General features: G+C 39.9%; 3 protein-coding genes across 4 annotated transcripts; 2 read left to right on the top strand and 1 right to left on the bottom strand.

Moving 5' to 3' along the window:
• Positions 1-2,210: 2,210 nt before the first annotated feature.
• Positions 2,211-15,175, bottom strand: LOC101163756 (transmembrane protein 47). Its single transcript, XM_004076348.5, has 3 exons — positions 14,813-15,175; positions 6,645-6,785; positions 2,211-3,009 (listed from the first exon to the last, which is right to left on the bottom strand). The coding sequence occupies exons 1-3, from the start codon at positions 15,027-15,029 to the stop codon at positions 2,828-2,830; spliced, it is 540 nt and encodes a 179-aa protein (XP_004076396.1). The 5' UTR covers positions 15,030-15,175; the 3' UTR covers positions 2,211-2,827.
• Positions 15,176-26,455: 11,280 nt separating this feature from the next.
• Positions 26,456-45,647, top strand: LOC101157476 (neuronal migration protein doublecortin). The gene is made up of 7 exons (XM_023962522.2): positions 26,456-26,830; positions 29,746-30,171; positions 31,236-31,576; positions 39,121-39,223; positions 40,639-40,728; positions 42,949-43,046; positions 43,132-45,647. Exons 2-7 carry the CDS (start codon positions 29,808-29,810, stop codon positions 43,186-43,188), a joined length of 1,053 nt encoding a protein of 350 aa, XP_023818290.1. The 5' UTR covers positions 26,456-26,830; positions 29,746-29,807; the 3' UTR covers positions 43,189-45,647.
• A 3,850-nt stretch (positions 45,648-49,497) lies between these two features.
• LOC101157719 (calpain-5) lies at positions 49,498-57,798 on the top strand. 2 transcript variants are annotated; one of them, XM_023962733.2, is made up of 13 exons: positions 49,498-49,591; positions 49,761-49,786; positions 49,928-50,160; positions 50,307-50,438; positions 51,159-51,367; positions 51,543-51,735; positions 51,816-52,006; positions 53,219-53,296; positions 53,397-53,526; positions 53,601-53,723; positions 53,965-54,161; positions 54,518-54,568; positions 57,548-57,798. In XM_023962733.2, exons 3-13 carry the CDS (start codon positions 49,996-49,998, stop codon positions 57,564-57,566), a joined length of 1,488 nt encoding a protein of 495 aa, XP_023818501.1. In that variant the 5' UTR covers positions 49,498-49,591; positions 49,761-49,786; positions 49,928-49,995; the 3' UTR covers positions 57,567-57,798. The 2 variants fall into 2 exon arrangements, with proteins under 2 accessions (XP_023818501.1, XP_023818500.1); XM_023962732.2 differs by having other exon boundaries at positions 49,527-49,591; positions 49,972-50,160.
• The last annotated feature ends 3,982 nt before the right edge of the window (positions 57,799-61,780 follow it).

Here is a 61,780-nt window from a genome sequence, read left to right as displayed (position 1 = left end):
TGGTTGGGTGGAGGGCCTGGCTTTCAAGCACGCTTACAATGTCTTTATTTAAATTTTAAAAAATGAACCAAATTAATGAGTTACAGGGTTTAAGACATTTAATAATAATGAAAAGTGATGAATGTGCATATGTTTTGCAAAAATAATTATAAAAAGAAAGTTCTGTATTAATTAGAGTTTAGCAAGATAAGGAACAAAACCCTGTCCTGCTCATGTGACGTGTGGGACATTCTGGTGGGACACTTGATAAGTCTGTCAGTACTATAAGAAGACAAACATGTTTGAAATGGCCTTGGGTGAGGGTTGATGGTATGGTGTAATAATACGAGTTTGCGGTTCTGGAAGTGGTTGGTTTTGCCGTAAATCTCCTCCACAGCTGCAGCGATCTCACACTGCTGCAGCCGTGGGAAATGTTTGTCCCCGTCTGTGGATTCCTTAACCAGCTGCAGCAGTTTCAGGTCTCACTGGGACAAACAGGCCAAAGAACAGGGAAACTCCTCCAGCCAGCTCAGGCGTAGCAACACCTACTTCTTTTTACACAAGTACTCACCAAAATAAGGAGCAATTGTTCAAACTTTCACGACAAAGTGCATCAATTTAAAGTTTTATTTAGTGCTGAATTTTATATTTTCTTTGTTGAACGACTTTAAAGTTACTAAACTGCATGACTTTATTAAAAAAAACATAAATAACTGGTTATTGAGTTACAGTCATTTTTTATAGTTTAAAACGTTTCTTTCCCTTCATGTCAAATAGTTAAAAACTTTGAATTTTTAGAATTAACCTGTATTGCAAATTTAGTTCAATAACTTTTTTGCAAGTAATTTTTCCTTTTTAAAATAATTAAACATTTTTTTTTTCTTTGTTTTTTTTCGTGTTAAATTTTCATACCAGAAATATTTAAGGTCTTCACTCGCTTGAATGATTCAGTGGGATATTTGGGTAAATAGATGATCTTATTGAATGATTCTTCTTTTAACATCACTAAAAACACACTTAGAGGTTCCTTTAAAGCATGAACTAAAAAAAGTCAAATTTTCCCACCTCAAAGGAAACAGGTTTTCTTCCTTAAAGGTGGAATAACTTTGGTGCAAAATGTTCAAATATGGAATTTTCAAAAATTGTGTTTGATGACCACAACAAACATCTGTGTTCTTAGAGAATTACAGCAAATCTCGAAGAGCCTGACATCCCAGTCCTAACAGGGAGATCTGGAGGTGGTCTCATCATAGTCTGGGCTGCTCTGATCCAGCAGCATCACTTGGAAAGAGCAAAATATTACAAAAAGACTGAAAGAATGATCAAAAAATAAAAAAATACACTCAAACTGTTTTTCAAGTAAACAACAAAGACGTGAAAAAGGAGTGAAGCACAACCCCAGTCTTGTAAAATATAAGTGCCACGAATGTTGAAAGAGAGAAGCGCTGACCAGGAGATGCATGTGGAGGGCTGATCTAGTGGAAGCAGTTAAGGGTTAGCATCAGAGGGAAGGGAAAGGTTAAATTCCTAAAAAAGATTTCCACAACTTCATTTTTAGGAGATACATCAAAAAACGAAAGAAAATAACTCACACTCAGATGCAGTAAGTGACCACTATACTGTTATTTTAACCCATGTAGAACAACCTGTGTGAGATTTATTTTAAAACGATGTGTACTGCATATAATATTTTGTTTTGGGTTCTACATTGTGATACGTTTCAAACCCCTGGTGATTTAGTGCTCTTTAGGGATGCCACAATCCTTGAATTTAATCTGAATCATGGGAAATGTGAATGGTTGCATTTCAGTGTTCAGGTTTTATTTTTAAAGGTTATTATTGACACAAAAATCTGGGATTTGATTACTTCATCCAAAATCCATTTTTAAGTTTGACAGCTTCATTTTGTCTATTTTATGTTAATTTGGTGTAAATAAATCTTTAAAAAAAAAACTATTTTACAGGTGTCTGTAATGACCCGGTTTCCAACCACTTTAACTTAGAGGAAAAATAAAAATGACAATGATCAAGCACAAAAAACAGACTTTTGTTAATGTTTTGTGCAAAGCACCAGCACGAGGCTTTATTGGCTCTTTCCACAGGCTAAAGTGTTTTTCTAGGAGGTTTTGGTTCTTTTGAATAAGGATTTGTCTTTTTCAGCGCTAAAAGAAATTTTAATTTTGCAACCGAAGGTTTTAAAAATACAACATGTAAGCAATGCAAATGACAACTTTTCATGCTCCCACAGGTGTCTTTATTCTGTAGAAATTCTTTGTACACATTTACATTTTCATGAGACAAACTAGTTGGATTTTTCCAACATATCTACACACTGGATAGCATTTATATCAAACTGTGCTAATTTCAACTCGCTAGATGTCTTTTTTAGCTAAAATAGAGAGTAGTTGATGTTTTCTATAGCCATAAAATGGAAAATAGTGCCATAAATACAGCAGCAACAAGCTAATAGTTGTGAACATCTATAAAAAGAATAAAAAAGGAAATGTGGAGAAGTCCTGTGAATTATTCAGCCTCTGCTCATTCAGGTCTGTGCTCTCCCTCTAACAATAACATCCACGTGAGAGGAAAGATCCAGCAGCAGCCCATCCAGAAAACTCTCTGTGCTTCGCTGTTGTTTCCACCTCCCTCCATTATCAGCGAGCCTGACGGGTGTGTGTGTATGTGTGTGTGTGGTGGAGTTAGTGGGGGGGTTGCTCACACTGTTTAGGTCTAAATAAGGCCTTGACCACTGGTCTAAAAATAAGGAGGAGGAAAGCTGTGTGCTCCGGCACACACGTGCAGAGTGAGCCTCTGAGTGTTTATGCACTTCCAGCAGCAGTGTCACGTTTCAATACATCGAATCCTCATACAGGTCCGTCCGCAGGCAGAACAGGATGCCCCCGCCCAGCATGAAGATGGTGGCTCCCCAGCCCAGCCCGTACCCCCAGTTGAACTCGTGATAGGTCTGCAGAACTGTTCCATCAATGAACTTGATGGGGTAGAGGACCAGGGCGCAGGCCTGCAGAACCACTGGAACAGAAAGAGGAAAAGTTTTTTTCAGTTTTTGAAAAGGACCATGCAACCATGTGACAAAAATGGTTATCAGGAGCACACGTCAACATCTTCACCTTATATGAAGTGAGTCAGGCTTTGGGTGAAAGTGTTGGTGCGCAGCTGCCATCTCCAGGCAGTGCGGACTTCCTGATGATCTAAGCAAATAATTTTCCATCTAAAGCTCACTCAGCGTCAACATTTTGCAGATTCAGGACATGGACTTTAAAACTCTTTTTGTAGGTGACGTCATTTTTGAAGGAATTTGCCTTTTTCTGCTGCTTAAATGAAGAAAAACTTCAAATATCTAAAAAAAACCTTTTGGATCTAGCCTTTTGTTTGAAGCTCATTTCTGCTATTAAAATCTATGAGTACATATATGTTCTTCTTTCAGGTCTTTTGTTTTTCTTTTCAATGTACTTTTACTTTTTATTTTTGTTTGGCTGAAATAAAAGTGAAAGTTCCAAACGCTTCAAAATAAATCTGCTCTATGAATGATTCTTAAACTCAGCAAACTCTAAGCTGGAAAGACAATTTCAACATCAAACCTTTGATTGTTTAAAAGTACACATTTTTTATTAGGCTGGTATAAAGTATATTTTGAAAATGTGAATTTAATGATAATACAACAGTTTCTAGTTAGTTGAATATTGAAATAGATGATAGCTTGTAGTTTTATTACACATTTTCAGCTTTTATTTAAACTTTATCAATATATTTTTTACAAGGATGCCTTTAATAAAGCTAATTAAATAGACAATTAAACTTGACAGATGTTGACATTAGCGTGGATTCTTCAGCATGAATTCACTTCTTTCTTTTGTTTTTGGCTCATTTGGCAGCTGCTTGTAAGTTTTTAGCCCTTCATCCTATAGGACTCAGTTAAAAAATCCTTTTAGCAAAACTTTTGACATTTTTAGTCAACAGTTTGAGCTGTCAGCATTTACACGCCTGTTGTCAAAGTAAAATGTTCTTTTGAAAGCTGTAATACTGATGATGGTGTGTTACTTATTCTGTGTTAGCCAAATATCGTCAGAAAGGTTCATTTAAGGACAGGAAGTGAGGCACGCTAAGTCTAAATAATTTTCTTTTTTTAAAAGTGAAAATCAATTCTTAAAGCAAGGAGTCCCCCCCCCCCCCCCCCCAAAATAAATAAATAAATTTGAATTTTTTTGAATTTCCCCTTGTGGGATTAATAAAGTATATTTGAATTGAATGGAATAAAATAGCGTTTGAATTTAGAAAATTGAAAAAAAAAAGACATTTCTGTTCCTCCTTTAACATCTTCTGTCAAAGAGCAAACACTGGACCAGCCTTTTTTTAAATGAACCAGGACAATCAAATCTCACTGTTATTTATTTGTGGTAACAGTAAAGCCATGATAGACAGTTTTAATTAAAGCTGAGAAGCATCAAAAACACCAAACTAATTCTGCATGGTGCAGCTGTAAGTGTATTAGAAGTCCTCCTCCACACATGGTTAGCCTAAATCTAGAGTGCTGTGCTATCTATTTGCTGTTCCATCATTTATGAAGCTGCAGCAAAAGGTGCAAATGCAAAACCCCCCCCCCCACTTTGCTGTTTCTCTTTGGTCTCTTTGACCCACAGCATTTCTCCAACAAGGTGGAGAAGAAGATGAAAGAGGTGAGATGCCTTTCCACATCAGACCGTGTGAGCTCAGACTGCTTCACTTACAGGAGAACCTGATCCCTCACTGCTTTCAGGTGGTCAGACTGGCTGCAACTGAGACACACAGATCCATGCAGTGTTTTCCAGAGGGAACCTTAGACCTACTTCCTGATCTAAATCTGGTTAAAGGAGTTTTTTATTTGTTGCACTCAGGATAATTAGTTATTTTAAAGAATCCATTATAGAAAAAAACAGTTAAAGATGTCTCAGTATTGTAATGAAAATGAAGAAAAACAATAAGAAACTGCCTCAGTTTTCATTAGATACAGGCTGAGGTAAACACAATATCCTGACAGCCTGGAGCAGCTCATCTTTGTTCAAAAGTGATATAAAATCAGACATATTTCAAATACCTAACCCTCATTCCCTCATTATGTGTCATTTTCCTTTCACAGCGGTCAGAACCTCTGGAGATATGATCAAAGGCGTGCTGCAGAACAGCCCGCATGGCCGCCGCGTCAGTTCCACTTCATGCCATCTAGGTGACTCTTGAGGAAAGGCTTTTGTGTCGATGCGGCTACACCCTTCCTGGCTGCAGGACGGAGCGGTGGGGGCGTAGCGGGGGCCGGTGGGAGGCTGAGACTTCGTTTGATGGGGGCCAGGCTGAGCTCGCTGCTCACTGAGGTCACATTTCTGGACGAAAAAATAAATACCATCCAATCACGTTCCCCCTTTGCCAAGAGGCATTTAGCAGAGCAGCGACAGCGCTGCTGCTCTGTGCAGGGCCGCTCGTCTGAGTGCAATGCCCGTTTTTCAAGGCTCTTAAAGCAATTACGCGCAGAAAAATAGCAGCATTCTCAGGCTTTGCAGGAAATGACTGCAGTTTTTATCTCTGCAATTAAACAAAACAAAAAAGAAAACCTAAAATTCCTCCAAAATGTCTTTAAATAAAAGGCTAATGTTTATAAACGGACACAAACTATTTATGTCTACAGTTCACTCTGCAGATAACATGCACATTTTCAGGTCCTGAACACTGTGTGAAGGAAAAGCAACACAACAGACACATTTAGAACAACATTCAATATTTTGGCTTTGACGGTTATGACTTGAAAGAATGTGCAATATTTTGATCCACAGGTCAGATGTTGACATTTTGAATTAAAGATTCCGTCTAAATTCCTTCTGTAAACCAACGCCTGAAGACTCTTGTGAAGCCTGTCTGCAGGAAACAAAGTGTTGAGTCAAACTGTGGCAGAAGTTGTGTTTTTCTTCACTACTATGCCACGGTCACGCCACGCATGTGTCGCACGTTTTAGAACACCTTAGCTGAGTCTCTGATTGGTCAAAGCTGGAGCTGGTTTAACTTTCACTGCGCGTATGATGGTGGCATGTTTTGAAACGTAGAAACCGAAAACGGACTTAAAAAGTGAGAGTTTTGAACGCGAGCGTTTCCATGGACTTTTGCTTGAACGTGAATTGAACGTAGCATTACAGAGACAGCAGCAAAGCCATGCATGAATAATGACTGCATCCCTATGGAACAAGGAAGAATGCTTCTCAGCTATTTGCCTTCATGATTCTGTATTATTGCAAAGTCGTTCCTCTTCTGCATCAAACTTTGGTTCCTCCCCTTGTGGTGTTTTGGAATGTTTTCTATGAGACATTCCAAAGCTGAAATCCAGTTATGGGACCAATCTGGGCGAGAATTCTGTGGTCTGTTTTTTCCCTCGCTCCTTCAATGACTTCACTTTGGGAAGCTTGCATTTTCTGCGGACAGCTTGTCTTGGCTCTAAAGGCAGCAGATTCCATGCCGCAGAAACAAACCATGAACTCATCTTGTTTTTCTTTCAGCAGTTTCTCATTTTAATGGCGAACAAAAACAGGTCACTGCATGGAAACCTTTGTGGTCAATGCAAATAGGTCGATCCATTTCCACATGTGCCAGCTGATAGACATTACACAGGGAAGAATGTGTGGACGTACCTGCAGTGAACAGGAACACAGCCACGATGCGATACTGCTGCCTCTGCCGTCCCCTGCAAAAGGAAATGACGGCCACCAAAAAGGCCACCAGAGTTGCAACGGCGCCGACCCCAAGCAGTACCAAGGTGGCGATCTGCCAGTCTGCGAAACAAAAGAGCGAGCGGGTCAGAAAAACGCGGTGGCACGTGACAAAACGACATCAAACAGGACAGGAGAGTGGATCGACTGGAGAAAAAGCTGATCGTCTAGAGAGAGGAAAGCAGGACACATAGGATCCACTAACTTCAGTCATATAATAATCATTTACTAGATTATTAGTATATTAAAGGAAGAAGTACAAATTTGAATAAAAAGTACATTTCTTAAAGACCCACTCCCATAGAAATTGTGTTTTGGGTGTTTTTTTTTTACATGTTCTTGAGGTCTTTTTTTGCTGACAGTGAAGATATGCAAAGAAAACAAAGATTTTGAGTGTTTTTTAAATCAAATTGCTGTGAATCAGGAGCAGTAGTACAAATATTTCCAAAAGAGCTTGCTTGTGACAGAAAATGATCCCAAGCACCCTGCTCTGCTCCATTCTGATGCATCCGCTTGCAGACAAATAGATCCATGTACGCCCGAGCTGGCATCTGGCTCAAAACTGTACGGCTGGATGGTGGCGGCATTGCTCGCCATTTTCGTTGCACCGGTAATGTCATGCAAATGAGTGGGAGAGCATGTAAACAGAGAGCTCTCAGCAACGGGAAGGGAAAGGGGTGTCGGGATTGCTAAACACCAGCAGCCCCACCCACAACTCAAGAGGTGATTTTCCACTGAACTACTGCCTCTCTACAGAAACTATCTCCTAGAAAACAACACAAGTTTTTTAATTTGGGCTAAAAATGTCAAAATCGTGGTTAAAAGACCACTGGAAACACTTTTATAATAACTCAAAAGAACATTTGTTAAGTGTAATTTGTCGTTTACACTCATCTGAATAGCTTTTTTCCTTTTTCAACAACAAATCCAAAGAAATAAGGATTTGGCTTTTTTATTCTTAAAATACAAGGCAGGAACATAGGTTTGAGAATAGGGACTCTTAACGTTGGCACAATGACAGGGAAAGGCAGAGAGCTGGCAGACATGATGGAGAGAAGGAAGGTAGATGTACTGTGTGTGCAGGAGACAAGGTGGAAGGGCAGCAAGGCACGTAGTATTGGAGGAGGATACAAACTGTTCTATCATGGTGTTGATAGGAAGAGAAACGGGGTAGGTGTGATTCTGAAGGGGGAGTTTGTAAACAGTGTTCTAGAGGTGAAAAGAGTCTCAGACAGGATGATGAGTCTAAAGTTAGAAATTGAAGGGGTGATGGTGAATGTAGTCAGTGGGTATGCGCCACAGGTTGGCTGTGAGTTAGAAGTGAAGGAGAGATTCTGGAGTGAGTTGGATGAGGTCATAGAGGGTATCCCCAGAGGAGAGAGAGTTGTTATTGGAGCAGACTTTAATGGGCATGTTGGTGAGGGCAACAGAGGTGATGAGGAGGTGATGGGCAGGTTTGGTGTGAAGGAAAGGAATCTGGAGGGACAGATGGTGGTGGACTTTGCGAAGAGGATGGAAATGGCTGTAGTCAACACTTACTTCCAGAAGAGAGAGGAACATAGAGTGACATACAGAAGTGGAGGTAGGAGTACTCAGGTGGACTACATCCTATGTAGACGAGGTCATTTGAGAGAGGTTAATGACTGCAAAGTGGTGGTAGGAGAGAGTGTAGCCAAACAGCACCGCATGGTGGTGTGTAAGATGACTCTGGAGGTCAGGAAGAAGAAGAGAGGGAAAACAGAAAAGAAGACCAAGTGGTGGAAGCTACAGAATGAAGAAACTTGTGAGGAATTTAGGCAGAAGTTGAGGCAGGTCCTGGGTGGTCAGGATGAGCTTCCAGAGGACTGGGAAACTACAGCAGAGATTATCAGGGAAACAGGTAGGAAGGTGCTAGGTGTGTCATCTGGAAAGAGGAAAGACGGTAAAGAGACTTGGTGGTGGAATGAGGAAGTACAGGAATGCGTCCAGAGGAAGAGGTTGGCTAAAAGGAAGTGGGATGTAGAAAGGACTGAGGAAGGTAGACAGGAGTACAAGGAAGCGCAGCGTAGAGTGAAGAGAGAGGTGGCAAAGGCCAAACAGAAAGCTTACGATGAGCTATATGACAGGTTAGACACAAAGGAAGGAGAGAAGGACTTGTACAGGCTAGCCAGACAGAGAGACAGAGATGGGAAGGACGTGCAACAGATAAGGGTGATTAAGGACAGAGACGGAAAGGTGCTAACAACCCAGGAGAGTGTACAGAAAAGATGGAAGGAGTATTTTGAGGAGCTGATGAACGAGGAAAATGACAGGGAAAGAAGGGAGGAAGATGTGGTTGTTGTGGAGCAGGAAGTAGCAGAGATTGGAAAGGATGAGGTTAGGAAGGCTCTGAAAAGGATGAAGAGCGGAAAGGCCGTTGGTCCTGATGACGTACCTGTGGAGGTATGGAAGTGCTTAGGAGAGACAGCAGTGGAATTTCTAACGAGTTTTTTCAATAGGATTCTAGAGAGTGAGAAGATGCCTGAGGAATGGAGGAGAAGCGTTCTGGTTCCGATCTTTAAGAACAAGGGTGACACGCAGAACTGCAGCAACTATAGAGGAATAAAGTTGATGAGCCACACAATGAAGCTGTGGGAAAGAGTAGTGGAAGCCAGGCTTAGGAAAGAGGTGGAGATTTGTGAGCAGCAGTATGGTTTCATGCCCCGTAAGAGCACCACTGATGCCATTTTTGCTTTGAGAATGTTGATGGAAAAGTACAGAGAAGGTCAGAAGGAGCTGCATTGTGTGTTCGTAGATTTAGAGAAGGCGTATGACAGGGTGCCGAGGGAGGAGCTGTGGTACTGTATGAGGTCGTCTGGAGTGGCAGAGAAGTATGTCAGAGTAGTTCAGGACATGTATGAGAGAAGTATGACGGTGGTGAGATGTGCTGTAGGTCAGACAGATGAGTTCAAGGTGGAGGTGGGACTACACCAAGGATCAGCTTTGAGTCCTTTTTTGTTTGCTATGCTGATGGACAGGCTGACAGACGAGGTAAGACAGGAATCTCCCTGGACAATGATGTTTGCGGATGACATCGTAATTTGCAGTGAGAGTAGAGAGCAGGTGGAGGAACAGCTAGAGAGGTGGAGGTTTGCTCTGGAAAGAAGAGGCATGAAGGTCAGTCGTAGTAAGACAGAATACATGTGTCTGAACGAGAGGGATCAAGGTAGAAGCGTTAGGTTACAGGGGGCTGAGGTGAAGAAGGTGCAGGAGTTTAAGTACTTGGGGTCAACAGTTCAGTGTGATGGGGAGTGTGGAAAAGAGGTGAAGAGGCGAGTGCAGGCAGGTTGGAGCGGGTGGAGGAAAGTGTCAGGAGTGTTGTGTGACAGAAGAGTGTCAGCAAGACTCAAAGGAAAGGTGTACAAGACAGTGGTGAGACCAGCTCTGCTCTATGGGTTAGAGACGGTAGCAGTGAGACAGAGACAAGAGGCTGAGATGGAGGTAGCGGAGATGAAGATGTTGAGGTTCTCCTTAGGAGTGACCAGGTTAGACAGGATAAGGAACGAGTACATCAGAGGGACGGCTCATGTTGCCTGTGTTAGCGACAAAGTCAGAGAAGCCAGACTGAGATGGTTTGGACATGTTCAGAGGAGGGATAGTGGATATATTGGTAGAAGGATGTTGGAGATGGAGCTGCCTGGCAGGAGGGCAAGAGGACGGCCAAAGAGGAGATACATGGATGTCTTGACAGAGGACATGAAGTTGGCTAATGTTAGGGTAGAAGATGTTCATGATAGAGTGAGGTGGAAAAGGATGATTCGCTGTGGCGACCCCTGATGGGAAAAGCCGAAAGAGAAAGAAGATTCTTAAAATACACAGCAATGTTTATGTTGATGAAGCCCATGAGTTTCAACAGATTGAAAAGCAATATGTAGAAAGCCAGAAGTCGCCCACATTTATTTTGACGTCAGTAAGATGACTGGAACTGGCCTTAAGTTTTTTTCTAAAGTTATCAAACTCACACATGAATGGAAGCTTAATGAGCCAAGTTTTAATCCAACAAAAGCGTTTTAGAATCTGCCAGCTTAGCCTTTGTCAAAATGGGAAAGAATTACTTAAAAATGAAACCAAGCAGGTGACAGATCCTTGGAGTAGGACTCCACCACTCAGATCGGTTTAGTCTGAAGCCTTTCACAATAAAATCCCTGCCTGAATGACTCAAGACAATGAGAAACAAAACCCTCTGATCAGATGACACGGATCCACAAACAAAGCCGTGTGGCTACGGCGATCAAATGTTCGACAATGCAACCAACTAAAGATGGATGAAACCAAGGGAGTGTCTTTGGAGAAGGACTGCATGTTCTCAGGCCTTGTGTGTTAGAGTAATCAAAGTGTAAAGCTGTGCAAACACACACAAACAAAAGTTAGCGCAAACGTGCAACTACAAAAAAAAGATGCAAAAAACTGTTAAAAACTAAAGACGAAGACCTAGAACTGTCACACATAATCGCTGTGACAAAGATCCAGTTCTGTTCTTGTCCTTGCTTCTGCTAGTGTTCTTCTTGTGTGTTTGTGTGTGTGTACATGTGGGGATGCATGTGTGTGCTGGGGTCTTGAACTGTATGACAAAATATGGAGATGATTGGTGTGAAGAATGCATACGGTGAGCAGTGTCTTCTCAAATGCCTCTCCTGTGTGCAGGAAAAGCAGCGTGCATGCTGTGTGTGTGTGGGTGTGTGTGTGTGTGGGTGTGTGTGTGTGCACATCTTCTGCCTTGCATTAATATTTCTGTCAAGAAGAAAGCCTGCAAAGGAACGACAAGCTAAAAGGATGCACACAGCGACGTGGGTCACTCTAATCAAATACTAGAAAAAGCCTTAAGTATCCACTCAGAAGCCTTGTTTTGCTTTTTATTCCTCAGTGATGCGTGCAGAAAGAAAAAAAAACAGACATAACATACCTTAGTGTGAGTCTAAACAAACAAAGTAGAATTCCGCTGAGACGGAAGCAGCATATCTGGGCACAAATTTGTGGTGACAGTCTGTTTTTTGCCCTTCAAACATCAGCTTTGCTCAGAGAAGTATGTGTTTCCACTTTTTACTGCCAGACTTTTCCATCTCGTCTCTGCTACAGCGATCCCTTAAACGCTACATAAATTCATACAGGGATGGGTGATATATCAGTGACAGTATCGGCTGATATTTGCATAACTTGAGTTTGTGGATATCGGTACGATATTTAAAAAATCTGCAGATATTCTTTTGACTGGTTTCAGAAACTCTTACTTTTTTAAATGTATTCTTGTTCCTCATTGGAACGCTTATGCTTCCAGTCATAGTCAGTAATTGACTGTTTACAGGTAAATGCTATTTTTGATAGGGGTGCATGTTGTTCCCAGTAGATCCCTGACAATGGGGAGCTTATGGTTTACAGTAGGCCTGCACAAGAAATCGCACATATATAGTTATGGCGATATCAAGATGTGCAATATGCATATCGCAAAAGATGGCGAAAATTTGTATCTACACATTGTAACAACAGTGTTGAGATATGACTTTTTTTCTGTCACCAATGACCCAGACCCTCCCCATTGGTAACCCATCTACACCCGTCCTAGTAAGGCAGCGCATTTATTGCTGCAGCCTCAGTCAACTCTGAACTGTATATGTGTATCTGTTGTATGTCTGATCTTGTTCAGGTTGTACTGGAACTAATTTTGTATGTCGGTGTAAGCTGTGCATATGACAATAAATGAATTCTGATTCTGATTCTGAAATTGCAATAGAGGGTAACCTTAAAACAATCTTATGGCGCCTTGAAGTATGTAGCGAATCAATGCAATCAATTTATGGATTTGACCAATCAGATGGACGCCTTCACGTCGCTGACCAATCGGATCTCTCTTATGTCCGCCTCCTATGTAGACGAGGCTTGACTCTTATTTAAACTGTTGGAGTGAAATGGAAATTATGGTTTTTCTTTTTTTGCTATTTGTTCATGTGTCGCAAGTTCTATCGTCATCGCAATATTGATCACTACTATTGCATATCGCGAGTTTTCCTCATATTGTGAAACCCTGGTTTACAGTTATGTCCAATATTCTATAAATGAACTGAATGCTCACAAATTTATTTAAACGAAGGTTTTAAAGAGATACTTGTTCCTATGAGATCCGTTGTTGTATGTTTAGAAGGTCAAGTACAATGTGATTGTCCAGTTAAAGAAAAGTTGTGCATTTCTGATAAAGAAACATTTTTTCGGTCGGAAAAAAATAAGATCTGCCCATTCCTTCTGCTAGACCAGTTACCCTGACGGGATAAATAAGTCAAAATGTCCAATGAAAAGTTTTTTTTTAAACTTAGCTTCAATCTGCAGAGAGCGAATCAAGTGCTGAAAGAGAATGATTTTGTATTTTTATGGTTTAATCAGTACTAAGAGAAAGGTGATTTGTAATAAATTGTGCATTTACCCAGACTAAAATATTTGGGTGTGTACGCTTTAACTCGGTGTGATTTAGCCTTCAGCCAAAATGTCCCTGCCATCTTTAATCAAGTATAAATGCAATTCTATTTTCACACATGCCTGCAAACAACGTTCTAAGATAACAGGACTATCTATCATCTTCAGCATTTTCCAAGGCTGTTATTTATTATGTTCCCTCACCAGAAGGTTATTCTCTTCTTAGCTGAAACATCTACCGAAAAACAAACTTGAACTCCAGAAACTCTCGATGAGGAGGGAAATCTGTGGACTTATCAGTTATTTAGGTGCCTTTTCAGCAAACTGCACCTTTAACCTCCACACCCACCACTCTGATCCACTGTTGCTTTACTGAGCGCTGCACCCTGAAAGCCAGCGAGCCGCCTGCCATTCAACCCCACACATTCCACAGTAACACAGAGCGGTCAGTCCCCTCACAAGGCCGGATCCCACTGTGAAAGCATGAGTGTGACTGTGGAAAAGCTCACACACACACGTATATGTAAATGTGTTTAGTAGGATCTGTCATTTAAAAGACCCAATCTGATGAAAAATTTGTTTTCAACATGTTCTTGTAGCATTTTTCTGACATATATATATAAGGACAATTAAAGACAATTAAGCTTTAAATTGTATTTCTGAGTATTTCTTTATTTATATTATTGTTGTGAATCAGGAGCAGACAAAAAACTGCAGTTTGAAAAAATGGTATTAGTTACCGGTGCATAGAGAAAACAATGTGCGACCCACATGCTTCCTGCTCCGCTCCATCCACCTGCAGACATATAGATCCATGTACGTCTTTGTTTTGCTCATCTGAGCTGGGATCAGGCTCAAAATTGTACGGCTGGATAGCTCCGATATTGCTCACCATTTTTGATGCTCTGGTAATGTTAGACTGGGGTTGTGAGGCACAAAAGGTTAGCGGGAAAGAGTGTAAACAGAAGAATGATGGGAAATGGTAGCAGACTTACAGAGGCAAATTTCTAATGAACCACTGCTGCTTTCAGAAACTATGTCCTAGAAAAGGGCAGAGATTTGGGGATTTTGACTAAAAACAGCATCAATTTAACATTATTCAAAGGTGATCAGAGTGGGAAAGTTAATATTTTCTGTAATGTGGATCCTCTGTCCTGTAGGAGAAAATAGCACAAAGCACACAATCCCGACCTTGATGCTAAAGAGGCTAAGTGGGAAGTAAATAACTTTAAAAAAGTCACTTTATCAGTGGTATGAGACCATCTGATGCTGATCAACAAGCTGACTTGCTGTCTCTGTGGTGGTGGTGGTGAGGTATTATAGGCCTACAGGTACCAGCACAGTGCGTCACTCCTAACCCTTCCTTAAATTGTGGCATTAATATTAGAAAGATAGAAATGTTTTTAGCCTATAGCACATTTATGCAGCTGTAATCACAATGCTATAGATTTGTATGAAGAGAGTCCTTCTGTATTTAAAAAGCACTGATGTTTATACGCTTTGATCATGACGTTATTGCTTTAATTACACGGGTTCACCTGCCTGCTTTAATTAGGGGTTTCGTTCTAACTTTAGCTAACGCCCATTTATTAAACGTCCGTTTTTAACAGCGAGGAAACAAATGATGTTTCTATGCCAGCAGTTCTGAAAGTAAGAGCATCACCCCTTACCAGATGTGAGGGTGGAGAAGCAGCTCCACCGAGCCTCCTCCGCGGAGTTATCCGGCCCAGACTGGGAGCAGGACTCCCAAAGGGACAGGGAGAAGCGGTCCGCGGTGACCCACGAGTGGCTCAGCAGAGCGACCACGTCCAGGCAAAGAGCGAGGAAGACGCAGAGCAGCGCGATGAGCTTGAAGGGTCGAAACACGGACACTTCGTCCACAGACATCTTCTCCTCCTCACGCGCTCAATCTCTGCGGCGCGAGCTCACCCGACGTCCTCCTGCGTTTGCTTTCACCATAGCCGTCTGTGCTTTGTGTGCGCGCGAGGTTGTGCGCGAGAGCGTCAGGTTGGAAAGCTGACCGCGAGATTTCCGGTGGACTGGATTTTCAAAATAAATAGCAGCGTTTGTGCGGGTGGGAGGAGGAGGAGGAGGAGGAGGAGGAGGAGGAGGGGGCTCTTAAAAGAGAAACACAAAGAAATGAAAATAAAAAATCATCAACACGATTCTTTTCTCTACTTAGTTTATTTGACAGGGACTATGTACAGGAGCACTAATCAAAAAAAGTATAGCTCTAAGAGTAAATTTTCATCTGCAGTCCCCTGGCATACAACTGCAAGACATTTAAAATATAAAATTTCAAGAATAGGGTTATTATAGAATACAACAATTTATTTGTGTGCATATTGTTTGTGTTTGAGGTGCTTAAACTTTTTTTTCTTGTAACATTTTAGTTTTTAATAAACATTGTTTACACTTGAGTTAGTTTTTATTGCTTTGATTTGTTATCAATTCAAGACAGAACAGACATCAACAAAGCAAGGTAACTTTAATTTGTGTAGCACCTTCTGTTCACAGAGGTGATTCAAAGTTAGAGAAAGGCAAAATATTAAAAATAGTTTTAAAAAAAGAGGTTTTAAAAAGTCCCTTAAAAGGCTAAAACAGCAAAACATGGGTGAAAATAAAAAAATAAACATACAACATGAACCAATGTTAAAAGTTAATTTTTACATTAACTATATTATAAATGCATTTACTGTTTTTATAACACATTTTAAGTTAGTGTTATTCCTTTTTCATAGGTGATAAGGTAGTTTTTGTTGTTGTCTTGTTTAGGTTTTGTTGTTTTGTGTGTGTGCATTGCACATGGCAGTAGTCCATACGGTTGCTATGCTTCTATTTTGAAACACTTAACTATGAAACTATGAAATTAGTAAAAACAGCCTAGAGTATGAGAATAAAGTGTATCATCAAAAGTAAGCGAAAATAACAAGAAACGTATAAAAATACTGCACACGATAAACCAAAGAAATGATTTAAATGTCTATTGTGGCATCATTAAGCTGTAACTCCAGAAACAATTTAGATTATTGGCTTGCCATTGTTTTGAACTACTTTATTTCTATTGGTTTGGTTGCTTTCTGACCATGGAAACTAAGTATATTTTGAATTATTTTCACAAGCCAAGCGCATAAAATGACACAACTGTTATAATCCAGCAGATGGCAGTCATCTGACATCTAAATGTCTTTTAACTCAGATGCTTTCCCAACCTGTTCCTAACACTCATTTCACGAGGCATTACATTAGGACAGACAGTCTGTGAGAAGCCAAAACCCCATGTCTAAAAAGTGTAAAATTCAGAAAATATGGGCCTATTGGCCTACTATGGTAGTCTTCTTTTCTCTTAATAATTTTTTAGCATCTCACAAAGCCAGTGTGTACTTAGAATTAACTCTGACATTTAATATTACACAGGGCCACTGCCAGATGAATAACATACACCTGAGAATAAACCCTTAAATAAAACAAAATAGTTGGCTTGATGTAATAAACATAGTGTTTTCTTTTACATTTTTGTTCAGCTGTAAAAAAAAAAAGTTTTTTAACTTGTTCTGTCCAGCATATGAACAAACAGACAAGAGCTGAAGGTCTCTTGTATTAGACAGAGTAAACTGTTACAAAAGGGGTTTATGAATCTTCTAACACATGAGGTGTATATTTGTATAAAACCCCTTCTGTATTTGAGCCTCAACTTTAATCATGTTTGTATACATTTCTTGTTGGAGGAGACGGAAAAAAACAAGAGAGAAGGAGAGTGTGAAGTTAGAGATGGGGAATAAGGGTACGAATAAAGGGGTGAAAAACAAGAAGTTAAGGAAGTTGAAAGATAAATAAAGTAGTGTGTGTGTGTGTGTGTGTGGGGGGGGGGGGGTTCAAACACAAAGCAACAAGTTGCTGGAGGTTTATCCTCATCACTGTCAGGTGTAGATGTTATTTTAAAGGACAGGGCCTGTCTACAGACACGCTCAAATGTTACAAACATACCTGTTGGCTCAAACAATCTTCACACACAGAGGGTAAATGGCGTATACTTATATAGCACTTTCTACCCTCTTTCGAAGGCCCGAAGTGCTTTACAGTCACATTCACCCATGCACTTTCACACACTGATGGCGGCTCCGCTGCCGAACACTGGCGCAAACCTCCCACCACAGGCAAGGTGGGGTTCAGTGTCTTGCCCAAGGACACTTCGACACATGGGCATGCAAGGTGGGAATTGAACCTGCAACTTATGATCATGGGGGTCGACCGCCTTACCGCTGCACCACGGCCGCCCCAGATATGTCAACATGTACACAATGCAACTACAGCTCACACACATACTTATGCAAACAAACAAACACATGTTCAAGGATATCATTCCATCTTGCATACTATTTGTGCAAAGGTGATCTAGCACCTGTGCTCAGGTGAGTGTTTGTGTTCTACTGTGTTGGATGATGGAATGTAAAAAAAAGGGGGAGTTCCAGGGCATCCCCACACCACGACCCCCACCAAAGAAGAGGGAGCAGCCAGGGTCCCCCACACACCAGCGTGGGGTAGCAGATCAAGGTAATCCACCCAATCCATGGATAGCCACCCAGACCAGGGCCGGCAGAATCACCACAGGGGCCCCCCAGCCCAGCCAGAGAACAGCCACCCAGGGGGCCCAGCACAAGCCCCCACCCACAGGAAAGTCCCCTCCAGCGAGTTGTTATTAAGATTTCTTCTATCTAAATTTCTTACTTTCTTTACTTTTAATTTTTAGTTTTGAGTTATTCATTGCCACTCAATCTTTTTTTCTCAACACAATTTAACAAGCTCATACTTCAATCAATTTTTAGGATATGTGTACTCTGTACATGTTTATATTTTAATTTCTAGCATTTATTTTTCAGATCAATTTTTGTATTTATATGGTCTGCCAAATAAGATTATTTAACTACATAAATTATTTCTTAAAATTGTGAATCTTCTTTCTTCTGTTTATCATTTAGTCAGAATATATAAATACAGGTTCCACTCTTAAAAAGAGTAAACCGTATTGCAAAGGCATTTAAACTGCTCCTAATACAAAATATGTGAAAGCACCTATTTTTATACACATAAAAACTAGTTTGGCCCTATAATTTGGAAAGTACAGCATTTGTTTTCCAGTTCCAGTGTGAGCTTCCAACAAAGCTGCTCTGTCTGTACCTCCATTGCCTTCTTACCCAGTTTTCTGTTTAATTCCAACCTTATCATTTGAAGCCAAGATTACAGGTTTTCCATGCATCTGAGATAATGAGAGTTTAAGACTAATGCCGGCCTTTTCAGTCCTAATGGCGCTGCCAAGCTGCCAGCAGGGCATCCGAGTAGGGGGGATCCAGCATTAGGCGTATCCATGGTCTCCTTTAAAAGCCCCGCCTCCCCGAGCCAACAGGCAGACTGCTCTGTCATCCTCCTCCAAAAAGCCCTCATTAGGAAATCTACCAAGCAGACAAAGCAACTTGAGACAGCACAATGGTGACTCCCCACATAGTGATTTAATTCCATTTATACAGTAAGTCCAAACCAAGTATAAGGATTTTTTGGAACCGTCTAAAACTGTTACTCTCACACTTTTTTATTTATTTAACCCTTCTGCTATCTTAGATGACCCCAACCTTACATTGGCGTGTTCTCCCTACCATGACAAAGGTGGATAAAGGTGGAAAGATTTCATGTAATCCATGGACACCAGTAAAGATCATAAATCATTGAAGAAAAAAGGTTCAGAGCACTGTCTAGTGGGTCTAGATGACCCAACTCCCAACGGTAAAGTGCCTAAGATAGCACAAGGGTTAAAATGACACTTTAAACATAAACCAAATTACAATCTGCTAATAAATGATCATTAACAGAGGTTTTGCATTTTCTCCAACATGTTGGCCAAACTGATCAATAAATTGTGACAGCAAAGATGTAGAATCTGGAATGGAAGAAGGAATAAAAGAACACTTTAGCTTTATCCAACTTTCTCTGACATGGTTTTATTGTGTCGAGACAAGAATTTTATGCCCCAAACTCTGCATGACATCACTCATTCTATGCTGGTCATCGTGGCTAGAGCTGAACAGATCAGAATAAGCCTCTAAAGTATTTTTCCGGCTGGATAAACATGCTTGTAATGGACAAATCCTGTTGTAAAAACAGCTGGCCATCTGTGAACAAACGTGTTTCATTGGAAAAATCTCAATCTATTAAGTTTTTGTTTTGAAAAAATTGTTAAAAAAGTATATCTGATCTTTGAAATCGTCTTTAAATTCTCTCTGTTAAATATTAAGCAATTCCCTAAAATAATCAAACAAACAATTTAACCCGTGGCAAAGAAGTAGAATTGAAAAAAACACACATTGATATTAAATACTGCAGGCGCTTTATGGGAGATGTTAAGAAATACCATCACTGAAATAGTCATCAATCGTCACATGACCCAGAGTTCTCTCTCTGCACTACTGAGCAGGTTCTGGTGATCCCGTGAGCCCTGAAAGGAATAGCAGGTTGAGAAAATGAATGGATGGATGCATGGATGGATGGATGGATGCATGGATGGATGGATGGATGGATAGATGGATGGATTTTTCTGGATTTGGTTTTCAGGATGCCCTAACCTTTCTCTCTTTGGCCGTCCCTTCAGAAGAGACACGGATGCAGATCTACCACCTTTTCTCCATGAATAACAGAGCTTCAAAGCATGTATGAGCAATTTGACACTCGGTAAAGGAGCATCATTTCTGCTGTCTGCTTGGGTGGTTTCACTGGTTTAGTCACTGTGAGTCCTTCATGTCTGCAGGTGAGATCATAAGCAGAAAAAAAAAATTAAGGCTCACTGTATACATTAAAGCTAACTAGACTGCAATAGATGAGTGGAAAAGTCAGAATTAAAGCTGCACTCATCACTTGATTTGACAAACTGTAACAAGAGCAGAGGTCTAGTGACAAAGCTTTGTTTAAGTACAGATTATTGGACTCAAAGACATATATTCACGGCTAAAAGTAATTATTTGAGCTCAGCTTAGCCACTCCTAATGAATGATTGTTAATGATAGTCATCCGGGACCCCTCATGCAGGCCAGGCCTCTAGGTGGTGCCCCCGGCAGGGGCTTATCTGTGCAAAAGGAACTGGCTTCCATGTGTTAATGAGGTTTTAGAAGCCATTGCATTTGATAACATAGCTCAGGCAGTCATTTTTGCACTATGCCACTTCAAGGGGCAGTTGATGAAAGGCTCCTCCTCCTTTCCCATCCAATTTTTAAGTTATCCACATAAATGAAGTAGCGTTTTTTTTTAAACATGCAGACTTCCCTTCAATTTAAAAAAAGTCAAAACATTTGGAAAATCTTAGCTTAAAAATCTAGAGCAAGGTAAAATAATGATTTCATTAATCTGAAGTTTTACTCTGTAAACCCGGTTTCAATGCAAATCGAATAACTCCATAAAGCCCTTGACATGCTTCAGAAAACTTAGGCATGTTTTGTTTTCCTCCATTGTAGAGGGAATTTCTTGGCATCAGATCCAGTCTCTCTATTCTCCCCCAAGCAGCTGGGTTTGGAGAGCTTTTCTCAAGGTCGTGCTGACAGTCAAAGTGGAGGGACGGCGGCAATATGTCTCCGACTTTCCTTTTACTGAGATTTCACGCCTTAAGTGGAAACATTATTTTTTGTGTGCAGGTTTTGAGTCATATGTAACCTGTAAAATGATGAATAATGGTAGTAAAAAACTGAGCCATAACAAATATGAGTAACGGGATCTTTTCTGTAATAATTATCACAGCTGAATCATTTACTGACCTGGAATTTACATTCACGGAAGCTGCTGACTCGTTCTGTCATCATTGGCTCCATTAGTCAGCATGTAAACATCCTTGGATCAGTAATGATGACTACAAATATGTCAATACTTTTACTGTGTGTTTTTCTCAGGCTTGAATGCAAAACAACCAAACTCTATTTATGCTAAATCCGTCACATGAAAAAACAACAGATTTATTTCTGAGAGAGTCTACTGTTGGTTCTCTATCCCGATCATCAGGATTTCACACTGACTTCATGGTCCAACTGTGTTTCTGGACGTCCACCTGTCTCTCAGCGGCTAGGCCACGTCAGGTCTGTGTGCCAGCTTGTGGACATCTGTTTACTTCCTCCTCCATCGGTTGCCATGGCTGCAGAACCCCCTCTCCCCCCTGACTTCTGACTGACTATGGCCACTAAAGTCCCTCCCCTCGCTGACCAGCTCACTCCATCCTTTTCTCGTGTTTCCTCCCCCCAGACACCAGCTGTGAAGCACTTATGTTGTCCTGCAGTCAACCTCACATTGACGACACACTGGCTGTATGTGTTTGCCTACATGAACATCTCCTGGACAAAAGTCCACACAAAAACAGATTTATTTCAGTTTATCAAATTTAAAAATTCTTTACTATTCTACTTACTTGTTTTGCCTTTGCATCAATATTATATTAAATAAAAATGTCACCTCTTGGAACACTTTTTTAAATCCTTGACGGCATTTAAGCAATTGAGATTTCTATGATCAACAGAAGATAAAAAGCCAGGTAAAATGTTCAATATATATTATTTTTTAGAAGAAATTTGCTTATTTTTAAACAGTTTCTCTAAATTAAAACTTAGAATATGTAATTAAAATTAGATTTCCTATTTTTTATTGCTTTATTTTGTTTGTTTTGAAGATAAATAATTTACAAAAATGATCAAATTGAAGCAAATTCTGCACAAAGATAAATGAGAACAAAATCTTCTTGGTTCCACTAAGCTCTTCAAGAGATGCAGGTAGCAGCCACACTCAAATCTGGACTTTTAGAGATTTGAGGAAATAAGTCTGGGCTGAGTCTGATGGGGATAAACGTGACTTTTACCCCCAACATCACTTAGTGTCTTTTGCTTCCAAAACCCTGTTTTCTGTAAGGATCAAATAAAAAAGCCGTATCTTCTCACAGCGGGCCGAGGTCGCTTTGTCGCCTCCCTTCAGGCAGAAAAGCCTCACTTTGAAACTCAGCTGTTGCCACATTCTGGAGCCTCTCCTTTGCATGTCACGCATAACTCTAATTCACTCTGATGATTGGCTCCTCCACACCTCCCTCAGTGAGCTGCAGAGATCGGCTGACCGTTGCCTGCTGCTTGATGGAAGGGTGGGGGTTCGGTGCAGAAGGTGGTTTATAGGGTTGGGGGCGTGTGAGAAGAGGAGCAGAATTATTTCTTTGCTCTCAGCTTGATGCCGTGTCTTTTGGAAGAGCGAACAAGCTCTCTTTTAATCTCATCACTGTTCAGCCATTAAAAATAGGCTTGTTTTGAATTAGAAATATCTTTAACTATCATTAAAATGAAACTGCTCCTTGGGGATTATTTGCAATTAGGATCCTGACGGCTGAGGAAGGACAACTGCTGACTAATGCCCTGATTTGAGCTGACTCACTTGTTAGAGTAAAGCAAATTGTTCATTTCTATTCTGCCTGATTAATAAAACTAATATTTTATCATACTCTGACAACTCCTGCAAACCATTTATGATTAGCGTTGTGATACAAAATTCAGCTAAATGAAATTACACAATATTTAGAACTGCCAATAAAATTCATCAAGTTTACTTTAGGCCGTTAAGTTAAGTTCTTATCTTTAAAGAAAGGAATGGATCTCCCATTTATGAAAAAGAGCACACTTGTACCTTTCCAGTTTTGAGTTTCCTAAGTCTTTTTTTTTTTTCATGTCCCATTTTAGCCAAAAAATGAGCTCCTGTTTCCCATGTTGTTCCTCTCTCCCTGCCTCTAAAGCTTAATCAATTTGCCTAATGGGTCCCACTGTTTTGAAACAGATAAATGTAAGACATAGAATCATAGAACTTAACAAGATCATGTGTCCAAAAGCATCTCAGAAAAAATTCTGTGACACCCTAACACATATAAGACATTTGTAATGAAACTGAGACATGTCAGAAAACACATTATAGTCTGTGCCGCCAGATTAATGATGTTTGTAACACATCACAAAGCAGATTCTTAAAGATGTATGGATCGAGCGATGAATCAGATATTTAGAGCCCTTGTTTTGTTGACTTTCATTAAAAAAGACACAATCATCGGATGTGGAGCTGCAAGTGCTTCACACAGCCTTCCTGCCTTCAGAGAAAAGCCAGGGCATCCCAGCAGCAGCGTTTGAATCATTTATTAACATTTCCATTTTTATATATATTTTTACCCAAAGTGAACTTATATTATACTTGAACGGCCACAAACAGCACTAAGTCAGACAACACTAAGATGCTAGAAGTCACTTTTTACAGATTTAGTCTGAAATCTCTTAAATTATCAACAACAATTATCAACAAAATATCCCTCAGACACTTTATAAGAACCAGCGAGGAACAATAATTGACATTACTTTCATTTTTGCCACAACAAATAAGAACGTCGAGCAAAATCAGAAAGCAGAACCATCATGTGATCCTTGGCACATGTTTTTAATGAAAAAGTAAAAAAGAAAACAACTAAACATTGTTTTGAAAGACTCATTCTCAGGTCACCAGACTGAATCCACACCTCTGTGGGATCCATAAATTCCTCCACAGTGGTCCGTTGAGAGGAGTCAGATGTGATGGATTGGGTGTCTGCTGGAGATGCTCTCCATTGATCCCATTGGAGGTGTTTCAATGTCTGGTAAAACAAAAACAACAACAACAAAAAAAAACAGAAAGAGGACAATGACCTTGAAAAAGTAGGAGGTGTGTCCCTTGGTTTATATTGGGCTGATCTGAACAGGTTTGCAGGGTCTGACAGTGATGCTATGCTGGAACTGACTGGATCTACCTCTTGATCATTTTTCCACTGTTGCTGCATAATTTTACTAAAAAATATTTGTGCAAGGAATAACAGATGCATGCAGCGGTACTGAAATGAAGATTTTGCAGTAATCATGAATAAAAACCACAAGGCTCTGCCTAAACAATAAAACAGTCTAAAACACGAGTAAAGCCAAACGACTATTATTAATGGGCTGCATGCAGGGGTTTTTTGTTATACATGCTTTGAGGGACATTCAGGATGTTTCAAAACACTTGACAGCTTATCACCTTATATGTGCACTGAAGCCGGCCAATGATGGCTTTGCAAAGGGCATCAAGATTAAAGTGCAGGCAGGGATAAGCCTTCTCATCAGCTCCCCTTCAGCACGAGCAGCCATGGGCTGAGAAAGAAAGTTATGGAAGAGACCTCCAAAGTAAAAGTGTGAAATAAAGAAAATGAAAAGGCCTCTTTAAACAACCAGACCAATGAAAATAAAGTTTTTGGTGTTTTAAACATGTTTTTAACATTCATGCCTGGCCTTTTACCAATCATGGAGGACATACATAAAGAAAAATAAGTTTAAAATTGCATTTCTGAGTGCTGTATGTCTTTATTCAAATCATTGTGAATCAGGAACAAATAAAAAAATGCTGTTTGAAAAATAGTTGTTGCGTAGAAAATACACTGCTCTGCTCCTTTCAAACATATCCACTTGCAGACAGCTATACGTCTTCATTTTCCTTGTCTGAGCTGGCATCTGGATCAAAACTATACGGCTGGATAGCTCAAATGTTGCCAGCCAATTTTGTTACAGCAGTAATGTTAGGGTGGGGGTGTGAGGGGTTGTAAGCTAGCGAGAGAGAGAGTGTAAAACAAAGAGCTCTCTGCAACTGGAAGGGAAAGAAGAGGTGGGGTTTCTCTGTGCCAACAGTCCTGCCCACGACTCAGAGGAAAATTTCTAATGAACTACTGCTGCTCTGCAGAAACTATGTCCTAGAAAACTACATTTTTAAAAAAAAATTTGGCTAAAAATGGCATAATCATAATTGAAAGACCTCTGGGAACAACTTGAAAATACATCAAAAGATGATCGGCGTGGGACTGTAATGTCAGCTTCAGTTACCATTATCCATCTGCCCCTTACTGTACTCAAAAGCACAAATATTGCAACCCTGAATATGGAAGAGCCCATGATTTCTTCACACCTGAAAAATAATGACACAAAACTGCAGAAAATTTGGGTTTAGGTTTGAGTGTGCACAATTGTCATTTGACGCTGCTCTTTCCAGTTATTCGCGAGTGTCATAATCGCCCATGTGATATTTTTATCCGTTAAACACAGGTAAGGCAATAAATAAATCAAGTGCAAAAGGTTTTTTTAGTACATTGTTTAAGTATGTTTTAAGCACACATTTTAAGCATTCCAAAGAATCCATTGTGTGTAATTTGGGATAGTAAATCTGTTAACGGTGATCATACAAATAAAATGTACACTAGAACTTTGGCTAAAGATTTGATTTGACTTAAACATTAAATAGTAAAATGCTGTCACAGAAATTCTAAAGTGCTTAAAAAAGGGTTTTAGCTTCTATGAGCTATTTAAATCCTTTTACAGCAGTCATGTTCCTGTGAAATGTTTTCAAATTATGATTTAAACATTTTTAGATGGAAATTTTTAAACTATGACTTGCGCTCATTTGTTGAAGTCTGAAAGAAAAGACAATTTATATTTTTCCCTTTTTTTGCAGACAGTTCAGACAAAATGAGATTTCCACTATTAGTTGAAATTGTGAAGATGAAGAAAGTTTCATTTTATTGTCCTCCCGTCTTTCACAGCACACTTCATTTCTAATACATTTATTTTAATTGTCATAAAGTTTCATTGGTGCTTTAAGTAGAATAGAAGGTAACCCCTTGATTTGGGGCAGGGGCCTATAAATAAAGGTTCTTCAATTTTAAATATTAACATTCCTCAACTAAAAAAAAATCTCACTTTTGTTTTTTAGCTTTTGTTTCTGAAGTCTGGTTTATTCAGTTGTATTTGCTGGAAAAAGATTGGATAATTTGTGATAAGATGTGTCTTTTCCCTGTATGGAGAAATAAAGGTGAATAGCTATTCTAGACTGATTGATCTTAATGTCATGAAATAATCCAAAATTGAAGCCCATTTGGACAAACTTCCTTTTTGATTTCCAGACAAACATACCAACTTTCATTTGAAGTTGTGGGAAACTCTCGGACTACCACACATTTGTTTTGTTAAAGGAAACAATGGTGTTTGAGTAGTCTTGATGTCTTATACAATCATGTTCTGCGTGGTGCACAAATCACTACATGGACTAGTGGCAATGAATAAGTGATTTAAAAGAACAGAAAAGGAAAGTCAAACAGTGATGTAATCAAGCTTTCATCTGCTTCAAATAAAGGCCAGAACCAGCATCAAAGCCCCGCAGCCTTGATGGTTTTGCTTTTCTAATGGAGAGCCACAACCGAAACAGAACTCCCAGAAAAATCAACGGGGATTAATGTCCCACAACACAATCACTTTTATCCTCCAGCCACCACAGCAATTCATCTCCTCCTTTAATTGCTGCAGCTGTTTGCAGGTCCACCTTTTGGGGGGCCCTGACGTCAGCCCCAACCAGCTGAGCTCGGGCGCAGACTCGCACCTCCGCGGTGGGCGTGGCCGCGGCTCTTTAGGACCCAGTGGCAGCGCGGCCCGGCAGGCGGGTGCTTGGTTCCTCCCGGAGAGAGAAGCAGACAAAGGCAGAGCGCACAGACGGCGTGCCGCTATCCTTCCTGCTGCATCGACGCGCACACGCTCTCATCCGCTCCCCCCTTCCCCCGCACCGCACCGCGCCGCGCCTTCATCCCGCACGCAGCCGCGCAGGTGAGTCTTTTTTTTTTTTTAAACCACATGACTCCTATTCTCCTAAAAATGAATAGAATTGGTTTTAAATCAGAGTGTCACTCACTGCACTAAAGCTCATTAGAGGATGTGATTCATTGTTCAGCTTTTCTACTGATGGGCGTTTTTCACCAGGTGCAGTGTAATTAGGGGCGCTCGCTCCATTTTTTTTTTCTCTGACAAAAAGGGGGAAAAAGAATATCAAAAACTTGTCTTCCTTGCTGTAACTCTTCGCCATGTGGCTGCTCTCCTCCATAATGTATAAGAGATGAACAATTCCCCTCAACCTCTACTTGATCATCATGTCTTTGAGAACCACCTCAGACAGCTGTGGTGATAAAGCTGATGTAGATGAGTTCTGATGAAGGTGACCACTGTGCTTGCATTCGGTGGGTTTTGTGTGGGTGGCTCCGTTTGAAACAGAACCAGGCCAAAACTCACAACCACTGCAGTGGGGAAAGCTCTGCTAATAATTTGCAAGTTAAAGTGTGCCTTTTCCCCTCCCATGTGATGATATATTACCAAAATAAATTGGGTGAAGCTACAATGTTGGCTCCCTAATGAGGGAATTTTTTTTTTTTTTTTTACTGCCTGAAATGTGATAATCTTGCACTAAGAGGATGCACATGAGCCGGCTGCTGCAGCAGAAGCAGTGATGGTGATGTCACTGTGAAAGCAGGCACCCTGTCTGAGACAATGGACCGCCCTGGCAGATCCTCTTCTGGGGACGGGTCACAGTATGGTGCGGCAGATGGGTCTAAAACCTGGTCTTTGTCAGCACCTTTAGCGCACAAGTCCCTCTCGCACCATGTGCCTGTCACAAAACCCCCGAGTCAGCAGCTCAGTTGGGGGTGTGCATGATTTGGAGGGCCCTGCCACATGGATGGGAAGTGACTGAATTAGTTGGTTATGTCATCATGTATTCACCTGCCTCGTCTGGAATTACACAAGGAAGCATCTTTAGGTCTTTGTTCTACTTGAAGACTTTTTTTAATCAATGTTAGTACACCATGAAAGTCAACGAGTTCAACACATCTTCCATTGTAATTTCAAAAACTTGCTGTTCATCTTTATAATGCAGTGAACAGCACTGAAAACTTTTTCTTTGTTTAACAAAGCAATGTATCTAAAGAGAGTTTTGTCTTCTAGAGTTTTTATTTCCACCTTCCAGTCCTATTTTTTTTCCTTTTGACATGGAAAAAAAATGCATTATTCCAAAAAACATTACCAATTATAAAATAATTTAACCGTTCAAAAGTAGAGTTCTTTTACAAAAAACAATTAAGGTTTGACAGACTAAACAAGTTGCAAGAAAAGTAGTAACTTGCCCAGGATGCCCTTGCAAAAGAGGTTTTTAATCTCAATTCGTTTTTTATCCTGGTTGAATAAAGGTGGAAAAAAAATACTGAAAATAGTAACTGCAGAGTTAAAAGTGCATGTCAAACATTGTGTGGGTGTTTGTTAGTTTCATTCACTTGTTATTGTGGCATGTCATGACTTTCTCTTTATCAAAAAGAATCTTTAATCTCTGCAGAAAACGTCCTCTTTTATGTGGCAGCTGGGTGTGGGTCTTTTGTTGGGTGCGTTTCATTTTCAAAGATATGGGTCAGCAGGTTTGTGGCTTTCAGTTCTTGGTTGTGGTCATCAGGTAGGAGTTTGACTTGAAAATTTTTTGTTTTTTTTTCTTTCTAAAAGCTGTTCTCTCAATGTAGGTCAGCTGACTTCATAGCATAGCTGGCCTATTGTCTGTTGGCCGGACAGGTGCATCATTTGCTTAATTTGATGGCTGGAAAGAAGCAACATTTTAAATTCAAATCTTCACAAAATGAAATGAAGCTGTATGGTCGGTTTATGAACTGGAAAAGGTGAGATCTTTAGCCATTTAAGTCAAGAATATCTAGGTTAAAAAATGATGCTAATAATTTGACTCCCAAATGTAGTGAAACAATTCTTAGATTTATTATCAAACTATTTGGGTGCTTCTTTTTTAATCTTATAGGGAAAAAAAGTTATGATTAAGCTGTGATTGTACACCTTTTTTGTTTTGGTTTATTTTGCAGCATTTTTACTAAATGTTCCTGCTTTTTAGCTGAGAAATTCTAACATTAAGGAAATATTAATATTAATGAAAATCTCTTAAAGGTCCTTTTTCTGTTGTGTTGGGTCTTTACGGGTGGTAGAATCGCACACTAAAACTAGCAATGTTGACCTTTTCTGCTAAGGATGTTTTTTGACATTACAGGTTTGACGGGATAAAGTTTTCTTGTTTGGGACTCTTGACTTTATTTTATTGCATTTGACTGAAAATGAAACAAATAATTAATGTTTCTATGAACAGGCTGTAATGAGTCAACTGGAAGTTGACACCTTACACCATTACACCTGCCTTCTTCTTGAGGGAAAAGTTCTTAATTTCACCTCGACATCCCTGGTCGATTTAATTTGTGCATAAAACTAGCTGAAAGCTGGAGATCTTGACTGAAGAATCTGCAGTTGAATTTTTGACAATCTTTTTGCTTCACACTTCTGCACCCATGCCAAATGTGTGGGGCTCTCACCGTAAAGCAGTTCTTGCATCCTAACGCCAGAAGAAGATACTTTTTTTTTTTAAAAGTTGACTCTTAAAGTATATCAATTATTTGGGCAATAATATAACTGTCTGTGAATTATACCATTCAAGATCATGTGAAAAAGTTTTAAAGAATCATTGATGTTTTTCCTGCACCAACATTAGAGTTGGTTAGCTTGTCTATTTGAATGCAGCTTAAAGGTCAGTTTGTTGTAAACCAGCTTCTGCACATAATGAAAAAGGGTACTCTAATGTACGAAGATGTGTAATTATCAGTAACTAGCTTAAGTAAATAACATTTTTGTTAAATATTTCATTCGTCTTGCAGACTCTCTGGCGCTGCTCTTCACTGCCTCACATCTGTCTAAACCATCACAGCTGTCAGCCATCATGGAGTTAGACTTTGGCCATTTTGATGAGAGGGACAAGGCCTCTCGTACACCTCGAGGTGGCCGGATGAATGGTCTTCCCAGTCCAACCCACAGCGCCCACTGCAGCTTTTACCGCACACGCACCCTGCAGGCTCTCACCAATGAGAAGAAGGCCAAAAAGGTGCGCTTCTACCGCAACGGTGACCGCTACTTTAAGGGCATCGTGTACGCCGTGGCCAGTGACCGGTTTCGCTCCTTTGACTCTCTCCTTGCCGACCTCACGCGCTCCCTCTCTGACCACATCAATTTACCACAAGGCGTCCGGTTCATCTTTACTATCGATGGATCCCGCAAGATCTCTACCCTGGATGAGCTGGAAGAAGGTTAGCACTTTGCAATGGAACACAAACGTTTTTTACATTATCTGTTCAAAGACTCTTGTATCGTAAATGGGACTGTAAGGTTTTGAGTTATTCTGTTTGGAGCCGTTTCAGCAGCCAAAAATTCTCTTGCAGTGTTTGAAGAGTTGACTTAGCTTGTTGAATTATTTTTTTTGAATAGTTCTTTATTAACTATGATGCTGAAAAACATAAAGTACAAACTTGCATGCAATGAAGTTATTTGTAAAGCTGTATCTAGCCAACAAAGTGATTAGGTACTAGATTTTACATCTATTCTTGATGCTACGTTCACACCAGGCTTGGAAATGCGCTTTTGAGCAACTGCTTCCAATGAAGTTTATGAAAAACTCACGCACATGCACGTTTTGAGCTTCCACGTTCAAAACTCTAGTGTTCACATGTCACTGCTTATGTTTTTAAGTAGTGATGCACTTGGTGATGATGTACGAGTACGATTCTTTTCAAAACACAGAACGGCCAATTGGTTGAAAATCGATCATGGAGGAGAAATTAATAATTACAGTTTGTGCTTGACTGGAATTATACGACAGTCTGTCATATGTCGGAATTGAGCTGTGAAAGAAAAAACCTGAAGCAAGACTTGCACAGCGTCGATATTTTGCGCAAAGTCTCTTCCAACTGTGAGTACATGTGCGAGTATTGGGTTGCAACAGAGCTGTGTGAACAGGATATGCTTAAAGCATGTTCAAGAATGCCTGTTCAGCGCACACATGCCCTGTGTGTACGTACCATGATCTATAATCTTTCACTGCCTACTACTGAGAGAACAAACTTTTTGAACAAAGGAACAAAAATGGTTGGGTTTATCTGAACCTATTATTGTACTGAAAACTACTTTGTAGGCAAAATCGATTTTAGTTTGAAGAATAAAAAATGTAATAAAATTTAATTAAAAAAATAAAATAAAATAAAAATTCTTTTCCCTTCTGGGTTAACTGGTATCTCCAAAGGTCAAAAGTTGCTTAGTGTTTCTGGTGTCAAATAGCTGATTGAGTTACAACACTAACCCATTATGTTTACCACAGGGGAGAGCTATGTTTGTGCTTCAGAGAACTTCTATAAGAAAGTCGATTACACAAAGAATGTCAACCCCAACTGGTCTGTGAATGTGAAGGCCTCAGCAAGCCAGAAGAACATGCAGTCTTTAGCAGCCAAGGCTGCCAGCGAGCCCAGAGAAAACAAGGAGTTTGTTCGGCCCAAGCTGGTCACAGTGATGCGCAGCGGCGTCAAGCCACGCAAAGCTGTCCGTGTCCTGCTCAACAAGAAGACGGCGCACTCCTTTGAGCAGGTGCTCACTGACATCACAGAGGCCATCAAGCTTGAAAGTGGTGCAGTCAAGAGGATCTACACACTGGATGGTAAACAGGTAAGTCCTACCTGTCAAATCATGGTGAAAGATGTGTGAAGCTGCTGATCGATTTGGTTATATTTAAAAGGCTTTTTTTGTTATTTGGAGACGGAAATAAAGCTGGGTTTAAACAGCATGTAAACATAACAGCTTCAAAGGAAAAATGTTGCTGGGATTGTGGACAATTCATAAATGATTACTGGACAAAGGACAGGCAAGTATTAGAATAAATGGAAAACTAGGTACCTGTAAATGCAAAGGGAAAAGGCCACATATGTAAAAAAGGAGCCGCTGTTTGCTGTTAACCTCAGTCAACAGTGATGTGGCAGGTCAATGGGAACACTGTTGAGACACCTTTGTTCATGAAAATCTCATTGTCTACATCCTTTGAGACTGCAACAGGAGTCTCTTGTGGTTCTGGACATCAATCACTTCTTTGGCTGTTTGACACTGTAGGCATTTAACTGCATAGCTGGACCTACATGTAAAGTTAAACACTTTTTTGGGTGTTTAGCTAATAGACATGTTTAACTTGCATCACACAGTTGCTACAAATTTGTTGTCTGCACATCCATGACGCCAATCTTCCGTTCCACCACATCTCACTACTGGAGGTCATTTGAAGACAGTGAACTCATTGTCATGTTCAAGAAACCAGTCTGAGATAATTCCAGCTTTATGACATGGCGTGTTATCCTGCTGGAAGTAGCCATCAGAAGATGGTACACTGGGGTCATAAAGGGATGGGCTTGGTCAGGAAAAATACTCATCAGATCAGGCAACGTTTGTCCAATGAGCCTGTGTGAATTGTAGCCTCAGTTTCTGGTTCTTAGCTGTCAGAAGTGAGACCCTGGTGTGGTCTTCTGCTGCAGCCCATTTCAAGGTTGGACATGTTGTGTATTCAGAGATGCTCTTCTGCAGAGTTCAGTTGTAATCAGTGGTTATTTGAGTTACTGTTGTCTTTCTATCAGCTGGAACCAGTCTGACGATTCTCCTCTGACCTCTGTCATCAATACGGCATTTCTGCCCACAGAACTGCTGCTAACAGGTTATTTTCTCTTTTTTTTTGTGACCATTCTCTGTAAACCCTAGAGATGGTTGTGGGTGAAAATCCCAGTAGATCAGCAGTTTCTGAAATATTCAGAACAGGCTGTTTGGCACCAACAACCATGCCAGTTTCAGTCACTTAAATCACTTTTCTTCCCTATTCTTAAGCTTTGTATAAACTGCAGCAGATCATCTTAACCGTGTCTACATGCATAAATGCAATGAGTTGCTCCCATGTGATTGGCTGATTCAAAATTTGTGTTAACGAGCAGTTGGACAGGTGTGCCTAATAAAGCGGTAACTGAGTGTAGACGCTCCAATTCTTTGTTTAATTTTTGGCAAGTTTTGGCAGCCACAGCAGACTTGGAGTTCAGATTTAAAGTAAATGTTGTGGCATAGGGTAAGAGCTGTTGCTTAATGTTGGAAATAACATACATGTAGAAAATGACTTTTGGATAATTTCATTGACGGAGCTCTTTTTCAGCAAGTGAACTAGGCTAAAAGCACACAATGCTTTGTCATTGTTCATTTTGCTGTAGTTATGTAAAAGTATACATAGAAGCACCTCAGTTGTAAGTTGCAAAAGTGATCTTGTTGACCCTTAAAAAATAAAAAGAGCATAGCCAAATATAATATACATTGCATGTTAATGCAGATACTTGTCTCACTCTTCCCTGTTTTCTCTATGCCTTGTGCTTCCCAGCATGCATCAAAAACTCTCCAGACTGCTGTGATTCAGTACAAATTAAAAGTGGTGGGGGTCAGCTTTTGCTGTAAAAGCATGTGAGGGTGTGGACATCTGTTCCTCTTTGATATGGTTAAGTGTTGGTGTATTCTCCATTGGGGGTAGACTTGTACTCTAGGTGTTTCCATATTGTCCTGCTCTTGCGTTTGTATCCAGTCCATAATCATATGTCTGATCAGGGCCGGTTCTTTGAATTGATAGAGGGCGTGGGGGATTAGATTTTAATGCAGTCTCCCTGGGGCGCAGTCTGCCCAGATCAGGTCTTAAAATGGCTTTTACAAAAACCCTTGCTGGACTGTAATCCCCTTATGTCATGTTGTGCTAATTTCTTTGCTATACATTTTTTATGAGCTACCACAAAGAAATTCGCTCACAGGATATTGATTTGTCATTTCAATGTTTATTTATGATGAGTAATTTGTCATAGTTATTCTGTGTGTCCAAAGAATGTGGGACACTCTTCATGTTTTTGGGATCTTTTTGCTGAGCCGCTCTGCGAGGTGCATGAGGTAGAAGTGGTATTGATGCATTGCCCCGTCTCTCCCAGACTCTGCGCCGATCCTCTTCCCCATTCCGCTGTGATAGCTGCTGGTTACTGGTTGCTAGGAGACCACATCTCAGGCACAAAGAGAGCCCAGCTGGTGTGGACCGGTCTGTCAGATACCACATCCTGAAGTGGGTGGGAGAGTTCACTATTAATGCAAGCCCATGAAGTCTTCTGTATTAATCTGTGGGCATTTCTTCACTGAGACAAGGCGGTAAATGAAATGGGTGCATTTTGCGACAAAAATAAAAGATATCGTATACTTTATTCAGTTTTTGTAAAATGGCTGCTCTGTGCCTCTTGTTCAGTGCCGCACAGACTCTCCCTGCCTCTGTTGTGGATTAAATCACACCCATTTTCCTCTCAAATGCTGATTTTCCTTTCAGCTTGATGAGGGAATGGTGGGGTTCAGGCATTCCATTCTTACAGCAAAATTAGGGATAGTTTTATTTTCAGGGGGGGGGGATGTAAATTACTCCTCCACTCTATTTAAGAAGAAAAAAACCAGAACATGTGCTCATCTTGCTTCTAAAGACCCGATTGCTGTATCTGGAGGGATGATGAGCTCTACTTTGGATTTAACATATTTTGTTTATCCATAAATTTTACAATTATTTATGCTAAGATGTTGCAGTTTGAACCAAATTGGGACCTACCTGAATTGTTTTCTAGGTTTAAAACCGATGAGAGTGATGCTTTAGGAGCACGGTCAGTTGGTTTGTCAGAACAAAAGGATTCAATTCTTTCTTTATGACAACCTCTATAAAAAATGTTCTCTTAAAAAAAAAAAGAATGGATGTATAATTTTTTTCCTCTCTGTCTAAAATGTATTTTAGAGGGAAATAAATCCTGTTTATCAGGGCTCTTGCAGTCTCCTTTAGCAGAGAAGCAGTTGTCATGGCAATAAGCTTACTGCAACGGATTCAATTCATGACTATCTGTAATGCGCTGAGTGGGCTCTTTGCATTGAGTTTTACCTGCTCTGCTGCATTTTTTTTTTTTTTTTTTTTTTTTTTTTACATAAGGAGCTCACAGCCTCCACATCTCACATGAAGTAAGCCCACACAGAGCGGAGGCAGCAGGTCTGACTCTTAAAGGGGCGTGGTCCCCAGGGTGAGCTTTTTACACAGACAAGGAACTGTACATGACAGCCCCCCCCCCCATCCCCACTAACACCATCAATGCCTTAGTCTGCAAACGGCTCTGATTTCCTGCCTGAACATTATGTCAACAACTGAGCATGACCTGGAGGGAAGATGAAGCAAAATTTAATAAAAGCTACGACCACATCAGTCGGCCAAATGAAAAGCTTGCTTCCGTGCAGAAGGGAGGGCTGGGGGTTGAACCAGCACCAGACACCAGCTGCTCCTCATGACTCTCCAGATATCACTCAAAGGGGCTCATCTGTTCCCCAAATGCACCCACTGCACCCTCATGGAAATGTAAAAGCTGTGCTGCATCAAGAGGTCACAGGGATGAAAGCAGTACAGTTTTTGAGAAGTGTTCCACTGAAATGGACTTTTATCCTGAAATTCTCTAGATTTCTTTACAAAACCGTGCTGGAATGTGTGAGGAAATGCAATTTCGCAAAGCTTTGAGGTTAAGTTATACAGGCTTTCCTTCTCTCTTCTTTTAGTGTTTACTCAAAAATTACTCAGATGCATGTTCTCCTTCTGCAGAATGCTGGATTATCTTGTCTGCACCTCCTAATGGCCTGGAAATGAAGAAAGCACAGTGTGTGTGTTGTTGGTTTACCCATTAAATTGCAAAACATTTTGGAACGTTTGCAGAGGTTTAAAAAGGAACTGTCTAGTAATGAGATCTCTCTTTGAAAACTCTCAATAGCTCATTGACTTTAGCTGTAGGCAAGCCTCTGAAAGGGTGAGCAGGACTCAAAACAAGCCAGCTGTGTAATCAGAAGAGGTGCTTCCTGCTACTAAACAAAATTGTTTTTGTTGCACAAAAAGTCATCTTTCACATATTGTCACGCTTTAGTTGTGCATTTTTAAACCACCACTCGCTGTTATTTAAAAAAGGATGCTCCTTATCTAATCTAGTCCCCCATTTTATGTTATGAATGGCATACTTTTATAATGAAGCAGCTTGAAGGAAAGTGTAGATGCCCGGACTTAACCCTTGACCTTGTTAGCAAGTTGGTTTAAAGAATCAATTAAAAGTAAACATGGTTGACAGAAGCTGATCTCATTCATCAGCCTCCTCTGTTTATTTGACCATCATCCATTTAGAAGGGAAATTACTTTGAATAATTCAGTTATTGCACTATCATAGCAATCTGTGGAAGTTGTCATGTGGTTCTGACAGCTGCTGAGAAAAAGATTAGGGATGGATCAATTGGTCTAAAACGATTTTTCTTTCTTTCTTTTAATATGAAGTTCAGCGGCTTCTCTGGATAAAAAATGTGTAACCCCTGGGAAATTTTGAGGGGCTTGGTGAATCATGTTGACACCGTTTGGCAGCTGCCAGATGCAGTTTAAACTGCAGTATCCAGGTGTTCCCAGACTATCCTCCTCCTCACATTTTAACTTTTCTGCCAAATTCGGACAAACTGGACTTTTTGATTAATGGTTGGCATTATTGTGGTATTCATGAAATGGTTTTCTTTACATGCTCAGGTCTGGTTGAAATCAGTTACTAATCGCTGGTGTTTAAGTCAAAGAATTACTTGTCATCGATGCTAGCATGCAAATTTTTCTAATCTGTTTTGTATTGAACCATTCATACCCGTGCATATGGAACAAGATACTAAGTTTTTATTATTATTTTTTTATATTTCAAACTTAGTATGTTTTGAAATCCATCAATAATTACTCAACAGTTTAGTTTAAGTGGCTCAGGATCCTAACTTTAAGTATAGATTAAAAGATTTAGATACGGCTCCAGTCTGTTAGATGAACATTTGATCCCTTTTAATCAGATCTTTCGTCTAAAGCTATTAAAACATGCACCGCTGTCTTTCAGCCCCCACCATTTTTCCATCTCCTGATCTCCACAGGTTTGTCCTGGAGGGAAGAGGGCATTTGCTGATGCTTCCATTTATGATTAACTGCCAGGCGCTCTTGTTGCCACATAACAGTTTAACTTAATGACGGCAAGTTAAATCGAATCTCTTGATAATGAATACGCACGAGAACCACAATTTTATACCCTGTGAATTGGACTGAAACAATTAGATTTTCGTCCCTGGAATTGAGGCAACATCTCTTCAGGTCAGCAGAGATCTGACAGGCCTGTATCCGGGGAGTTCTGGGGGTAAAGTGTCTCTGGGGTACAGCTGTTAGATGCCACGCCACCAAGTCACCACCACACACTGTTTTAGCTTGTCTAGCAGGATCCAGAAGCAGCATGGCAGCTGTTGGGTGGGGTGTTCTCAAATTATCTGCAGCTCATAGTTTGGATGTGCATCACAAAGGACACCGTAATGCATGTTGATTACCGGGGAGTTCTTCCAAATACAGATGACTCTATAGAACCATGAAATTCTCTGAACAGCAGAGTGGCTCCATTAAGGTAGTACAGGTGATCTGTAAATGACAAAAATTAATAAAGTTGATCTGGTTTTGAAAGGGAAAGCTTCAAATGCAACTGAATGACGACCAATCTCGTCTGCAGGAGAAAGCTTTTAGCTGAATGGCTTTAATAGGCGTGTCTGAGCTGCATAATGGCGTGTTCAGGAGAAGGCGTGGCCCAAAGACATCTGTCCACTAAGTAGACTTTATTGTTTCAACAGCTGCTATAGAGTGAAAAGACTGAGGAAGTTGAACCATTTAAACCTTAGTGTAAATATGTGGGGTTATCATCTCTTTGGTTTTCTTTATGCCTTTTGTCCAAGTTTTGTTACATAAATCCAGGGTGGATGAAGGTATTTCATTTGAGAAAATGTATGGTAAAGGCCTCAAACAGCCCAAAGCTTTAGTGGTCAAGAATTTAGACCCTAAATATTTTCAGATCCACTCAAGAATTTTTAATGTTAAGAGTTAAGAGTTCCCAGTTTTCAGAGACAATGGGGAATTTTGTTAAAAAGCATTTAAAACCAAAAAAATCTGATTTTAAATTTTCTTTAATTTTCTAAAGTTCGGAAAATTTTAAAATAACATAAAAATGCACAATTTAAGCACATTTTAATTTGGTTTAAACAGGCTAAACTACATTTAGATTCATTTGTCTGATTTGTATCTTTCTGTAAATTTTAAAGCATCCAAAAAGGAAAAAAAAAGTAATAAAATCCCCAATAGACTGTAGGCAATGGCATCTAGATAAAGCAAAAAATAAATCAAGAATGACCAATGGGACTGGACTTTCCTTTTCAAAGGAAAATGGTCTGTGTAAAACTCAGGAATTATTGAAGTTCAAATCTCTTTAAAAATTTAGATTTCCATCTGAATATCCTGGCGGATGAAATTGATACCGGGCTGGCTAGGAACGCTTACCAGCCTTTATCTAATGCACTAATTTGTCCTCATTGCGGTTTTTCCTCTGCTGTTGCAATGACCATATGCCCATACATGCCTGATTCTGATCTTGGACTGTTCTAATTAGTTTAGCTAGAATAAAATCCTTTTTCAGATGGAGGATATGATGGGTACATTTTAATGATGTTGGCATGTAAACCTCTTGTACCTGATCTTACGATGTTGCAACTTTTTTTTTTATCAACTGATGGTTCCTTAAATGAAAATACAGAACTTTATTTTAATTATTTTTTAATTGGGAAAAAAATTGGCTATGAAGGTATGCGTTCAGTTATAGGCAAATAATTATTTTACACGCTGGAATTCTTTCTTTTTCAGAATATCAAATAAAGTTACTGTTACTGCTGTGACTGGGAAGTTGGGACATAATACGCTGCTTTATGATAGCTATTACCAGGAAATCTGTTTTGAAGTTATTCAGAGATGTTCATAGTGTTGTAACATAAGAACAGTTTGAACAATATTCAGATTATATATATTCAAAATAAGATGTGCATGTAAATTCCAGCAACAAAATAAGGATGAGCGTTCCTGAAGGGCTCATACATTTGGCATTTAGAGGTACATCTGCATTCACTGAAGGTTGAGTGTTACTTGTTAACAAAGTTTCCCTCTGTAACAGTATTAGCAGTGTTTTAAAAGGCCAATGAAAACCTGAGTTCTACACATGAGAATTTTCTTCTAGCATCATGTGTTGTTCTCAGATCATCAGGTGTTGGATTTTCTGTTTTCCCAGGTTACCTGCCTTCAGGATTTCTTTGGGGACGATGATGTCTTCATCGCGTGTGGACCAGAAAAGTTCCGCTATGCACAGGACGACTTCTCTCTGGATGAGAATGGTAATGCAGAGCTGGCTTCAATTTTTCCTTGTTTGACGATCAATTTTAATGTGCAAATGAGTTGAACACAAATCAATACAGTGCTCTGAAAATAACTTTAAATGGCAAACACAGGCTTGTCTGTCTCAAAAGTGGGGAAAAAATATACCGCAAAGATATTAATATTCAGAGCAGAGTCAGAACAAAAAAGAGCCACGTGGGAGGGAGCCTGACAAATGGTGAGAGGAATATTGTGAAGGGAGTGTTATCAGCAGTCAGCAGTGGGTTGGAAAAAAGCAGGAAAACGGAGCTTTAATCTGTCTACTGACAGGTTTAGGCCAGCTGATATGTTGCAGCTGATACTGCTGAGAAGTCGAGGAAAGAAACGGTGAAATCTGCTCCCTGAATGTGTGCTCTCAGCAGACCTGAAAAGCCTATTTTTAATAACCTACTTCCACCTGAAGCCCTCTTCTTCTTCTCCTGCAGCATCTTTTCCAGATCCTTAAATTTGGCCACATCGTAGAGTCAGGCCTGTTTCCAGCTATTGTCTTTGCCATGGAAATTCTCTGCCTTTTTTTTAACCTTTTAATGATTTCCGTTCTACATGTATCCTTGGGGGATTCAAGCTGAAAGATTTGATGTAGTCTGTAATGACATCTGGGCCATTTCCACTTTAAATGGTGCATCCTGACATCAGAGTCTGCCTCAATAAAGCTGAGATGCCCCTGTCTGCAGTGCATCATAATGGCTTTTTATTTCAACTGTGTTCCACAACACTTTTCAGCTGAGATCAATCTAAGTTCTCTGGAGGAAAAAAAAAAAGATTTCTTAATGCAAAATGTTTGTGTGTAAAGTTGGAGAAGATCATCGTCAAATGTTGCCTTAAAATTAGACTAATCTGAGAGAAGGCACACGTGAAACCGGCTCCTCGTTGCAGTCATGGTTTCTGCTACAGACTAGAGAACCTGAGAGTCTGGACTATTTTGAGCCTGCGGAGTTGATCAGAGAGGCTGCCAGTCTGCAGGAGTGATGGTGGCACACCTCCCAAACAATGGCAAAGAAATGCAGTTGTATGTGGTGGTGTCTGTGAAGGTTAAGAGGAAGAAGATGAATGTGGTGAGATCCCAGGAGATGGAAGGAGGACAGACAGTATAATTAGCATCAAAAGAGGAAGAGGAGGGAGGGGGAGGGAAACTGCCTGACAGTACAAACGCAGAGGAAGCTTTTGGAGAGGTGCAGCAGTGTCTGGAGTATGTCTACTAATATGAAAAACACTGCTCCAGAATATAATGGGATTATAGTACAAAATAGAATTGCATATGAAGCTTTGCTTCACCATCTGACTGATGGATGCATTTCTAATCAGAAACAGAAGTGTTTGCAGCTTGTTTTTCCAGTTTGAAAATAAAGATCTTTTTTTGACTTTGTTTTGACAGAATGCCGGGTGATGAAAGGACCCAAAACCCCACGTGGTTCAGTGAAGAGTCCGGGTCTCATCAAACGCAGCAAGTCACCCACTGAATCCAGTGAGTCTATTATCTTGAGCACAGTGAATACTGACATTAAGACTGCTTTTTAAAAATAAAAATAAAAGGAAAAAAAATAAAAGGATGCCGATAACAATGGGGCACAATACATAGTGAACAGAACATTAGATATGAAAGTAGAGGGATGGAGCTCACCTTTGACCTTTGTCTAAGGGGGATGGTGAGGATTGGGGGATTATTCCTATTCAATAATGAATGAAAATAGATGACTGACTTGGTTAAAGATCCGCTCCATTGAAAATTCTTAACATGTTTTTGTGGCTTTTTTTTGATGGACATGTATAAAGAAAATAAAGGTCAAATTTGCATATCTGAGTATTTCTTTATTAAATCGTGGTGCATCTCGAGCAGATTAAAAAATGCCGTCTGAAGAAGCGTGTAGTTGTGACAAAGAAATTACAAATGGCAGGCCACAAGCTCCCTGCTCCGCTTTATTGTGATGGATCCACTTGTAGACGTCATGTACCTCCATGTGGCTCCAATATTGCTCGCCATTTTTGTTGCTGTGCCAGTTGTCCACCCACAACTCATAGGTGTTTTTTTTTTTTTTTTAATAAACTACTGCTACTATGCAGAAACTATATCCTAATAAACCACATAGAACACTTGACCTTGGGCTAAAAACACCATAGTCAAATGAACACTTGAAACGATTTTACAAAAGATGATTGGAGTGGTTCTTTAATGTCTAGTAAGGACAAATTTTTTGTGTCAGATGACACAATGTTTTCCTGCAATTTTTTTTGGTTTGAAAACCTTTGATAAAATCTCTCCAAAAAGAAATTTGACTGTCTAAAATTCAACATTTTTTATTCCTAAAACAAATTCTTTTACTAAGAATTAAGTCATTTAAAATTCTGCTTTTTTGTGGTTCTTTAATCTGAGTTGTAACGCAGTATGATGTGCCTTTTTACAAAGCTCTATGAATAAAACATAAGTAAACAAAAGCTCCTCTGAGCCATTTGTCAGAGAGGCAGGGGAGTTGAACATGACAATATCCAGAAGGCAGCAGATCATTGAGATTCTGCTGCTAGCTTTAAAGAGCTTTTGCATCTTTTAACAGATTCTACTCGTATCTGGTGGTAGCTTTGTAATTTGCTTTAAGAACAAATAAGCGTAAAGAAACTAGATGGATGTCTACTTAAGGACTGTGGAATTCTATTATTGGAGGTTTGATGAGGGATGATTGACAGTAAACACAGCTTATGGGCATTCAAGATGTCAGCTTTATCTATGAATCTGGAAGCTGAGGGTTCACAAATCTTGATAATGGGGTCACGGCACAGGAAACGTCTCACTTGCCTGGTAATTTTGACAAGTTTTCAATAATTCAAAAACAATTTCCTGACTGTTTCTGATATTACCACTTATCCAATGTTTTTTTTAATATAATTTCTTGCAAAAAGAAAAATTAAATTCGTTTTTTATTTTTATTTTTTTTACTGATTCTTTTACTGATGCATACAATATTTACAGAATCACAAAATGATCCATTCTACATCTATGTTTCTCTCTGAAGCATAACAGTTGCATGTGTTTTGTTTGCCCATTTTGCTCACATGCAGTAGGGAGAAGAGATGTCAGAAAAGGCTGAAGAGTCAGGAACTTTCATGTGCGATGAGGAAAACCTTTTTTTTTGTCTTTCAAGGCTCAGAATGTGATGACTGATCAAAACTCCTGCATGTTTTGTCTTGAAAGCTGCTTATTTTAAACCAACCTAGTTTCTAAAAATCAAGCAGTTTTAGCATTTTTCCTATCCTTGTGTGACTTTTCAGTGACAGTGAGGCGTTTTCCTCTTGTTGTATTCGGTGCCTTTTGGCATAAACGGAGACTCGCCATCTGGTTGCGAGTCTCCAGGCCTCCTTTCATCTTTCATGAACAAAAAGCCTTTTAAAGTGTTTAACTCACACGGCTAAATCACCTCACACTGCTCCAAAATACAAGCACAATGTCCCACACTGAGAGAATCCTAGCAACGAGACGCAACACTAAGTCTGTGAATACAGTGTGCACTGACAAACAGAACTCATCGGTTCAGTAGAGCTGGAGCTCCAGTCTGGCTTTATTTGTTGCCAAGTGAGGCCACAATAAAGGACCGACTCTTCTAAAGGGTTGAATCATCTTATGCATTGTTTAAGATACAAAGCTGACTTCATCTTTTACTCCTTCATCTGTCCTCTCCTGTATTGTCACTTTCAGCCAATGGGACCGGCTCCAGCAGCCAGATCTCCACCCCAATTTCCAAGAACTCCCCCACATCCACCCCAACTAGTCCAGGTCTGAACAACAAGCAGAAGGTACTGGTCCATTTCTCTGTAAACATGGTTATTTCTTAACACAGTCCTGATGCTCAGATCACGGATACCTCTGCTCTGTTTTCAGGATCTCTACCTGCCCTTATCTCTGGAGGATGATGATTCCCTTGGTGAATCCATGTAGACTCTCATCCTACGTTTGGCCTGAAACACTGAATTTTTTTTTCCCCCCTCTGCTGCTTTCAACCTTCCCTCACAGTGCCACTATTGAGGACAACCAGTTTTTGTTTTTTAAGGCCTTAAACACCATTCACTGCTCTGCAAAAATCTCTTTTGATCACATTAAAATCCTCTTTCGATTTCCAGAAAGGTTTTTTGCAGAATAAACAACTTCTTTCTTACTAATGTCACAGTTTAGTCACAGATTTCACTGTAAGTGCCCTTTTTCTTTAAAAACTTTTTAATCATTAAGCACACCAAATTTAGAATTTCACTCCAAATTTCAGGCAGCAAAGTTTTTTGTACAACATTTTTGTGATCATCCTCATATCCTTGTCGCTCTGCCCTAAGGATGACCTTCCCAAAGGACGTTTTTTTGTTTTTTACCCAAAATCTTTCTTACTTGCTGTAAATACGATGTATAGCCATCATACCATGTTTGCTCCGTGTTCATTGCTGTGCTTCCTTAATGTCAGAACATTTGCTCAACTCATCAGAGGGTTTGATTAAATAGAGGTAAAAGCTAAAGGAAGCTTAATGGTAGGAGTAGAATGCAAAACAGAGCCACACTTTTCAGACCAAAATCAGCAATGCCTGTGAGTCCATGTGGTGTGAAAAATTGCATTCAATCGGAAAGAAATCTTTTCTGGCATTTCCTCTATTTTGACGCTCTATGTAGACCGTAGACTACATGTGCTACCAAACCTTCATTAACTATTGTGCATGGATAGTTGATGAATGAAACTTGTCATGTTAAAAACTGTTTTGAAGGACCTAGAAGTGCGTTAAAAAAAACAACCAAAGGTGAAAAAGTAGGCCCTTTAAAAATACACCTTTTATTACAGTTTTTATACTAAATAAATCCCATTCTGTCTTTTTATCCCCCTTACCCTAATTTTCTCCTTCATGGCCATTTATGTGCAACTTGCAGTAAGATTTTTATACACGAGAGTTAAGTCTCAAAGCCAAAGTATGTGTCTTGACTACGGAAAAGAGGAGGAAAAGTTTGATGCTGGAGATTTTTCAGGAGGCGCACAAGAAGAATGAAGCATGCCATATTTTTTAAAGTCAAGATGACGTTATTGCATCACTTTTAGACGCTTTCATGACAACAGTGAGGTCTCCTCTTTTGTACTACTTGGCAATGATCTGCCGGGGATGAAGATGGCTTCTGTCTTAACCAGTGAAGGGTTTAAATTATATAAAATTTGTATCATTGTTAGTTCACATAGTTTGTATTTTTTTTCTCTTAACTTCACATACGAGTTCTAGCACCCTCCCACCACCACCAGGTGTGTGTGCCACTTTAGTACAAACTGAAATCTTTTTCAGTCACAGCGACTTGCAATGTCCCAAATCTACTGAGTTTGGAGTGGTTCTTTAGTTTAATTTTCTTTTTTGTCACTAAGAAAGTCTTTGAAAATGGCTGACACTGAAGCACAAAGCAGGGAGTAACTTTCCATCACTGCAGCAGACGCGTTACCGTCTACTCACCAGCATTTCAAAGCGTGGCCACAGTTATAGTTCACTGAAATTTGCTGCTCCTTCAAATTAAAAGCTATGCATTTGGGTTTAAGAATGGATCGTTTTTTCTTTTTGGTTAGGAATGCCCATTTTTATTCCAGTGGTATGATTTTTCAGAAAGTGGGAACAATGAAATGTCCATGTCTAATGTGATCAAAAGTGTATGTATCTGGTATGATCAGGTGTGCGCCTTTTTACCCACTTTTTTTTTGGTCAATGGCAAAGGGTAATACAAACTTTTCTGGTGCTGTGAACTCTGGTGCTGTTTTTATCCTGCAGGGAGCGCTATTATACCAGCCAAACCGCTTCTGTCCGCAGCAGGGTCGCCTCACTTCACCCAACACTATGTACAGGAATGTTACAACCAGTCTATTTCCTTCAAACCGTCAGTTGTGTAAAAGCTCACATACTAATCGTGCTCTTGTTTCCTTAACTCTTCTGCAGCTTATTATTCAGCTCCACAGCATAGAAAACAAAATTGTTGGTCTTGTGAAAAGCGGCTGCCACCTCGTAGGATGGATTGTGTGATTCATCGCCTTCAGTGGTGCCTTTTCTTAAAGACTGCTGTCTTTTGATGAACTTGCATTGGAGATCAAAGGCTTGCTCTTTAAAAATACCTGTTTGTAATTCTTTTTATTTATTTTTTTTTAAATGTCTAGAATGAGGAGGCCTCATACTAGTTTCATTTTGTAGAGACACGGGAAACTTTGTCGTGGTGTAAATATGCTCCCCTCTAGTTCTTTACCTTTTTAACGGAATGAATGACTTCAATCTTTGCTTTTATTAAAGTTGCATCTTTTCTAGTGGTATTTTGCAACGTCCCAGTGGCTTGTTTCAGTGCTTCATTCAATGTATTAACTGAAATTGTTTTTTTTTTTCAAATAAAACTGCTGTAATTCACCTGTCTGATTTCAAGTTTATTGCTACTTCAATTGTTTCTTCAGTTACTGTAATTCCAGAGTCATAAATCTTTAAGATTAATTGGAAATAAAATGGTGAATAAGTTGGAGCTGATACTAGCAATAGATTAGGCACTTATTGCTGTAACAATTAGCTAATCTATTTAGATCTTTGCATTTGTGTTTCAAAAGCATTAATGCGAACATACATTGTAGAAGCTGCTTACATTTTAATTGTTATATACATTTTTTAAGATGTATAAGGAAAAACCTAAAAGATTTTGTTAGTATATTCTTCTGTCTTACTTTGATACAAGTTCTAGATATTATTTTTCTTCCAACAATTAGAATGTTCCAAAACACTTCTAGTTTCTTTTTTCTTGTGCACAAATATATTACTGTGCTATCAAGGGAACGTGTTGAGCATGTATCTGATTTTCTACATGAGATTTGCTCCATAAAGTTTCAAAGAGAACTTGAAACTTTGTTAATCTGTGGCTGTACAATGTTATCTTGCATTAATAAAATAATGTACTTTAAAGACACAAAGTTTTTAATTTAGCCTGGGTCAGTTAAGCCCAGTTTAGATCCTAGCAACTTGGCCAACTATAGACCAATATCAAACCTCCCCTTTTATTTCAAAAAATCCTAGAGTTATAGTTAAGCAGCTTTACCGCCACCTACAGGACAATAGCCGCACTTGAAGATTTTCAAGCACCACAGTACGGAAACTGCACTAGTCAGCCTCAGAAAAAGGACTACTTTCTATCCTGGTCCTTTTAGACCTCAGTGCAGCCTTTGACACTATCAACAACAGTATTTTACTCCAAAGGTTAGAGCATGACATCAGGATCAGAGGATCTGACCTCCAGTGGTTTGAATCCTATTCATCCGATGGGTACCAGTTTGATAATGTAAATGGAGATTCTTCTCAGTGCACTCGAGTTAGCTACGAAGTCCCACAGGGCTCAGTTTTAGGACCCATCATCTTTATGCTTTATATGCTACCCTTACGAAACATAGCATTCATTTTCACTATTATGCAGATGATATGCAGTTGTATTTGTCTATTAAACCGGAAGAAAATGACCATATAGATAAACTGAATGCCTGCATTAGAGACATCAAGACCTGGATGACAATTAATTACCTCCTCTTGAACCCAGAAAAAACAGAGGTCATTATACTAGGTCCTAAAAACCTCAGAGATGCTCTGTCTGTTCAGATAGTCTCCCTGGATGGCATAAGTATAGCCCCCAATTCCATAGTTAGAAACCTTGGGGTTTTATTTGACCAGGATTTATCATTTAAGGCTCACATATCTCAGGCGTGTAGAACTGTATTTTTTCACCTGCAGAATATTGCTAAGATCAGAAATATACTTTCTAAGAGTGATGCTGCAAAACTCATCCATGCATTTGTTACGTCTAGACTGGATTACTGTAACTCCTTGTTAGCAGCGTGTCCTAAAAGTTCCTTAAGAAGTCTTCAGCTTGTTCAGAACGCAGCAGCTAGATTGTTAGCAGGAATTGGCAGAAGAGATCACATCACTCCTGTGTTGGTTTCGCTCCATTGGCTCCCAGTTGATTCTAGAATCAAGTTCAAAATCCTCCTGCTAACCTATAAGGCCTTACATGGTATGGCCATTAAGGACCTCATAGTCCCTTACCACCCAAACAGAACACCTCGCTCGCAAAATACATGACAGCTTGTGGTTCCTAGAATTAGTAAAAGTACAGTTGGAGGTAGAGCGTTTAGCCACCAAGCCCCTGTTTTATGGAATAAGCTCCCAGCTCATGTAAGAGAGGCCGACTCAGTTTCTACATTTAAAGTTAGACTGAGAACATTCCTCTTTGGACAGGCTTATTATCAGACTAGTTAGTATTCAGAGATTATTTAACTTAATGTTAATGTGTTTAAATTAAAATTAATAACAATAAAGTGGTTAGTAGGCTGCAAGAAGTTTGAAGCTTGGGAAACTATGCTGCACTATGGTGCGTTATACAGCACCCTCTGCTGTATAACGTCAGAATAAACAAATGTGCACTGATTCTAAAGAGGTTTAAAGGACAGTGGTTGCAAATGACTGTCCTGCCACCTGCTGACTGTGATGTCCACATGCTTGAATTGGTATCTCAATTGGTGAGATACCAATTATCTATTGGTGTCTCAACAAAAGAGGTTATTTTTGCCTGATGAAAGTACCATAACATTGACTCAGCTTCATGCCAAATGATTGAATGTAGGTGTGTCTCAGCTTTTCCTGGGTCAGCTGAGGAATTGTTAACACTTCTGTTTTAGATGAGGTGAGTCTGCATGATCTCACAGTCTGAGTGAAGTTTGTCATTTTTCTTTACAAACCAAATTAAATTTCATCTAAATATTTTGTTATAAATCTTTTGGCGACAATGACAGAGCTAAGACATTTTCTTTAACCCTTGTGCAATCTTAGAAGACCCCACCCTTACATTGACGTGTTCTCCCTACCATGACAAAGGTGGATAAAGGTGAAAAAAGATTTCATGTAATCCACGGACACCAGTGAGGTTCACAAATCATTGAAGAAAATAGGTTCAGCGCACTGTCTAGTGGGTCTAGATGACCCAACTCCCAATGTTAAAGTGCCTAGGATAGTACAAGGGTTAAATCTTCACAGGGTTTTTCACACATTGTAGCTGCAATTTTGGTCCATTCTTCTATGCAGATCTTCTCTAGAGCTGTTATTTATATATATATATATATTGTTTTTTTAGGCTGTTGCTGAGTAACATAGACTTTCAACTCCGTGCAAAGGTTTTCAAAGCGGTTGGGATCAGGAACTGGCAGGGCCACTTCAGGAAATTCAAATGTTTCTCAGAAAACCACTCCTTCATTGGCCACGTGGTGTGTTTGGTGTCATTGTTATTCTGGAAGACCCAGCTGTGTTTTTTTTTTTTTTTTTTAATGCCCTTACTAATGGAACGATGTTGTCCACAATAAAAAAAAGCACAGTTTTTGTTGCTTTACTGCTGTGCGGCATTCAGGTGTTTGGTTACTTCGAGTTACCCTAAAAGATGACTTTTTTTTGAATACCTTTCATGGGGCTGACGGACAGAACTGTGAAAGCAGTTACCTTTCCTCCTTATTTGTATTAGTTGTTTTTAGTCTATGCATGATGCCTCTTGCTTCAAAAATGCTTTTCCTGTCACACCGGTTTTTAGGCTGTGTCATGCAGCAATTGTTGTTGTTGTAGCTGTGGTGTAGAGGTAGAATAGTTTCTGGTTGGCGATTTCCGCCTTGCCTGTCGATGTGTCTTTGGGCAAGACACTGAACCCCAACATGGTTCCATGTTGGTGCCATCATGTATGGCAGCACAGTGGCCATTAGTGTGTAAATGTGTATGTGTAATTGTGTTAGCCAATGTCACGTGGAATAGGTTATAAAACTGTTTGTTTGTTGACTAAAAGCTCTAAACAAACCTAAAGGTTTGTTTGTCATTATTTACATTTGATGATTGTTTAAATTTGAAGTGAAAAACAACAAAATAATAAATGTAAAAAGGCCACAATGTAACATTTACATTTTTAATTAAAATGCAAAATGTTTATTTTTCTAGTAAACACCTAATCCTAAAGAGTTTTATTCTTAGTCTTTAGTTTAGTTGGAAATCAGAGGAACACTAGCGACCACGACCTGAACACACATCAGAAATCAGTCAGAATTAAAAATACTCAATAAGTTGTTTTCCTTGTTTACGTATTAGTGGAATATTAGGTATTGTAAAGTTGTGGATTTATTAGAATCTGCTCTCTAAGAAGAAACACAGGTGAGGTGTGGCTCCGAGCAGCACTTGGGAGGAGATTTGTCACTGGTATGTAAATTAGGCTCAGGGATTAAAAACAGGAGTTTCGCTTGTTGTTTAACAGTGAATCAGTATCGTGCTGCTGCGTGAGAGCTATTGTGAAGGTCAGTATTTTTTTCTCTTTTCTTAAATTCTTATTTCCTCTTTAACTCAAACTGAATTTGTGCAGAAACACTGCTGTGTGTGTTTGATTCTACTAGTTTATTTGTAGCTGAATTTGAAAGCTCCTGCCTCACCCATTTGACTCTTATTCTTTTGTCTTTCATGTTACAGTTGCAACATAAACGCTGAATCCAAAGGTTAGTGTGAAAATAAGCAAACGTGTGTTTGGAAGTTTAAGTGCTCTTTGGTAAAAAGTTTTTTTCATAACATATGGTAATTTAATCATAGATATTTGTACAGAAGATGCATTTGTGTCAAATCTGTTTGATTTGTTTCAGACCAAATCCGCAACCGATCTTGTCTGTTTATCATCCATCTCCAGCCGTGAGGTTTCAGTGTCTCAGCCATGTCCTCCTCTGTTGTCCCGTTCAAAAATCAACGTTATGCTGACCTGAAGAGGGAATCCATCCAGAGAAAGATTCTGTTCAGAGATCCAGAGTTCCCCGCAGACGATTCATCTCTGTTTTATAAAGAACCCCCTCCTGGTAAAGTGGAATGGAAACGGCCATGGGTGAGTGGCAGTAAAAAAAGGTGGTCAAAAGGAAATTGAACCAGAAAGCTATATTATTTGTTTTATCAGACTGAATTAATTCCAAATTTTTTGCAAATTTCTGTTGAAAACATAATCTAAACATCAATATCTTTTTTTAAATGTAGAAGATAAGCTCAGACCCTCATCTGTTTGTGGAAGGGATCAATTCCCATGACTTGTATCAGGGGGAAATAGGAAACTGCTGGTTTGTTGCTGCGAGCTCATGCCTTGCTATGATGCCACACCTCTGGCAAAAAGTGAGTATTAGAAATATATTAAATATATTTACGCACTGAATAAACAATAGACATATATCAATTATCTTATATAAAGTGTCATTGTTTTTTAAGATTTAAAAACTGCATCACTGTTTGTACTTTCTATTTCATGTAAACAAAATATGTCACAACTTGCTAAAAAACAATTGGAGATAACTGACCAAAAGCCATAAACCTTTAACCTTTGCAAACCCTTGCTAATTATTGTTAAGATTATCAAAACCTTGGAAAAAAATGTATGGTTTGAAATATATCTGAGAGTGTGAGATGAATGTTTGTTAATCAAAATTCTTCTAAATCAATACTTACTGAAGACCAAACCTGAACCATCAGATTGGGTGGTCAGTATTAACCATCTCAACAGCTTTGGTTGTGTCTGCTGTAAGACTAGAAAGTTGTGGGTTAACATTCTGACAAAGACATAATTTATGGGAGCTTTCTGCTTGACACTGAGCCCTGTGGCTAACCTTTAGTTTGGGTTACTGTTCCGAGTCTGCTCAAGAATCAAACTTTAGGGCACTGCCCCTTCAGGGGATGAGTTAGACGTAAAACAGACATGTGTATGTATGCAACAGCTAATAGCAAATAAACTTAAAATAAAAGAACAAAACAAATTGGCTTTTATGTTATTAGATCTTAATGCATTTTTAATGTTTAAAAACATTTGAATGAGTTTAATTTTCATTTACATGCTTCCAGGTGATTCCTGATTGGCAGGAGCAGGAGTGGGATCCCAAACATCCTGAAAACTATGCCGGGATCTTCCACTTTCAGTTCTGGGTCTTTGGTCAGTGGACAGATGTGGTCGTGGACGACCGGCTGCCTACTATTAACGGAAAACTGATCTACTGTCACTCAAACAGCAAAAAAGAATTCTGGAGTGCTCTGCTGGAGAAGGCTTATGCCAAGTCAGTCCACTTGATTTATGTACTCATGTTTCTGCCTATCAGAAATACTCCCAAGCTTGACGCTTCTTTATCAGACACCAGAATATTGTACAGTGTTATTCTTACCTTTCCTCCATGTTTGTATGGAGAAAAGGTAATCTTTTATTCCAACTAAACATTTGCATTTTTATCTCAGACTCTATGGGTGCTATGAGTCTTTAAGTGGAGGATTCGCTGGAGATGCTGTGGTGGATTTCACTGGTGCTGTATATGAACGCATTGACTTAGAGAGAGAGGCTTTCTACAAAGACCAAAGAAATCAAGATTATCTATTTGAAAACCTTCTCAAAGTTTATGAACACGGAGGAATCATCAGCTGTGGCATCACGGTGTGTACTGTCCCTTAAGATTTCTGATCTCTGCTGTTTAGATATTTTGACTGTACTTACCTACTTTCTGCATTTTACAGGCAGAACCGCATGAACTTGAGTTCAAGATGGCAAACGGTCTGGTGAAGGGTCACGCATACTCTGTGACGGCAGTGAAGAGAATTCATTTACGTCATGAGCTGGTGGCGCACTTCAAAACTGAAACTATTCCCATGATCCGAATGAGAAACCCCTGGGGAAAAATGGAGTGGAATGGACCCTGGAGTGACAGGTAAGCTGGAGGCATGTTGAAGAAGATTCAAAAGCCTCACTGCAGTTGTTGTGATTGACACTGACAACAATAATGTAAATAATTCAAAGACTTTTCTGTTTTATTTTGTTTCATTCATGTATGTATAAAACCATAGTTACATAAAGATCCAGAGTGATAAATATAATGCTCAGTGTTGAATCATCCTTTTTTCTTTAAACAAATAACATTTTTGTTATTGTTTTAATACAAATCCAAAAGACGACCGTTTACTCGTCCTGAAATGGTTGGCTTGTTTTTTTATATAAAAATCTTCCTTCATTCAACCAGTGTGCCACCCGACCATCTACCACAGCACACTATGGTCGGGTGTGTGAACAAAACAATGAAGCTCAGAGAAGCGAGTCTGTCTGCCATCTGCAGCAGTTTTCGCACTACACCTCCCATGATTCATAGGGTTAAAGTGACAGCATCTCAACGTAAAATGAGTCTTCCCTGTTTAACGTCTTGAAACTACAACAAACACACATCAAACAGTTTTTAAATCTTCTTGATGAAATCAGAGTTCAACAGTCTCCTTCAAGGTTTGTGTTTATTAACAGCCAAACATCCCAGATTTTGGTCCAAGTCATCTTTCTAAATAAAACACTTTATATGACTTAAACTTTATTCATTTTTAAAGACAAAATTACAATAACAACCCCATGACTTCCAGAAACCGAAACAAAACAAGAGAAGAATAGAAAAGAAAAAGATTGTTTGTAAGGCCATTTTGCCGGCCATCTTGAAAAATAGCTACATCCTGGATCTTCAAATAACCAATCGTTCACATTTGACAAGTATCCCCTACAGAATCATCATACCAAACTTGGTGCTTGTATCGTAATCTGCAGAATCAGTTCTGCTATTTTGTTGGATGTCACATAAAATAATCTTCTATCTTTTGCATCGATGCCAGTCAACCATTGAAAACCTGATACACATTGAAAATGTTTTCATAATTTAAGACGGAAAAATGTAAACCATCTTCAACCCACTCAAAAGAATTACTCAGTTCTTAGTATTCCAATCAGCAATTCCGCTTGACTAGGGACTTTTTTAACCTTTATGAAACACCAATTGATTATTGAGAAAACCTTAAAAGAATGGATTTTAATGGAAAGATTCTCCTTAGGAAATGTTTTCATACTGTTGTCACGTACATCAATCACCTTCTTTGCTTGTGTTTTGTAGCTCTAAGGAATGGTCCAAGATTGGTGATACAGAGAGGCACAATCTTGGTCTCACGGTAGAGGATGATGGGGAGTTCTGGTAAACAACAAAGATCTCTAAATCCATGCAGTCCATTTCTGAGGTTATAGTAAACCTTAAGGAAGTGTGCTAACAACGCCAGGTTTGCTCTCTTTCACAGGATGTCATTTAGAGACTGGTGCGGACACTTCAGTGATGCAGATATTTGCCACATTTACGATAATTTACTCACTAGCAACCGTAAGAAAGAAGTTTTGTATCATGGGGGTTGGACCAGACAAAATCCAAAGGTAACATTTATCTGCTTTTTTGTTAGCCCAAAAGCAATTCAGATTCAAACTGTCTTTTAAACTGTCTTTTTCAGTATTTGTTTGATGTGACAAAGATAACTGATGAAGTCCTGATCAACTTGCAACAAGAAGATCAGAGGATCAAAAAAAAAACTGGTCAGGAAAAAGATGTGGCCATTGACTTTAGTGTTTGGAAGGTAAAACGTATTACTTTTATCACTTAGCTTTGTATCCAACAAGCTGACCAAATTCATCATTTTAATTGCAAGTCAATTGTCTTTGTGTCTTTCTGAATGGAAACATATGTATTTTCTTTATACTTTAAAAGTATAAAAAAGTATTTCATTAATTTTAAATAAAGGGTTACTTTATGGGCTACAAAAAAAGAAATAAAACATAAGGGTCCACTCCTGTAAAATGTAAACTTTCTTTCTATAGGTGGAGTTGAACAGAAATTCTGAAATGCACCGGACTCAGAAACAAACGGGAAAAAAATCTTTTTCCAGTGTTCGATCAGTTTTCATGAGATGCAACCTGCCTCAAGGCCAATATGTCGTCGTCCCCTCCACCTCTGATCCTGGTGAACAGGGAAAGTTCATGCTGCGAATTTTCACCAATGTGGACCCAGGCCTGTGGTAAAACAGTGATTATCTTGGTGCTAAGCTTAGTCTAAGAGAAGTTTGACCAAACCTTTCAAGGTTAAAAAAAGGCAGATCTTGTAGTTATTGGATATTATATAACATCTTAGAGAAAAATACATATCTTTACCTTTTAGCTCTAACACAGCTTTTTTATTTCTATGGAAATGCAAAATCGTGCAATTCTTGCCAGGAGGCATTATTCACAATACTTAATTATCTATAAAGTAAATGCTAACTTTTCATCATCATTTTGCATCAAACTGGTTTGCTAAACTGACTGACTGTTACTCCTGTATATCACATCAAGGTCAAAATACCAAGCTAAAATATGTCTATCTCCATTTTGACAGGGAACCGACTAAAGACCAACCCAAGAGGAACAGCCTGACTTCATGTTTTGGGTATGCTTAAGTTGTGATTCATGTATTTGTTAAAAAAGCAGAGGGACTAGAAAACCAGGACAAGACAGGAGGTCCCAATGCAGGAGCCATCCTAGTTGCGGAACAGTGGACCAGCTCTATGTTCTACTGAAGAGCCTCAGGGAATTCACTTACCCTGTTCATATGTGGCTTGTCGATTTGCAGAAGGTTTTCTTATTGCCGGCAGTTAATGAGACCTGCAAGTTATACACTAGCAGGCCCATTAAGATTTTATAACTATTTCTGCAAATCAAGCAAGTAAACACTAGGAAGTGATTGTGTATGTCTTTTGTCTGTTTTGCAAATTTACTGGTTCAGCTAGGAAATTCTAAGATGGCTAAAACATACAATAATTTCAGAAATGGCTTTGTGAAAAAAAAAAAATCAAAAATTATCGTTAATGTTATTGAAGACCCTCTCTGTGACAAAGCATTAAAAAAGTTTTCAAAGCTACATTTATATCATTTGCTGCCCAGTTGCCTGGATGCCGGCATAACAAGCAAATGAGCATAGCTCTTTTTGCGGCTGGGCATAGCTCGCTCTGCGGTCGGGAATAGCGCACTCCCCTGCCGAAGCACCCTCCGCTGTCGGTGCATGGCATGCGGGCAGCCGGCTGCCCAGAGGAGGGAGAGGCACTGTGGTACCGGGAAGCAGCTTGCTGCTACCCCCCAAATCTTTGATATTTGTCTTATTTACAGCAAAGCAATGATCCCATGGTTTGATTCTTGTTTCTATTTTCCCCTCTTGACATAATGTGAGTCACAGACATAGATGTAGTGGTGGAAAGTGGTTTTTGCTGCAGGACGGAGAGCGTACCGGGAGAGACTATGAATGAATCCAAACATTGAGACGAGATTACTGATGTTTTTTTAGAGCTTTTTAAAATAAATTAATCTGTTCTGTGAAGCTAATCCAAATATTGCTCATATCTTTGTTTATGAATGACTTGTCACTTTAATTTTTATTTAGTGGGAAAAAATAATTTATTTTGTGAGAACAAAATATTCTTTCATGGGAACAAATTAATTATACAATTTATTGTACAATCTTATTCCTATGCACACACACACACACAAAAGTATATATACATATACACTGACCAAAAATATAAACGCAACACTTTTGTCTTTGCTCCCATTTTTTATGGTATGAACTCAAAGATGTGAAACATTTTCCACATACACAAAATAACCAGTTCTCTGAAATATTGTTCACAAATCTGTCTAAATCTGTGATAGTGGGCACTTTCCTTTGCCAAGACAATCCATCCCACCTCGCAGGTGTGCCATATCAAGATGCTGATTAGACAGCATGATTATTGCACAGGTGTGCCTTAGACTGGCCACAAGAAAAGGCCACTCTGAAGTCTTCAGTTGTATCACACAGTACAATGCCATAGATGTCGCAAGTTTTGAGGGAGCGTGCAATTGGCATGCTGATAGCAGGAATGTCCACCATAGCTGTTGTTAGGAAATTGAATGTCCATTTCTCCACCATGAGCCGTCTCCAAAGGCTTTTCCGAGAATTTGGCAGCACATCCAACCAGCCTCACAACCGCAGACCACGTGTAACCACACCAGCCCAAGACCTCCACATCCAGCATGTCCACCTCCAAGATCGTCTGAGACCAGCCACTCGGACAGCTGCTGAAATAATCGGTTTGCATAACCACAGAATTTCTGCACAAACTGTCAGAAACCGTCTCAGGGAAGCTCATCTGCATGCTCGTCATCCTCATCGAGGTCTCGACCTCACTCCAGTTCGTCGTCGTAACCAACTTGAGTGGGCAAATGCTCACATGCGATGCCAACTGGCATATTGGATAGGTGTTCTCTTCACGGATGAATCCCGGTTTACACTGTTCAGATGGCAGAAAGCGTGTGTGGCGTCATGTGGGTGAGTGGTTTTTCTGATGTCAATGTTATGGATCGAGTAGCCCATGGTGGTGGTGGGGTTATGGTATGGGCAGGCATTGTTATGGGTGAATAACACAGATGCATTTCATTGATGGCATTTTGAATGCACAGAGATACTGTGATGAGATCCTGGGGCCCATTGTTGTGCCGTACATCCAACAACATCACCTCATGTTGCATTATGATAATGTATGGCCCCATGTTGGAAGGATCTGTACACAATTCGTGGAAGCTGAAAACATCCCAGTTCTTGCATGGCCAGCATACTCACCGGACACGTCACCCATTGAGCATGTTTGGGATGCTCTGGATCGGCGTATACAACAGCGTGTTCCAGTTCCTGCCAATATCAAGCAACTTCGCACAGCCATTGAAGAAGAGTGGACCAACATTCCACAGGCCACAATAGACAACCTGATCAACTCAATCCAAAGGAGATGTGTCGCACTTCATGAGGCAAATGGTGGTCACACCAGATACTGACTGGTTGTCTAAGTCCCCTGACTCCCTTAAAACAAAACTGAAGATTTCAGAGTGGCCTTTTCTTGTGGCCAGTCTAAGGCACACCTGTGCAATAATCATGCTGTCTAATCAGCATCTTGATATGGCACACCTGTGAGGTGGGAAGGATTGTCTTGGCAAAGGAGAAGTGCTCGCTATCACAGATTTAGACAGATTTGTGAACAATATTTCAGAGAACTGGTTAATTTGTGTATGTGGAAAATGTTTCAAATCTTTGAGTTCGTACCATAAAAAATGGGAACAATAACAAAAGTGTTTACATTTTTGGTCAGTGTACATACAGTACAGACCAAAAGCTTGGACACACCTTGTCATTCAAATGAATGGGAAGGTGTGTCCAAACTTTTGGTCTGTAATGTGTGTGTGTGTGTGTGTGTGTGTGTGTGTGTGTGTATATATATATATATATATATATATATATATATATATATATATATATATATATATATATATATATATATATATATATATCGGGCAAAGAATTTTTTTTTCTTCGCCTGACTGTCAAACGTTTTTCTTCTAGGTGTGGAAAACCGAAGTGATGATGGATGAATGCTCCTGCCTTTGGTGGAGCATTCAATGTAATCAACGCACACTGAGAAGCACACGTTCGTTCAACCCATCTGCTTACTTGTTTCACCGATCTTGTGTGTATCTGTCTGTGTTCTTTCATCATTTTCATCTTTTAGTGGTATTTTGCAATGTCACAGTGGCTTGATTCGTGCTAACTAAAATTGTTTTTTTTTTTTAATAAACCTGCTGTAATTCACCTGTCTCATTTGAAGTTTATTTTGGTTACTTCAATTGGTTTTCTAGTTACTGTACTTCCAGAATCACAACTATTGTAACGAGCTAGCTTGCATGTCACTTGTAGCTGAGTTGGAGAGCTGTCCGTGCCCCATACACTGCATGACCCCGAATAGTGTCAGAGAGGGTGTGACAGACAGATAAGCTGATTACACGATCTCTTTTTTGGCATCAAAGTCCATTTATGGGTCAAATGCAGAGAACAAATTTCGCACACCTAGGTGTCTGACAGAAAGTGGGGGAAAAAAAAATTAGAGTACATCACACATACAGTCAGTTCCCTCAACAGCTTTCTCACTCATGGTACAAGATTTTGAGCTCTCAAGCTCCTCTACCATGTTAAGGTGGCGGTTCACAGAGGATCACTTGAGCTTGAAAGCCCGGCCTTCTTGGTGTCTATCGAAGGGGTACTGGAAAGTACCCCCAACGGGGGACTCCTTTGTCCTCCTGGGGGACTTCAGTGCCCATGTGGGCAATGACAGTGGCACCTGAAGGGGCGTGATTGGTATGAATGGTCTCCCTAATATGAACCCGAGCGGTGTCTTGTTGCTGGACTTCTGTGCTTGTCATAGTTTGTCCATGATGAACACTATGTTTGACCAAAAGGGTGTGGGATGAGTTTGATTAGGCCATGGAGAAAGACTTTCGGTTGGCCTAGAAGAGATTCTGGCAAACCATACAGCACCTCAGTAGGGGAAAGCAGTTCTCTGCAGGCACCATTTTTACTGCAGCTGGGAAGTTGTTGCGTTTGAGAGGGAACATTGTCAGAAGGTGGAAGGAATACTTCAAGGATCTCCTCAATCTCCCTGACATGGTGTCATGACGAGCGTAACGAATAGACCCAGACGCTGGAACCCGGAAGAAACACAGGTGAGTACGTGGTGGAATGAAATAAGGTTTTAATATTGATTCTTGGTTTTGTGGATTGTTCTTGGGGGAGTTGACGTCCTTGGAGGAACCCGCGGCGAGGATGGTTCGGTCCGGTGGCCCGTGGCGTCACTGGTGGGTCGGCAGAGGCTCGTGGTGTCTCTAGAGTTACGGCAGAGGCTCTAGGCGTGACAGGAGGGACTGCTGTGGCTTGGATCCGTGGATGAAGAAGACTCAGGCGACCACTCGTGTTTATGGATTCCTGGGAACAAGGTAGAGAGCGAGACTTAGACCAAGGCTTAATAACGAGAGCTATGAACATGACAACAATACTATGCACCATCAGGGGCAACGGACTGGCAATGAATACTGGTCAAGGGGCTCCTTAAGAAGACAGGCAGGTGATGAGGCAAGTGGTCGCAGCTGAGTCACATCAGGAACCAAGCAGAGAGGGGAGGAGTCTGTCTCTCTCTCTCTCTCTCAAAGGAATGCTCTTCTCCCTGTACCTTTTAAAAAAGAATCCAAGTAGGAGGTTACTTTTTCAAGCAGAGAAACAAATTTAAAGGGTTCATTAAGGGTGACATATTATGAACTATTTGGTAATGTTTTCAGTTCCAACAGCATTCTTTCCTTATCTGCTAAGGACAGTGTATCGTAGAACCCCCTCACCCGAATTGGGGGAAAGAAGTAGATGATAAAACAGAACTGTTTTTGAAAATGTAAAAAGGACTGCTTAAACTAACATTTAAAAATATATTTAAACAATGATTAAATCGAAAAAAGAAAATCTTTCACATAATTCCCTCCTGCTTATCATTGATAAATGTTAAAATCTAACATCACATCTCTTTTAAGTGTTCTGTGACATCTTCACTTTCTTAACACATTTGTAAAAATGTAGGGCAGATTGGTGGATTCCATGATTTTACAAGTGTGTTTTTTGCATGTTTTTTGGTGCTGTCTATTACAAACTTTTGCATGCTTTCTGTGGACACGCTCCCTTGATACACTCCTCACAGAACACCTGAGGGAATTATGAGAGATTATGAGAGGTTCCCCACTCCAGGAAGGGTCCCGTCTGGGAAAAGGTTCCCAAGCCACCAAGAAAGCGCACGCGGGCGCCTGGACCAGTGCGCCCTGGAAGCATAACGCACACACCAGAAGCGTTTGGACAGCTAGGACCACCAGTTCTGCTACGTGATTGACACTCAGGGGCAGGGCAGGGACCCTGCTTGTGGTGTGGGTAAATGCAGTAACGCTGCTGACTGTTTGGAATACACAAGAGGCACTCCAACATCCAGGCTCCCATCAGCATGTTTGAGTGCCTTTGGTTCTGCCGCTTGTGTCTCAACGGAGGAGTCCCAGTGCATTGTGGGAGGCCAGCTGGAAGTGATGTGACACGGGGATGATTGTGGGACGCTGAATGCGCAGAGGCAGAGGGGAACTCTGCCTGCCCTGTGAGTATGGGAAAGCGTGACCACACTCCTCAGGAAGCCTAGGGCAGCCGTGGTCGCTTCTGGTGCTGCCAGGTGTTTTTTCTCTCAGGTCCTGGTGCTTGTGACCGGAGGAGCTGGCTCGGGAACGAAGACTGTCTGGGAGAGGGTGCTTCCTTGGTTCCGGTTATGCAGCTTCCGCAGTTTAAGCTGCCTTGGCTTTTACCCTGTTTTTAGCCTTGCCTAGGACCTTAAGTATTTTGTTGTGTTTTAATCCTTCCTAGGACTTTGGAAACTGTTTTATATTTTTTAGTAGTTCTTAACTTTATCTCAGTGGCCAGTCAGGTTTTATTGTCAATAAATTGTTGTTGTGGCCAAGAACCTGGTCCTCTTTGGTGTCATGTGTGTTCTCACCCAGATCATCTCTCTAGCCCCGTAGTTTCCTAATTCCCTTTATTTTTTCATTCCATCTTTCAACTCCCCTTACAGTCTTTACATGTTTATCAATTTACAGTCAGATGAGAAGAGTTTTACATCTTACAGTTTCAAAATCATCACGGTTATCTTTTCTCCTTTTAACAACAAGCTACAGTATTCCTTGTTGGTTGTCCTCTTGTAGGTGGATAAGAATTCCAAAAGAACCAAATCCATGTGATGATTCCTGTCAGGTGTAGCAGGAACAGTAGACAAAAGAAGCTGTTTCTTGGCCCAGTTGGACACTCCATGGTGGATATGTGCCTATCTTGCGAAGGGAGAGATTACGAGTACATAACATTCTCAAGTCCTATAACATTGTCTAGTAGGCCTGCACAATTAATCGCAAATTTATCTTTATCGCAATTTCAAGCTGTGCAAAATCCAAGTCCCAAATGTCAGCGAAAATCGCAATAATTGGTAAACCTTAAATGTGCTAAAACAATATAATGGCAACTTAAACTATTTAATGAATTGAATAAATCCCTTTATGCATTTGACCAATCAGATGAAGCCCTTCACGTTGTTGACCAATCGGACGGAGCTTTTAAGTTAGATGTTGCCCTCCTAATTAGACGAGGGTCATTTGGAGAGTAATTTAAGGTATTTTGACTCTTATTTAAATTATGCTTTTGCAGTGAAGTGGAAATGTTTTTGTTGTTTTTGCTATTTGTTCATTTATTGCAAGTTATATCATCATCTCAATATTGATCAATAATATCGCGAGTTTTCCTCATATCGTGCAGACCTAGTGTCTAGGATCAGTATATTGCAAAAGGGACCTGGTGTGCTTTCTTCCCCAAAACTAGGTGGATCTCCCTGCTTCACTGACATTGAGACAAGCAGCTTCTATACAGCTGCTTCTCTTTGTAGTCAGACTACCCCATCTAACAGTTAGAATTAGCTTCACCCAGAGGCTTCATCTTGCAATGTGATAGGTGAATCCAAGATATACTTTCACAAAATGCTTTTACACCTTGTTCTGTTCATTTAATTTTATCATGAGCTGCCAGGCGTTCTCCATAAATCAAGTCTTGCTCAAATCTTGCTAAACAGTTTGAAATAGCCCCGATGAAGTCTTGTATAAGTGTATTTCTTTCCTTCAAAGGTGAATGAAAAGCAATATTGACTGTCTGGGTGCGGGACTGAGAAAAACACACATTACTTAGATATAT

The sequence above is a fragment of the Oryzias latipes genome, chromosome 14 (genome assembly GCF_053564925.1).
Source record: "Oryzias latipes strain Hd-rR chromosome 14, Olatipes_Hd-rR_3.1".
Classification (NCBI taxonomy): Eukaryota; Metazoa; Chordata; class Actinopteri; order Beloniformes; family Adrianichthyidae; genus Oryzias; species Oryzias latipes.
Note: the sequence above shows the minus strand (reverse complement) of the source record. Positions and strands in the feature narration are given on the sequence as shown.

Bases quoted from the DNA above. Each gene is read 5' to 3' on its own strand.
- LOC101163756 (XM_004076348.5), bottom strand. From the start codon at position 15,029: ATGTCTGTGGACGAAGTGTCCGTGTTTCGACCCTTCAAGCTCATCGCG. The intron at 6,786-14,812 runs GTAAGGGGTGAT...TTTGTTTCGCAG, and splicing joins CTTCTCCACCCTCACATCTG to ACTGGCAGATCGCCACCTTG. The intron at 3,010-6,644 runs GTACGTCCACAC...TTTCTGTTCCAG, and splicing joins TGTGTTCCTGTTCACTGCAG to TGGTTCTGCAGGCCTGCGCC.
- LOC101157476 (XM_023962522.2), top strand. From the start codon at position 29,808: ATGGAGTTAGACTTTGGCCATTTTGATGAGAGGGACAAGGCCTCTCGT. The intron at 30,172-31,235 runs GTTAGCACTTTG...TGTTTACCACAG, and splicing joins CCTGGATGAGCTGGAAGAAG to GGGAGAGCTATGTTTGTGCT. The intron at 43,047-43,131 runs GTACTGGTCCAT...CTCTGTTTTCAG, and splicing joins GTCTGAACAACAAGCAGAAG to GATCTCTACCTGCCCTTATC.
- LOC101157719 (XM_023962733.2), top strand. From the start codon at position 49,996: ATGTCCTCCTCTGTTGTCCCGTTCAAAAATCAACGTTATGCTGACCTG. The intron at 51,368-51,542 runs GTCAGTCCACTT...TTTTTATCTCAG, and splicing joins CTGGAGAAGGCTTATGCCAA to ACTCTATGGGTGCTATGAGT. The intron at 52,007-53,218 runs GTAAGCTGGAGG...TGTGTTTTGTAG, and splicing joins AATGGACCCTGGAGTGACAG to CTCTAAGGAATGGTCCAAGA.